This window comes from Grus americana, chromosome 3 (genome assembly GCF_028858705.1).
Source record: "Grus americana isolate bGruAme1 chromosome 3, bGruAme1.mat, whole genome shotgun sequence".
NCBI lineage: Eukaryota > Metazoa > Chordata > Aves > Gruiformes > Gruidae > Grus > Grus americana.
In genome coordinates this window covers 16,792,531-16,853,478 of record NC_072854.1, presented here as the reverse complement: position 1 = coordinate 16,853,478, position 60,948 = coordinate 16,792,531, and the positions used below count along the sequence as shown (strand labels likewise).

At 49.6% G+C, this 60,948-nt stretch overlaps 3 protein-coding genes across 4 annotated transcripts in view; 2 read left to right on the top strand and 1 right to left on the bottom strand.

Annotated features, from left to right (window-relative positions):
* The first annotated feature begins 1,288 nt into the window (after positions 1 to 1,288).
* KLF11 (KLF transcription factor 11) lies at positions 1,289 to 11,248 on the top strand. The gene is made up of 4 exons (XM_054822414.1): positions 1,289 to 1,448; positions 3,672 to 3,926; positions 5,262 to 6,255; positions 8,243 to 11,248. The coding sequence occupies exons 1-4, from the start codon at positions 1,407 to 1,409 to the stop codon at positions 8,545 to 8,547; spliced, it is 1,596 nt and encodes a 531-aa protein (XP_054678389.1). The 5' UTR covers positions 1,289 to 1,406; the 3' UTR covers positions 8,548 to 11,248.
* Positions 11,249 to 13,156: 1,908 nt separating this feature from the next.
* On the bottom strand, positions 13,157 to 32,461 carry CYS1 (cystin 1). 2 transcript variants are annotated; one of them, XM_054822605.1, is made up of 3 exons: positions 32,127 to 32,461; positions 23,435 to 23,487; positions 13,157 to 18,190 (listed from the first exon to the last, which is right to left on the bottom strand). In XM_054822605.1, the coding sequence occupies exons 1-3, from the start codon at positions 32,382 to 32,384 to the stop codon at positions 18,082 to 18,084; spliced, it is 420 nt and encodes a 139-aa protein (XP_054678580.1). In that variant the 5' UTR covers positions 32,385 to 32,461; the 3' UTR covers positions 13,157 to 18,081. The 2 variants fall into 2 exon arrangements, with proteins under 2 accessions (XP_054678580.1, XP_054678581.1); XM_054822606.1 differs by having other exon boundaries at positions 13,157 to 18,187.
* A 27,558-nt stretch (positions 32,462 to 60,019) lies between these two features.
* The window catches only part of RRM2 (ribonucleotide reductase regulatory subunit M2), a 6,243-nt gene continuing 5,314 nt past the window's right edge, over positions 60,020 to 60,948 (top strand). Inside the window, exons 1-4 of the mRNA XM_054822660.1 lie at positions 60,020 to 60,155; positions 60,231 to 60,308; positions 60,628 to 60,759; positions 60,946 to 60,948. The exon at positions 60,946 to 60,948 is cut by the window's right edge and continues 114 nt beyond it. Of these exons, the coding sequence (XP_054678635.1) occupies positions 60,045 to 60,155; positions 60,231 to 60,308; positions 60,628 to 60,759; positions 60,946 to 60,948 (324 nt within the window). The 5' untranslated portion in view covers positions 60,020 to 60,044. The remainder of the gene's footprint in view (positions 60,156 to 60,230; positions 60,309 to 60,627; positions 60,760 to 60,945) is intronic.

The window sequence follows — 60,948 nt, the reverse complement described above, 5'->3', positions numbered from 1 at the left end:
AGGGGAGCGCCTGGATGGACAAGCCAGGGAGATCATTTTAATTTGGTGTTTGATGGGCTGGGAAGTAGTAGCGTTGGGGAAGCTAAAAATAGCAACCAGAGATGAGTACAGTATGGTGAGACTTTAGACACTACATGGACAGCAGGGAAGGACCAGGATTCAGAAGAGCAGTAATGGAAAAAATGAGCCTCAGTGGTCAAGTAACGCTAGCAGCAAAAGGGGATGAAAGATTCAAGATGATCCCTCCCATGTCCTCCGTATCGACAAGAAGGATGTCACATCTTGAGAAACCGAGAAAGGAAAAAGTAGAGATGATCCACCAGGAAAAAATGCTTCTTACTGTCTGCATTTGTTTCGGCCGGCAGCAAGGCACCCAGCGGGCCGGGCTGGGAAAGCGCTGGCTCAGCAAACGGCCGCCCGAGGCTGGCGGGGACCCGGCCTGCCCTCCCCAGGCGCTGCAGGGGCCGGGCTGCCCCTGCCGAGGCACCGGGCACGAACCCGTGGATCCAAAACCCCGTGCTAACGACCCTTAGTATTTTTTGGGGGTTGGTCGGGTTATTGTTAATCCCGGTTCCTGTGGTCGATCCAGCCGGCAGAGCCCTGCCGCGGCCAGGCGGGCGCCCGGCCCCTTCCCCGCCACACGCCGCCGGCGGGACCTCGCTGAACACGACGGAAAAACTGACGGCGTGTGGTGGGAACCCGCGGGAAAAGACATGTTTCCCCCAAAACCCGGCGCCGAGGGCTGGAGGACGAACGAGCGAACACCCCCGCCGCCCTGCCCTGAGGGGGCGCCGGGACCTGCGGGGGGGGGGGGGAGGAGAGGTGCTTGCGTGCTGCGCCGCACGCACCGCGGGGGGAAGGAGCCCCGCCCCCGCGCCCCGCCCCGCCACACCCCCGCTCGCACGGGCTTTCCCGGCCGCCGCCCCGCCCCCCCGCCCGACCTTTCCCCTAGTTTCCAGCGCGCGCTCCCCCTCCCGTGGCTCGCGGCCCCGCCCCCTTCCCTGCCTTCCCGCCCGCCGCCGGCTGGGCCGCCGCCGAATGTGCCCACGCGCCGCCCTTCCTGCCGGCAGTCCCGCGGCACGCCGCGATCACGCTGGCCGCCGCCGCTCATTGGCCGGGCGCGGGCCGCGGCGGACGGTGATTGGCGAGAAGCCACCCCCCCCACCTCCCTGCCACCGCCCCCCCCGCCTCGCCCCGCCCGCGCTGTCTGGCGCAGGGAGCGTTCTGACGCGCTCTTCCCGGCGCGCGGGCTGCTCGGCTCCCGGTGGGCGGGTGAAGGGGAGGCGGAGGAGGCGGTGCCGGCGCCGGCTGCTGCTGCTGTGTGTCCGTGTGTGTGCGTGCGCGCGCTGCTGCTGCGGGTGCTGCTGCTCCCTGATCACACCGCCGCCGCCCGCCGGAGCCGCGCCATGCACGGCTCGCCCTGCTCGGAGATGGGAGATGCGTCCGCCGTAAGCATCGGGCAGGCGGAGGGGCGGCGGGCGGGTGGGCGCCCCCTGAGCCGGGGACAGCGGCGCCGGTTTTGCCTGGGCACGTGCTCTGCGGCGGGGCGCGGGGACCGTTATCGCCTCAGCGGGGGCGGCGGCCCCTCGGGACCGTTACTCATCGCGGGGGAAGGGTGGTCGGTTGGGACCGTTACTCGCCGCGGGGGGTGGTCGGTTGGTGCCGTTCCTTCAGGGGCGGGTGTTGCCCTGGTCACCTGCGGGGGGGGGGGGGCGGGAGGCCCTCCCGCAGCGGCCGTTTGGGGGCGGCAGTAGGGCGGGAGCTGCCTTCCTCCTCCTCCTTCCCTTCCCGCCATCCGCCCCTCAGCGGCGCCGCCCGGCCGGGGGCACCCGTCGTGAGGCGGGGAGCGGGCGGGGGTGGCGCGGCCCCGCGGGCGGAAGGAGGCGCTGCCCGGCGGTGGGGGGCTCGCGTTGCCCGCACCGTCCCTGCCCGCCCGCCAGCTGCCCGCGCACGTACGGCTCCGGCAGCCGGCGGGGTGATGTGAGGACAGGCGGACAGGCGCGGTTAGCCATTTCCCTGGCAGCGTGAGAGCCTGGGCTGCCGCGCTTGCCTCGAGAAAGGGCTTTTTTAGTTTGGTTTTTTTGGTTGGTTTTTTTTTTTTTTTGAAGCAGGGAATACTTTTTAATGTTTCTTTAGGGAAAACTGCTCTCCTGAAACGTAGAGTTGGAAAAAATAAAACCACTGGCTTGATTGCCTGCAATCACGCTTTGAGGAACACTCGCAGGGTTTCTGGCTGCTTAGCTCAGAGCCTCGCCTGATGTGGCTCCTGTTTGACAGGCGGTCTAGGTCCAGGCTTGCAGGCGACATCATTTTTTGCCGTCATTCCTGTCTCATTGCTTTCAGTGGAAATTCTTAGAAGTCCCTCTCAGAGCAGTTAATAGCTTTACAGTGCTTTAACCCCTTCCTGCCCTCAGCCTTGATATCTCCATGTGTGGTACCTCTTGTTTTAGGCAAAAGTCCTCCGTGAGTGCAATACTGGCGTTTTGGAATCGTTATGTTTAACATGTTTGCCATGCATGTCCCTATAGCGGAGACAGTGTCCCACAGCTTTGCATCTTTGTGACACTGCTGAGCCAGGATCATTCCACTTAACTCAGTAACAAAACTCATTGACTTAGGTGTAAGTGATGTTACCCAACAAGTATAGTTCCCTCTAGGTGCGGTGGTGCTTTATTAGATAAAACCCTTTTGCTGCAGTATATAAGTGCACTGTATAACAGTGTTAGACTCAAGAATCTTGGTCTGTGCTGAATCTCAGCCTAAAGACTGGAACAGTTTGAATGCTCAGTTGAGACTGAGCTAGCACGTGAGCGATAAACCAACAGCGCATTGCAGCTTTTGGGGTCATTTTTGGAGCACTGAGCGAGCTTTATGAAATTTGTTTGGGTATCCTTTCACAGACAAGTCAAATGTTTTCCATGCATGCAGACGCACAAACAGATTTTCTGTGATGCTTGTATTTGGAAACAGTATGATTACATTTGTCTTCCTGTTACTTAGAGTGCATTTTGGGATACCAAGTGCCTATGTAGTAGCATACCTTTCTAAAGTACAATATAAACAATTCCCGCTGCACTTTGAAGACTGTTTTCCTTCCTTCCTTCCAACTACCCTGGCTTCCCTATTGGTAAAAATAAGATTAAAATGCTTTTGCAAGGTGTGGCACTGTGAATCAGTGATCATACCTTAAAGCATCTTACTGTCAGCTGAAATTTATCTTCTAAATGTTACCAGAATGAGATTAGTGCTGAATAGCAGTTGACTTTTCTAGGTCTAGGAAACAGCCTTGTCTAAACGAGGTTGGAAGTCAGGATTTTTCTTCCCTCTTTTTGCTTGCATGCAAGCATGGGATGTGTTTATTCAGAGCAGTGTAATCCAGGAAAGTAACTCTGGAAATGTGAGCTACAGGCATATCTGTTCATTTCCCGCAAATCACACTTCTCTCTCTCTCTCTCTTTTTTTTTTTTTTTTTTTTTTTTTTTTTTAAAGAGTAACACAGGGGTGGGGAGATGAGCTGGTGGGGGAGGGTAAGAGTTGAGCTGGTTGGTAAAAGTCTTGCTGCGGGCATGGGATCTGTTTCAGATGACCTTCATCGTGAGCAGACAGTATGTGGGTGGCGTCGGCTTTGTATTCTGACTTGTCCTAATAGCCAGTAATCCGATTACATGTAGGTTGACATTGTGGACATCTATGAGTCTATCCGTGAAAGGCAGCGTCATGACAGCGAAAGGTCTACCTGCAGCACCTTGGAGCAGAACGACATTGAAGCTGTTGAAGCGCTTGTTTGTATGAGCTCCTGGGGTCAAAGATCACAGAAAGGTGACATATTAAAGATAAGGCCACTTACGCCCTTCTCGGATTCTGGTGATTTCACAATGCATGCTGAGGCTACGTCTGAATTACCAAAGGACTATTTATCTACACTGGTAAGAAAAACATGAATGCAAAATAAATATGCCTGACATCTGGGTGTTAAACCTCTTCAATGTTGTAACTTGGCCGGAAAAGACAGCTTGCTCTGGTGTCCCTGTGTGGAATAGCTACAGTACAGCCAGCGCTGTGTGTGTACATAGAATAGCGAGGTGGGCATGTTGAGTTTGTTTTCTTCTGCTGTCTGTGGCATGGCAAATGTAGGGATTTGATCCCTTGTTAAATCGAGACGTGAAAGCCCTTGCTGACAGGTTATTTCATTTGAGAGGTGTGCTGAGGGTGCTGTCTGGATAGTTGTTGTAGGTGTCTTGGAGCACTTTGAGTAAGAATGGCAGAGTGAGCCTCATTGATTCAGCACCGGCTTATCGGCAGGCAGTATATGGAAAAGGCTCTTGATGACATTTGGCTTCACTCTGGTCATTGTAAGAGAAAGTACAGGTTACCATTATGAAATAGACAATTTAATTAGTTTCTATGCTATGTGTTTGTACATGTAGTCTGTTATTTCTCCAGAACATTGGTCTACTCCGGCTGACTAATGTCAGTTGAATCATAAGTTGTTTTTTTTTTTTGCAATTTATGTTGCAACAAAAGTAGGTATTAAAAAAGGGCTTGGTGCCGTTCATGTTTCAGACATTGAAGGCCCATTTCAACAAGCAGGCTTCTAGTATGCAGTTATGTCAGGAAAAAGGGGGAATAAAAGAGGAAAGAGGCTGAGAGAGTATGGCAGCTAGTTGACGGACTTCTCGTGCTCCTGCCGCTCAGAGATGGCACTGTCTCTTGAGCAGCACAGGAGGTAGGTGTGAGTTTTCAGTGGTAAAGGAGAGCCAGTGGCAGCAAGAGAGCATAGGGAGAAGTGGGTGAATAAGAAGAGAGAGCGCAGTTCTATTTGTCTTTATCTCAGAAGTAGTCACCAGCTGATGGGGTAATCATTGATAAAATATCTAGGGCTTGCTGGAAGCTTGAAATTGAAATGGTACAGTATCACTATCTGTTGCTAGTCTGTTTTCTGTGAGCAGCAGAGTGCTCATAGCCTCCTACAGCTGCACCCATTGCTGAGGAGAAAGGAATGAGAGAGTGTTTTGTAGCGCAGTGAGTAGACATGCAGTGTTTTATGCAGGTTTACATCTGTCTCACTGCCTTCCTTTTATGCTTTTGAGCATATTCAGAATGGCCATCAGATGAGACAATGTATGCTTTAATTGGTTTGTCCCAAGAGGCTGGTTCTGAGAATCTGGGGAGGGGATGTAATTTTATTTTTCACAGTAAAGATAGTGAAAAATTGTGCTATGAAATTACACTGCTGTATAATGGTGTCATCTTCTTTGCAGTGCATGACCCCTCCACACAGCCCTGACTTTGTTGAGATATCAGCTGCTATGCTCCTCTCCTCACAAGTCACTTACTCCAAACCAAGGACTGTCATGGCAAATACAGCTGCCTGCTCAGTCACATCGGCGACCGGTGCCTCTCCCATAACTAAGCCATCTGTTATCAACATGGAGCAACAGTGCAGCCAGAAGCCAGTGATATCTGAATCCTTTGCCCCTCCGCCTTGCAGGGCCATGGCAACAAGCGTGATACGTCACACAGGTGACAGTTCTGCTTACCATCACATACCTGCTGTGCAAGAGAAAACAAAGGTAACTTCAGGCTACAGCACTTCCAGAGACTGGTGTGGAACGGATGACCGAAGACATTCCAGACTGCCACAGGACACGTGTGCTGCAGATGATTTAATTAGCAAAACCTCTCCAGTACATCAACCTTATGCACATGACTCCAGTGATATTGTGACCAATAAAGGACAACTACTGGTCCGGCCTGTTTCGCCACAGACCCACTTACCAAAGAATTGTGAGAATGACTTGCAAAAAAGAGCTACCCCAGTGACACCTGCCCCCGTTTCAAGCCCCCAAGTTCTCTGTCAAATGATCCCTTTAAATGGACAAAGCAGTATGATCAATGCCTATGTCAAGCCTTCAACTCCAACAGTCTCAACTCCCATGAAACCTATTTTACCGCAGACAGCCCCGCTCTCTCAACCTGTACTCATGGGACCTTCTGTGCCTCAGGGGACCGTCATGTTGGTTCTTCCACAGACTGCTGTCACACAGACACCACAGTGCCCACAAACAGTAATGACTGTTGGGAACACCAAGTTACTGCCCCTTGCTCCTGCTCCTGTGTTCATTGCTTCTGGTCAAAGCTGCACCCCCCAGATGGACTTTTCTAGACGGAGGAATTATGTTTGCAACTTCCCTGGGTGCAAGAAAACCTATTTCAAAAGTTCCCACCTCAAAGCCCACCTTCGCACCCACACTGGTGTGTACAACAGGGCGAGTCCTTTGTTGGTCCAGCACTGGCATGCGTTGGGGTGCTGAAATTCGTGGGTTTTGGGGGGGGGGAGGGGAGGGAAGAAGGGTGATCGGGTAACTTCCCTTCATCTTGGAGAAGGGAGGAATGTTCATTCTCTGTGGGCAAGCAAAACAAGACAGACTTTGTTCTGAGACCTCAGCTGACCCCATAGTGTTAGTTGACTTTCACATGCTTTAGTTGGAGCAAAGCTTTGCCGTCTGTGTGTGTGTGTGTTTAGATTTGAGTGGAATCCTGCCATCTGGACTAGATCGACATGAATTGTGCAAGTCCCTTTTTTGGGGGCATGGAGAGGTCTGGTGTAAGCAAACGATAGTACATGTAGTTGGTCTTAATTGTCACATGAATAAAAGAAAAGAAAGTCAGAAACTGCACATTTTTTCCAGAGTTTTGTCTAGGCTAAGTGGGAATGCGTTGAGATTTTGGGCTCCTGTGTTAGGAAGTAGACCTGCTACAGGAATGTAGCAGTTTATTCAGTTACAGAAAGGGAATTTTAAGGTAAATGAAAATCAATGGTAATTATAAGCGCTAATTTGCTCCATAAAAGCTGGTCAGTGTGGATACAGTATGCATATGTTTTACTTATCCTTTTTCTGGATCCAAGGTCCTGTTAGGTTAAAACTAACTGAGTTCTTGGGGACTATTTTTATGTTGAGGGATAGGCATAGTGGGAGATCGGTACAGAATAGCTCATTCAGAAGTTTGTCTAATTTTGTTTTCCTTTGGCTTTTTTCCCCCCACCCTCTCTTGCCCTGCAGACACTGTGATTTATTGGATGTCAGTTTCCGTGGCAGGATTTAAATTAGTTTGACAACTTGTCTTTGCAGTTCCTTTAGGGAAAGAGCTTAAACCCCGTATGCAGCTGATAATCCGTGTAAACCAGAGCTCAGAGGTAGATGATGCTTCTACTTCTGGCTTGAGAGTAAGTGCTGTGGGCTGCCTAATTAACCTGGCACTACAGGATAAACACAGACTAGCAACAAGTGTCTGTCTGAGCACGTGCTGCTGCTGATCCATAGGGAAGCTGTGTGTGTCCATGTATCATGATTGAGACTAGGACATCTAGGGAGGTGAAGCACACTGACCCCTCACTAGCCAGCCCACGTTACAGGATCAGGGGGTAGAGTAGTTCAGCTTTCTTTTTCCACCTTTTCCCTGCACACTGAGTAGCTAAGTGATACCACATACAGCAAACATAGAACTTTACTCTCAATATCTAAATAAGAATGCTTTGTGGGGCTTCCTTTCTGCTGGACACTTCTGTTCTGCTCCAGTTACCGTAAATTTGGGTCATGTGGTAGATGTTTATCATGAGCCTTACGGGGTTTGCAGGTGGTAGATCATGTTGTTCAGAATACATCTGATGTTAAGCAGGATGAGCAGAAGCTGACATGGACAGCCTTCCCGACTCCTGTCACTCCCGGGCATGCAGAACTCCCCTAGCTGTCTGTTGGACCCCCAGCTGCATGGGGATGGCAGGACAGGCCAGTCCTCGGTGGTACCCGCTGGGGTGGTGTGTTTGTGTCTAGGACTCGATCACCGGAGCAGTGGGACTCTGAGGCTTGAGTCCAGGCTTCCTCTTTGCCCGCAGTATTTGCTGATGACATTCAGCAGCTGTAGAGCTGTGGTCACACAGGGATCAGGGCAGGGGGTTGCTCCTAGTTCATGAAGAATCTTCTTCTTTAAACTGGGGTTTTGGACAATTAAAAAAATAGACTTGATTAAAGAACATTTAAAGAGATAGGAGGGAACAAGTAGAAACAATACCTCTGATTTTTCTCTGGAACACAACTTGAGCTTAAGCTAATGTTGGCTGCACACATGAGCAGTTCTGTGGAATTCATGGGTTTTTGCAAGGCAGGATTCCAGTTAGTTCTTTGATAAAACTGTAACACAGCTTCTCAAAAGTAAGTTATGCTCCTTTTATGTCCCGCAGGAGAAAAGCCTTTCAGCTGCAACTGGGAAGGCTGTGACAAGAAGTTTGCTCGCTCAGATGAACTGTCACGCCACCGTAGAACTCACACGGGAGAGAAGAAGTTTGCTTGTCCTGTGTGTGAGCGTCGCTTCATGCGCAGCGATCACTTGACGAAGCACACCCGCCGCCATATGACCACAAAGAAGATCCCCAGCTGGCAGACAGAGGTTGGCAAACTCAACAGAATTGCCACAGCAGAGAAACCGAAAAGCAGCGGTGCTCTGAGTATGCTCATCCCCATGCCACCACCTGTCTGTCAGGGCTAGTGAGAGAAAGTTTCTCCTCTACAAACTTTCTGAAAATCAGGAAGAGCTCTGATGGCTACAACAAAACTGACAATGGCTTTTTTTTTTTTCCCACGTGTTTGTGCATACTTTAGTTTCCTTTAGGTCCTCTGTTAACAATGCTATGTGAGAAATCTATCATATCTTTCCTTGTCCCTCCCGTTTGTTTTTTGGTTTTTTTTTTTTTCAATACTTGGGCAAATGCAATCACCAGCACTTCAGGAAAGCAGAACTCTCTGGAAATTATTTTGGCAATAGGTTAAAAAAGTCACTTGTAATGCTTGCTGTTAATATTCTGATGGACAGTAAAACAGGGTGATTTTTAATTTTTATACTAGTATTTTCTATACCAAATATATTTTGTATTTATTCATTTTGGTCTTGATATGCAGGCAAAGTACTTGACCTGCATTAGTAGGGGAGTGCAGGATGAGACCCAGTTTTGGAAACTCCTTTTCAGTAAACCTAAAGAATTGCATTCAGAGCGTTTTGTAAACACATAACATTTGATAACTCGTAGTGGTTGGGATTTTCACACTTGCAGATCCTGATCCTGCAATGGGCTGGTGCTGTTACACCCTCCTTACGCAGGTGACATTGGAGGTTTGAGATCTAAGTGTGTCATCATTTTTAAAAGCGGTGTTGAAATCCTCAACATTTTATAAATTCATACCCTTTGCAAGTGGAAGCCGTTGTGACTTTTGGTTGAAGTTTGACATACTGGGCATTCCAGAGTCCGCACTCCACCGGAGCAAAGTTTGGAGGACCCAGACTGCTCTAGTGGAGGTAGAAGCACAAACACTGTTTAGAAGCTTTGACACTAAAATTATGCTTTACTTTCAGTCCTACTAAACCAGCATATCAAAATCTACAGAAAAATGCAAAAATGGCAAGATAACCCGTGAATGATTAGCTGGGTCTGTGTTTATATTTTTTGTTGAGTACAGGAGAAATAGAAGATTAAGGGGTTTTTTTATGTGTCGTGGATGCTTGTGCACCTTATAGGAATTTGTTCAAGGCTTTCATTTATTTGTATCAAAGCGACAGAGGAAGTACTAATTGTGTTTTGACTTAAGAAATAGCCACTATGTCAACCTGATGATGCTTTTCATGTGGCCTTATACTTCTCCACAGTACTTTGTATAAAATCACCCTTTTCTATTAAATGAGATACTCTCCCTGTTGAATGGATTTTCTTTTACACCAAGTGTAAATATGGCTAAGAAGTGGAATCACTGGCTGCAGGAGTGCTGTGTTGTAATGGCATGGTCTTGAGTAATAAACCGAAATGCCCATAGCACAATCAGACTGCTCGGTTTCCGTGGTGCGGAAGGATGTGCTTATGTATTGTAGCAGAGCTGACAGTAGAGCTGTTGTACCATGAAGCACCAGGTGGTGTTTTGCTGGGAGGCAGCTCACGTGCTGGATGAAATATTTCTGTAGCATTTATTCCTTCCAGACTCTTCTCCCTTCAGCCACTCCAGCACTGAAGCTTAGTTGAGCACTGAGAAGGACTCTTTTTTTTTCCTGGATGTGTAAAATGTGGATAACTAGGAATGCACTATCTCTTGTACTGCTTTGTTGTTCTAAAATCCTGGTCATGCCGCTTGGTGTGGGCAAAGCACGGTTCTCCTTGGTCTAAGTGCAGACTTGCAGATCTCAGCTAGCACTCCCGTGAGTTTGGCAGAGACCTGTTTCAATTGAAAGCAGAATATATCATAATTATTTACACTTAAGTCTATAGTTATAATTAATGGTAACAAGTTTTCAAACTGCACTAAATTATTGTGCTAAGTGTACTAAAGTTTTTGTGCCTGACCTTTAAAGCGTCCGCACCCTGTTCACTCGACACACGCTGTAATCCCACCGACCGCAGCGTACGTGCTGCTGAGTGCGTGTGCGTATGCAGACCTCGCTGTGTGCTCTCCAAAGGGCTCGGTTGAAACCCCTCTCCCCAGTAAAATGGATGCTTGTAGCGCTGCTGTTCTGTGTCGATACCCAGTTTTCTGAATTCACGTGGTGAAGAAAGACATTGCTGCTTTTTTTTTTTTTTAAAGTCTCTTAGAACAAGAAGTTTGACTTTTGGATGCCATTTTTGCATGTTTTTACTGGGGGAAGAGTGTCCTGTCTCAGTCCAGCAGCCAATTTAGTACTTCATTATTATTTTTTTTTACAGACTAACCATTTATGGTGTTCACCTGAGCAAAACAGTTTGTAAACTCCTGTCATAATTTAGTAAACTGTCATGTTAGTTTGTTGCGTTGTTGGAGGGGGGAAATGATGTACTGGAGAATATGGAATTTCAAAAAGTGCGTGTCACGATGCAGTAAAGCGGTGGCTTCTTCTTTGTTAGGTTTACCTGGCCTGCGATTCCTTGCAGCCCGTGCTGGCGAGGTGTGTGCTGCCTCCTACCATCACTTGTGTCTGGGACGTGCGTCTCTTTCTCTTGTGGATGTGCATGAATAGCTGAGCCGCGGTGCGGCTGCCGCTGCTCCGTTCGCGCTTTCTGTTCCTTCCTGCTGTGTAAGGGTTATTTATGGATTAAGCATGACTGGGATAGCTGCTCTCTTTGCACTTTACTGCCTGAACTGTATCGTTCAGTCTTTATTTTGAGCTTATATTTTAAAAAAATGCAATCACATTTTTGTACCTGTTTTTAACTTTTATTAAATAAAAAGTCTGTTATGTGACTGGTTTTAAATCATAAAAAAATGGTGAATTTTCAGGTTTTGTACACGTCCATTCCAGAGCTGTGTAAATCCATCTGGATTAGGTTGTATTTCTAGGCCAGTGGAAGACTTTGGGGCTCACTGTTTCACTTAGCTGTAAAAGCAGGACTTTTTGGGTCCTGCTGTAAATTAACCAGTGCTTGTCCATTTATAATTTTGCACAATGGTTCTTGTGTATTTGCTAGAATGCGTTACACCACTGCCAGGGTTTGGGGCTTTTGCATGCTATCTGAAAACAAAGAGACTTGGGGTTCGTAACTCTGTTCCAGCATGGCCTCCGGAAGCTGTTGACAAAAGGTGATGGTGTAAGTGCTGTTCTGTTAGCGTTGCAAGCTGTGCATGGCATGAATGCAGGAAATAAAGAAGAGATGAGAATTTGACTCAAAAGCTGGCTGCATTAGCCTTGGTTCTTCCCGCGTACCGGCGCTCTGGGCAGTGGCTCTGGCAGGCTGGGTGTCACCTGGGAAAGAGGTGTCCAGCCATGGTGACAGCAGCAGCAGCTACTTTAAATTTTTAAGCATCTCTGCTGTTTGTTTCCCTCTGACCAGTTCCCACATTGCAGCAATGTTTGTTTCTAGCAGGGCCACGTTTTAATGGAAGAGAAGGGGAGGAGGGTGTAGTGACACCAGCTTTGTGTCACAGCCTTTCACTGCAAGGTGATTCAGTCTCTGCAGCCAGAGCATTTGAAGAGCCAGCTGGGAGCAGGGACTCAAGGCTTCATCTGCAGAAGAGCACGTTGTTCTTGGAAATGTGTGAAAGATGAAGAGAGAAGATCTGGTGGATGGTCCTGCTTCCCCCTCAGGACAACATCTGGAAGTGAAGGCTTTACCATGGGATCAATGCTCTGGCAGGGGAGCACTGGGCTCTGCAGGTTTCTGTAACGCAATTGTCTCCCAGGGGAAGGTGTCCTACCTGTCTGTTCCTACTACTGTTTTTCAAGGAAGATTTTTTTTTCTGAGCATCAAGTCATATCCTAAACAATATCTGTAATTTTTTTGCCAATTTTTATATTGTCTCCCTTGCTTTGCTTATATGAAACATGACTCTGGATTTCACAGTTATGTGCTCATCTCTGCTTTTCCTTAGAACCAAGCTGTGGTCTGAGCTTTTGTGCACAGCCAGGAGGTGCGGTCGGTACACATCCTGACGGGGCCGCGGTCTGGAACAGCTTCATCCTGTGAGAGAAAACAGCTCACATGTGAGGGAACTTTCTCAGCTACTGCTGTGCTAGCACAGGCAGTATGCGGGCAAAAGTCTCTCTATCTTGTAGCCATTCTAAATCCATGAAAACTAATCATTTTCTAAAGAAAAATGCATGTGCACTCACATGTGTCCATTGGTTTAATGCTACCTTTTGCAGTTAGACTGACATTGCTTTGCTGCGTGTGGTTATACAGCCAAACCTTCAGCTTAGCAGCAGCTTGCCTTGTCTTGTTTGCAAACTGATGAGCACTGATCTGCTTGCAGTTCGGATACTGGAAGTGTGAATCTGTTATGAAGCCACGGTGCTGTGTGGGCAGAGGTGGCCCGTGCTGCTGGGTGGTTGCATGCTTGGTGTGCTCCTCTGGCTTGGGCTACAGCTCTGGCTAGCTCTCTGATTCCAGCTGTGCAAGCTGTGCTCAACATCCTGTGAATGACGAAGGCAGCACTTCATCTGCCATCTCTTGTGAGCCGAATCCTACCTCAGGGTTACATCTGGCTTGAGTTCATCTGCTGGGATAAATCTTCAAACCGGTTTTGAAGTTTAATCTGTTGACGTGGTTCAGCCCCAGCCCCAGCTGAGCACCACGCGCTGCTCGCTCAGCCCTCCCCCGGCGGGATGGGGAGGAGAACAGAAAAATGACGGCAAAGCCTCGAGGGTTGGGATAAGGGCAGTTTACTGGGACAGCAAGGGAGAGGGAAAACAATCAACAACAGTGCTGATAACAGATATTCACAATGGATGATAACAGAAAACAATTTACCGACCTGATGCTCAGCCCCTCCTGGAGCCACACCGAACCTGCCCCTGCCCGACTAGCCCCCTTTTATGGTGAGCATGACATCACATGGTATGGAATAGCCCCCTGACGTCACATGGTATGGAATAGCCCCTGGCCAGCTTGGCTCACCTGTCCTGGCTCCTGGTGAAATTAACTCTATCCTTGCCAGAACCAGGACATCTGTGAGCCCACCTGTCTGCTTACCTTCTGCTTGTGTCTGGCAAGATAGCTTGAGGCAGGCAGGCTACGGCCATGAGAAGGCAAACTTTTTCCGTGCGTGCACAAAGAGTAAATTGTGACTCAAAACCTGGCAACCTACAGGCTAAGGAAATGGCAAGACGGTTCAGGAGGCCACTGCAAAGCCTCAGCCCAGTCTGTCTGCAGTCCATGGGATTACCTTCCCTGCAGCAAGTATGTTAGCACTGAAGCATTTTCTTTCCAGACTGGTTTTGTCCTCTGCCAAACACAGCCTTCCTCAATCTCTGCTTCAGTCCTTGAGTGTAGGAGGAGGAAATCAGGTGACATTTACATCCTGGTGTGTGCAGAGGGCCATGGGCACAACTTGCATGTGCAGAAAACTTGAGGAAGAAGGAGCATACTCTTTCCTCAGAGAGTTTTTTTTCTGGATGGAAGAATACTTTAGATTTAATTTCTCCCTTGTGGTCTCTCTCAAGTTCAGAGTGATTTCTCTTCTGTTTATCATTGTTCAGATAAACTCACTTCACTTTATGCAAATAGTTGCCATGTCCTGTGTCCAGAATGGGGGGGAAAAAAACCAACCCTGTTGTGGATGAAGTCTGTGCTGGGCAGCTGGTGCTCCCCCTCCCCTGCCACGTGCGGTGGGGAACTCCACCACGCTCCTGTGGCACAACTCCAGGGCTGCATCTCATCCAGGGCAGTGGCTCCATCAGCTCCTAGGGTGTGCGTGTGGATAGTTTGGCTGAAAGCTTGTGGGGGTTTTGATCCTCAGAGGAAGAAGGTTGAGGGAAGAGCATCCCTGGGGTGGTGAGGGTGCCACCCTCCTTTCTCCTCTCATTGTGAAGGCGAGTAGATGACAGAAGGGCACTGGACAGGATGTGTCAGGGAACTATTAGTTGCTCTGCTCTCAGAGGTCTCGGTAATGGGATGCTAGCAGATACACATGTACGGGAGCCATCCTCACATACGCTGGGTAGAAGGACTGGCATTCAGGGTCCCGGGTGGAGGTGGACAATAAAGACCTGCTATCCTGAGGAGCTATGGTTATGGTGACTGGCTGTCATCGGCCTTGTCAGCCATCTCACCCAAGCACAGATCAAGTCACAGCTTTTTCCACGCTCGTCTACCTACAGCTCCCAGCTGAATTCTTGAAGCTTGTAGTAGATATCACTGGATGGCTACACAGCAGGTAAAAGACAACTTGCTTCCTAAAACTGCTCCAACACTGGTCTGTTTTCTTAGCTGTTCTTTGGGAACGACTTCTGCTCATTTACTGGGCTACTGAAAAGGCAGAGCTCTGCAAAAAAAAGCAGCATCCATTGCAGTGCTGTCAGAAAGAAAAGGCATCTACACAGAAAGGATGCACGTGAAAAAAAAAGATTTGAGTGAAATCAAGACTCTGAGTAAGTGTGCAAGCTGGTTCTGTTGTTTCAGGTTCATTGGTTTTGTTTTTTAAGATCTTGGGTTGAGTAATTTAAAAAATACAGCTTTAAGGCTTTTACCACCAGAACCTTTCAGCTAGCACCTTGTTGCATGGCCATGTAAGAAACCTCCTGAACTCATGGAAGTCACTAAGCTCAGAAGTGGCGATATCTCTGCATGTACTAAAGAGTAATTTGTCATGATTAGCTGAAAAAATTACCCTCTTCAGTCCTCTCAGCAACTGTGGTTTTGCCTCACTTAAAAAATAATAGTAATAGGAGGTATGTATAGACAGCCAGCTGGCCAGCAAGGCTCTCTTACTTCTTTTGGACTGGTGCAAAATATGGTGTGTAGCATTTGTCTTTGTTAGATGAATAATGTAGTAATTTGGTTAATACACATGACCTTCTGCTGTTTTATTAATGAGGATTAATAGCATTAGCTCAAAACCTGTGCTCAGCTCCCCTGTCTTATGCTGCGTGTATTGGACAGCAGGGTAGTACGAGAATCAGAGAGATGGTTGTGAGCCGTTCTGTGCCGGCTGGCTCTATGCACAGCACTGAGCGCACATCATTTCATGGCACAGAGAAAGCCTGCTAGACTGTGGCACACTTCGAGACCCCTCCTTGCACCCTGAAACTTCTTTCTCCCACCTTTTCCCTGGTTCAGTGACTGTCCTGGTGCGGGGACAGCTGCTGTGGTGCCCTGCCTGCTCGTGTTGCAGCGTGGTCTGACAGCAGCGTGGCTTTCCTTCTGGTTTGCTGTGTCACTGGAGGCCACCCAAAAGGATGGCAATACACTGGCCCTGCCCTCTTGATGGGGGAGCTGTGACTGAGCTCCTCGAAGCATCTCCCCGTGCCTGCCAGGGACTCTGGGGACCTTGGCGCAAGAAAGGTTGGGGCCAAAAGAATGAAATCCAAATTGAAGGGAAATCTAAACCAGTGTGGAGATTAACACAAGACAGGGTCTGGAGTGCTGTGGTCGCCTGTGGTGCTGGAGTCAGCAGGTCTCCCATGTTTTTCCTGCTCTCCACAGGCACATTCTGCTCACCCCAGTAAGTCTTTGAGAGCTGCTGAAAACTAATACAAGCTCTAGGAGATCTGGCTGCTGACGCTTGACAGGCTGCAGAGAAACTGTGTTCCTACCACAGCTTAGCAGCATTAGTAGGTCTAAAATTGATTATTCCTGCCAAAAAATAAAGTGTTATTCAAAACTGGATTTTTTCAGGAGGGTTGGAGAGCCCTTGCTCCAGAGGGCCCACCCAACTTCCCCCAAGCTATGCAAGGACATCTGCTTTCTACTCTGGCTACTTCTGGGCCACCGAGGTATCATAGAATCATAGAATGGTTTGGGTTGGAAGGGACCCTAAAGACCATCTAGTTCCAACCCCCCTGCCGTGGGCAGGGACACCCTCCACTAGACCAGGTTGCCCAAAGCCCCATCCAGCCTGGCCTTGAACACTTCCAGGGAGGGGGCATCCACAGCCTCTCTGGGCAACCTGTTCCAGTGCCTCACCACCCTCACAGGGAAGAATTTCTTCCTTATGTCCAACCTAAATCTACCCTCTTTCAGTTTAAAACCGTTACCCCTCGTCCTATCAAAGCGTCCTGGCCAATGTGCTGGGAGCTCTTGCCTCCAAGCTTGCATAGCTTTGCAGGAGGTTGGCTCTCACCTCTGCAGGCTGCCTGGCAGCTCCTGAGCCCTCAGGCAGAGCACAATGGCCAGCTTCACTGAAGGCTGCTGTAGGAAAGACAACTGGAGTGTGTGTGTGTGTGTGTGTGCACCAGGGGTGTAATCTAGTGTCTGCCTCACGGCATCCCTCCTGCCATCCTCCAAGGATGCATTTTGTTTAGTCTCTGCGGGTGCCATAAGACGATCTGCCATGTAAGCTGGAGAGCCTTTTCAAAACAACATTTGATGCCTTTACTGAGGGCTACATTGAGTACAGATGCATTTATTTCTGTTTCAGATACCAGGAATACAAAGACGTTAAAATGCAGCATCTTAAATGTGTCCTGCTGTTTCCTCTTGCATTTACACAGTCTATGTGAAGATTTCATCTGATGTCTTTTATGCTTCAGCTGAAGATAGAAAGAAGGTGTTTTTCTGCTTCTGATAATAAGTAGCTACTCATAATACATTAAGACACAGGTAAAATAAAGGCAGAAACCCTAAAATACCAGGCTTCCCTGTCAGGGAGCACTGAAAATATACGGTTTTCTTGGGAGAGATGACTTTCTGTTTCACTTTGCAGTCAGCTAATGGTAAAATGTAGTGGTTTTTTTTCTAGGTTACCTAGAAGAAATAAATGGGAAGGCCAAGGCTGATAATTCTGAAAACTGATCACAAACAGCTGCTCTGCAATAGCATGCAAGTCCCTCCCCAGATGGATGACCGCTGGCCACAGCAAGGCAGCACCGGGGACGTGCCGCCTCCTTTCACTGGAGGATCCATGCCAAGCAGCCCCAGGTACCACACCGATGCTGGCAACCCACTCTGAAGAGACTGTACAAATCCTGTGCTCCCTGTTGGCTCCCAGGAGCCTCGTTTGCCTAAGTGATGGGATTTGAACTCTGGGATGACACTGCCTACGTACCGATGGTGGCCTCACTCCCCTTTTCATCTTACATCCCATGCTGGGGACCACATTCAAAGAGACAGTACCAGATTCAGACCTAGAGGCTTACACAGCGCAAGGAGTGAATTTGGCCTGTTTTAAGTGGCAGGAACATGAATTTTATGCAACAACCCCTTAAGTGAGATCTGAATTGAATTATATTGCTGCATTTTTCTTCTGCTAAGACAAAACAAGATCTTCCTTCAAAGCACCATACCTCAACACATCTAGTATGACACTTCAATTCTAGTATGTCTTCACTTGTAAATACCATTTAGAAATGCGTTTCTAAATATTGATTCGCAAGATGAATTGGTCCCTCTTCCAACAGCACCGATCAGAAATCAGCAGTTGGTGAGGATCTTCATGCTCTCACTCAGAATTGGTCAGGAGGGCTTTCTCCTCCGTCCTTCCCAAGCAGCCACACTGCCTCTCATGTTCCGCATCCCTTCGCCCCCCACCTCTCCTGCGTCATCTTGCTGTGTGAGGGGTTATTTTGTCAACAGCAGTTTTGCTCCAGATGGGCTTCCAGGAACGTGCTTGAAGTTCTCGTGGTGCGGGGTTGGGTTCAGCGGCAGTACTCCCGCTCAATGCTTGCCATGAGCTCCTCCTCCGAGTAATCGTACGATACTGCGGACTGTCCCGACGGCTTCTTGCTGTTCCTTTGTGGGCACCTGCTGGGGAAGGGAACGAGTTATTGTGTTATGAGAGAGAATCAAGCCCTGAAGACACAAGGTGACCCTTACTTCATTTTTTTTGTGAATGGAAAGATCGAGCTGCACGTGGCTTGCTGAGACACAGATACTCTGTCACGTCTAGTTCCCATACCCCACAGGCAGATCGCTTGCTGACATTTGCTATCACTTGGCAGCTATTTTAGTCTGCGAGTTCATTACAGTACAGCCCTTACGATGCTCCAGCTCAAACTTCCAGAACCTTTTGGTGAGTTAGGTTCAAGGCCCAGCTAAAGAACTGCGTAACCTTTATGGTAGTTACTAGTTTTAAGGTTTTATGCAGAAAGAGGTTTTTTTGTTTGTAAGGGATTTGAGTTTCAACCAAAATATTAACACAGCTACCTCAAACTGCTTTTATGGCTTTTATTTATTTTCACATCAGCACAGCTGTCCCACGAGTGGGAACTGATGTAAGATTCAAAGGGAACTGGTACGGGTTTTATCAGTATTATCAGAGGTGGTTTATGTTGGGTACAAGGGAAATCTGTCCCTACCTGCGTGAGGGGGAACAGTGAAAAGTCTTCTGCAAGCTTTGACCATGGTAGCTCAAACTACCCAGTAAATTTTCTTGATCTTGCCCTCCAGGACTCAAGAGAAGAGACAGCAGCTGACAAGTGAGTGCTTCTCCTTCATGTGGAAGAGAACTGGGAGGTGAGCAAGCCGGGCCTTCAAGCTAGTTATCTCTGGAAGTTGGGGCATGTGGCTCCACGAAATGGAGGTCATGGTGAGGTGCACAGCTAAGTGGAGACTTGAGTTGGTACATCCAAACTGTAAAGTGCTCTGCCATGCCACATCAACTGAGGTTGGTGGGCTTACTTTGTGGCCATCCACTGGTGGAGAACAAATAAGCAAGAAAGAAATGGTTTTGTATGGTGGTTCGTTGGGTGCCAGAGGAGAGATTTTCATATCCAGTAGCATGGCTCCAAATCAGTTCCAGATTCTTTATGTAGCATCTATTGACTTACCATTTCTCTAAGGATGACAGCTATCTCACCCTTTGTCTTGCAGCTGGGATGAATTTGGTCATTAGCATCTTTTAGTGAAAAAAAAAAAACCACGAGGACCTGTTTATTAGATGAAATCATAGGAGCTGCCCCAACACAGGTAAGTAAATGTAGAATCAGAATCGAAGAAAAGAGCCCTAAAATGCTTTTCTAAGGAAACTGTCATATAGGGGAAGTGGTTTCATAAGCCCCCAGCTGTCTTTGAGAGCTGAGAACTGCTCTCCTTGGGCGAGGGAGCATCCGCCACACTGCTGAAACAGGCAGCTGCCAGTCTCCTGCCGCTGTCACTGCGGAGCAAACAGCACCAATGCAACCGCACCTCTGTTCTTATCTATCCAGGTCAGAAAGGCTTCTGCCCACTCCAGCTGCTCTGATCTAGCTGTGTTATGACCTATTTCTGCACCTCAGAAGTAGTTTGGTGTTTTTCCTGGAGCCACCTGATGACCAGCTGGCTCACGTGGGTGTCCTACACCTATTTACGCTGCCCCGTGCCCTTGATGGCAAGTTCTACTGGCAGAAAGATGTCGGCAAGTAGGATTTAGCAAGTAGGCTCTCATGTTTATTCCTTTTACTCACTTTCCTTCTGATGGACTGCAAGCAATCTGGTTTCTACTGGAGTAAATGAGAGCTGGGAAGAAAGCTAAAAGTCCAAGAGCTCGAACCATACACCAGCAGCTAGAAAGCAAGAACTGGGAAAAGGAAATGTGGAAATCTGACTTAAACACACGATTTATTGATTTAAACTCTGCACTGTGGCAATCCTTAAATTAATTTTATATGATGTGATGAATTAGAGGCAGAATTCTTGGCAGCTTGCTTGCAGGCCCACAGAACACTCATTGTTTCTCTTGGTGGTTACATAATTTCCCACTGTTAATTATTCCTGATGCTTTGGCTTGCATGGTGACCTCCAAGCATGGGAGAAAATATCCAGGTGAAATTGGAACTCGTTGAAACATAGATGCACTTTTAAAAAGACAAAAGCAAACCCCACCTACCGTGCACATCCCAGAATTGAGAGGAATAGAGAGGACTGCGCTTATTTCCAGAGCAAAGGAAAAGCAAGTTGCTGCTCATGTTCTTTCTCTCTGTTGTGGTAAAGTTCTGTATAATTTAATATGGGAATGCAGAAATAAATTAAAAAATTAGAGGTTCTATCTGGATAAAAGGAGAAGCTTCCGCACCCTGAGGACAGCAAGCAGAGGAACAAACTGTGGTTGCACAGGCTCCATCCTTGGAGGCTTTCAAGAACTGATGGGACAAAGCCCTGAGAAGTCTGGCCTGATCTGTCTTGGAGCAGGAGATGGGACCAGACATCTCCGGGGACCCTCCCAACCTGAACCTTGATCTCAAAGGTGCAGCTTCACTGCCAGCTGTTCCTGCTGGTCCTGGAATCAAGCGAGAGGCTGTGGCAGGGAAATTCGGAGTGCAGGACGTGGGCAGGACAGGAGCTGGTGGACCACAAGCCTGCTCTGGCAGGAGAGGAGGCCCCTTGCTGCTTTCGACGACACGCAGCCAGGGGAAAATTTTTCAAACCCCAGATGTTCTGGGGGAAGGGAGAAACCTGGAAAGGAGCAACGCTGAGAGCAAAAGAGCTAGCTGAAGAGTGTATGAGAGGGGAATTTGCAGCATGGCAGGACAGCAAAGAAAAATGGCCAGTGCAACTCCATCAACGTTACTGTGCAGGCTTCTGGGTATCTCATTACTAAAAAGTTATTAACAGCTTGGAGGGAGTTTAGAAAGCAGCAATAAAAGTGATTTAAGGGGCTAGAATGAAGCAATTTAGGAAAGAGAAAAGCAAGAAATGTGCTCCAATTCAGCTAAAGACCTCTCAGTGTTTAAAGATTATTAAGGGAAAGAGGAATTTATTATTTATTTTTTTTAAATGGGAAGACAATGAACTACGCGATGAGGAGAAGGAAATGCAAAGGCCATAATCAGACCAAAAGTGAGGAAAAGCACCTTTGGGCAAGATCCCCGTGGTGGGGATGGCTGCCAGTGCCACGTCCCTGGTGCCAGGCAGCTGCCTGGTGTGGGGGAGAGCTGCCTGCAGGCTCTGGTGACTACATCGTTGATGGGTGGCCAGGGCGACAAGCTCTGAGGTAGAAACCCGAGTGAAGTGGCTGCAAATTAGGTTGGGGTGAATCTAGGGCACTGGTTTTTACTGTTTTGCTGAGAATGGGAAAGTCCAGGGTTAATCATTAAAACGCCTTCTGCAGGATCTTGCAGCAGAAAAATAGGTCAAAACAACGCCCCGGTAATTCTGCCAGTGACACAAGCCTTGGCAGCGATTGTACGATCATTACAGCGTTCTCGTGCTGTGTCATCCCACCCGTGGACTACCAGATGCTAGAGAGCGGTTCACAAAAGAATTGTGGGAGGGGAAGAGAGGTAACCCAGCTCGCTCAGGAATACATCCAGCCGTGTTCCCATGAGCATCAAACGTATTCATTAGGGCCTGCTTTAGATGCTTACTTGGTGTCACACAGGAATATTTGCAGCACAGGAGGTGCACACCTACAGCATCTATCTCACATGACTGCTCTCCTGGCAGATAGTCCTAAGTCTCCATATCTAGGTGTTTGGGGTTTTTTTCTCCCTGCTTGACATTTATTTTCTTCTTTAATTGGCTTGATGGGAATTTCTTTAGTCAGCAACTCTGTCAAGACGAGGCTGCATTTTGCTGCTTGTAACGTGAATGTTTATCTAAAATAATTCTAGCCACAGAAATGTGAGGGATGAGACACCTACGCACATTAACCGCTGTTTCTGGGGCTTGATTTGATTTCTTCAAAATGCAGTTTTGCTGGGTGCTGGACCATTTCCAGAAAAATATTTGCATGCGGCTCTTGCCAGCAGAAATTGCAACCCTGTTTATCACGGGCGGTACCGGCACTTCACATGTGAGCTGCGCTACGGGACTCTGACGTGGGTATAAAGGAAACGTTACCTAAGTGAAAATAAGTTTCTGCTCTGTCATCCCAGATCAGAAACCAGTTTCTGCCATCTCAAGTCTTCCCTTTGCAAGGGAGGGAGGGAGGGAAGGAGTGAGAAAGCCCTGGCCGGGGGTAAGGGGCCAGCCAGAGCCCGGGGAGCCCGGTGGGAGACTGCAGCAGGGCTGGGTGGGCACCCCCAGAGAAGACTGCTCAGTTGCCATCGTAGCCCAAAGCCCATTGAGGATGATGGAGAGCCCAGGAGGGCCCACAGTCCCTGTGAGAGCGCTTGCATGAGCCTTGCTGTCAGGAAAGCTGAGGGCAGACATGTTTTTCAAGTGCTCCGGAAACCAGCAGCCTCGCCAGGCAAGCTCCCTGCCAGCTGGGAGGGAGAGGAGGGAGGAGGATGGTGGCTGGCGCCCGGGCTCTCGTGTCACATCAGCAGCGCTGCTTGGCATTAGTAGGTCACACAGCCCGACGGCCAGGATCTGCAGCGTGATCCACTCTTGAGTGCTGCAGAGCGGAGGGGCTGGATGACAGTCAGAGAGCTTGGTGTTTAAGAGTTGTTTTTTAGCGTAAGGAGATGATATTTTAAGATTTTTCAAGCCTTTTCATTTCATATGGGTTTTTTTAACACATGCATCAAACTGTTCCCATCAGTCTTGGTGCAGGCAGTCGGAGGCACAGTCTGCCCAGTAGCTTTTGCTTGTGGAAGGAAGATTTCAGATTTCCTTTGACACCCAGAGCAGTAGGTGCCCACCTTTCCCCTGTCTCCGAGGGACACTCGTGTCTCTAGCTGGTGTAGCATGGGAGTGTCTCATGCATTTTCTCTTATGATTCCTGGAGGGCAAAGAGATTTTATCCTCCTCTTCTACCTGCTGCAGAGCCTGCAGATGACCTAAGGGTGAACCAGGGCCTGAGCTACTCGTTGAGGCAATGCTCCCCAGCTTCTCACAAGCTCCTTCAAGGTGCCTGTGCGACATGTGAACATCCTAAATTCTGCATTGCTCGTTACCAGGAATGAATCTCTGTACTGTACTTGAGCTGGAGCCTGGATCTTTTCAGGCAGCACAGCTCCTGGATTTTAATGGCAAACAGGTAGAGGACAGAATACTTAGGGCTGAAAATGATTTGACACCGTTCCCAGCTCTTGCACAGCGGGAGGCATGCAGGAATAGCTTTCCCTTTATGCTCCCTTCCTTCCACTGCTTTTCCTCCCTGAAGATATAAAAAAAGCACGGGGTACTCACTGATGGTCAGCGGTGGTGTTCTCTGGGCCTGGTGGGCTTCTGGTTGATGAGTCCTGGGGAAGAACAAAAGTCACGTATTTCAGTTACAACATTTTAAAGTCAAGGGAGGTGATTCTCCCCCTCTACTCTGCTCTCGTGAGACCTCACCTGCAGTACTGTGTCCTGCTCTGGGGCCCCCCAACGTAAGAAGGATCAAGTTGGATCAAGTCCAGAGGAGGGCCATGAAGATGATGAGAGGGCTGGAGCACCTCTGCTGTGAGGACAGGCTGAGAGAGTTGGGGTTGTTCAGCCTGGAGAAGAGAAGGCTCCGGGGAGACCCTATAGCAGCCTTCCAGTACCTGAAGGGGGCTTATGAGAAAGATGGAGAGAGGCTTTTAAATAGGGCCTGTAGTGACCAGGACAAGGGGCATCGGTTTCAAACTGAAAGAGTGGACATAAGGAAGAAGATTTTTATGATAAGGGTGGTGAGGCACTGGAACAGGTTGCCCAGAGAGGCTGTGGATGCCCCCTCCCTGGAAGTGTTCAAGGCCAGGTTGGATGGGGCTTTGGGCAACCTGGTCTAGTGGAGGGTGTCCCTGCCCATGGCAGGGGGGTTGGAACTAAATGATCTTCAGAGGTTCCTTCCAACTCAAACCATTTTTCATTTCTATGTCTCTGTCTATAGTGGGCCATGTCTATTCTTGGTTTAAACTCCCAAACAAGCTCTGTGGAGACCATACAGGTACAAGAGACTCCCCTTTACTAACCACTGCTTTGCTAGTTCTTTTCAGTGTTCAGGGCACCTTGGTGGCTGCAGGCTACACAACTGAAATCACTGAATGTTAACTCATTAAACCTCCCAGTTTTCCCACGAATACACACTGCCCTGCTGGGTGACAGGTAGCAGTATGAAAATACCTGCTAAGGAAGGAAGTTATGGCAATACAGACTCAATTCTTTTCACCTGACAAAGCTGTTTCCCTGAAATGATCCATCTGGAGTAAAACATCCACCTTCCCTATGCTGGAAGTTCACAAGTTTCCAATGGGACACCAGGGGGGCAACCAAAGCCAAAACTAATGGTATTTAAAATGGGAAGATGATGGGACTCTGTGTCTGTCTGAGCCCCCATTTGGACCAGTAATAAGATGAACCCCCCTCCAGCCAGATGCTGCTGAGAAGAATATAACTTTCATCTTTTTCTGCTTCTTCACCACACTCTCACGGGGAAAGGGAGGGGGACAGGGATAAAGGCTGTAGCTTTGAACAAAATTAGACCCATATTGGCTCACCATTATTTTTTCTGAGCTGCTTTCAGTACTAAAGCTGCTGGGCCATCTTCGTACAAGTTATCCTGAGCCTCATGATGGCACTAACAGATGTTAAACGGGTAGCACACAGAACCACAGTGAGGATTTGGTTTCCAGAAAATAGAAATGAAAAGTTTTCCCATCAGCATGGAAAAGAGGAAAAGATTTCTCTGTACAAGAAAAAAGGGAAGCGAAGGAACACCAGGGAGCAGTGTGGAGAAGCTTGCAGATCAGAGCCATCACCTATATATTTGCTGTGTGGTGTTTCTGCAGGGCTGGATGGGATCAAGCGATTCTTCAGTAAGATCATGTATCTGCTCTTGAAATAGCTCAAACCTGTGCTGCCTTGAGGTCCAGCAGCGCTCAGGGCTGGTGCTGATAAGCGTGGGAGCTATGGAGGGGAGACACCCCTCTATAGGCAGCGCCAGTACAGGGATGATGGCTTTATGCACAGTTTTGCACTGATTTAAATCAGTTGCTATCAGTCAGGCTTGTATATGACATCTGCTGGATGGAAATGTCCATCCGGGTGTCTGCCATTACTGAGTGGCACCTACTTTTAATTTGAGAGGAAATGTTTTCATTATGCTTGTTCCTTAGCTGCTTCACATGCGGATGGACAGGAGTTGAGGTTTAAACACGGTGGTCTGAGACACTGCTAGGCAGATTGGTGCTCAGCAGCAAACTGGTCAGCTCTTCCCTGCTTCTTGGGTGGGCTTTGTGCTGCCACGGTCACCTTGGGGTCCTGTGCTTGAGCAGGTGAGGGGGGCCTGCAGCAAACACACCTCTCTCACAGTACTGGGTCAATACCTCTTCCAGGTGAGCCCTAAGTAGCTTCCATTTCTGGAGCTGGGAAAGGTGTCTGCTACCCACAGCCTTTCATGTCCTAGCTGGTTAAAATTACAAACAAAATCTCTGTGTAAGACCTATAACATCTTTGATACCTTTCCAAGGGCAGTCGGCCTCCTTTCAGAAGAGTCCCTGCTCTTTGTCAACACTTTGTTTCCTCTGGAAGAGCCTGAACTGTTCTAGAAACAGCTCCGGGGTCCGAGCGGAGACAAGGCTATGTGAGAAAACTGATGGTGAGGGAAGAGAGTTCCTGCCTGGTTATTTAGCATCGTTTCTTGGCAACCTCTCACAAGTGACAAGAGCAAGCGGCAGTGCCAGGAGGACGCCGTCCTGAGCTCTGATGGCTGATTCTGCAATGCAGTGTGGCCTTCATCCTCACCATCACCTACTGGGTTATTGCTGTCGCCCCAATTTCATTCCACCAGGCAAAGAACATCATTCATCCTCAGCACCAAGGGGAATACAGTTCTCCAGGAATGCTTTGATGCTGCTCTTCCCACAGTGAGAATCCAGCTTCCAGCACTTCTGGGCAACGGATGGGTTTGGATCATTTTAGAGAGGGGGTTGAATTGTACAGTAGGTTGTCTTTTTTTTCTTCCCTTGTGGCTGACTCCTCCACATTACGAGCTGTACGTGTTGTGTGGGTGGAAGACAGAATTAATTAGTCATCAGGACGGAGCAGCTCTGGTTATCAAAATCTGCTTCTCTGTGCAAAATCAGCTCCCACCTTCTCCAAAGGATCTGTCAGCAACAACACTTATTTCCCAAGAGAATTCAACATTGGCACAGATAAATCTCTACTGACATTTAATCCGGTGCATGAGGAAAAAATGGTGGCGAGTGAAAACAAAAGGCACCTCCAGCCTCCGGCTTTCCACGACTGTCAGAGCCTCCCGTGCTTCGGGAGCTGCTCCTAATTCATCCGGGTGAAGGACGCGTGGCTCCGCGATGCCCGAGTGACACCATGCGCTGGGCAGGATGCGGAGCAGGGGCTGTGGCAGGCAGTGAGACATAATAAAAACTGACCCCACCCAGCCCGCTCGGGATTGCTGTAATGTATATGTTGCAAGTTCAGCAGATAATTAGTATTAGCCCTTTATGTGGGTAGAGATGATGCGTACATCATGACACTTTAATATTATGGGTTCCTATCCTGCAGCTAAATGGGTAATTGCTGGCCTGGTTGGCCTGTGCCCTGTTAAGAGATAAATGAAGTCAGCTTCTCCTTTCTGCAGCTTGCAGTCATCTTTTTATTACTCATCCAGACCGCAGTGTGTCTCCTTGTTTTTCACCCTGTTCCCAGCGTAGGCATCTCGTGCTGGGCTCTGTTGTGCCACAAAACCCCACATCGCCCCACACCGCCACCTCCTCCAAGTTGAAAGGCTCGCATGTTAAGCTCACCCAGCATGTACTCAGGTTTAATTTAACGTAACAAGATGTGAGGTGGAGTGGTTTGACAGCCGTCCTTTATGTTAGGGCAGGGGCTCCTGGGAGCAAGGCAGAGCAGAGAGCTGGAAGCAGGAGCTATTTCTCTTTACCATGTGCACAAACCAGCACTCCTGGGGTGCAGCTTCCCACTCCCCCCAACCCAATGCGAACTGTGGCTGGTGTTCCTCACCCGTCCTGCCAGCCCTTACCCCCCTTGCTCCTTCCCTTCTCCCTCTGTCAGCTCTAGCAGCCGCGGGTGAGCTGGGCGAGAACACCCTCCCCTGGGACCCACAGGGTGATCTGGAGCCGTGCACCTTCGGGGCTCTGCACTGCCCCCGAGCTGTGTTGAAACTGGTCAGTTATAGTCTCAACTATAGTCTCAACCTCATTCTCTCCAAAACTTGGCGGCCAAATTCAAGCTGCCCCTTGGGGATGGTCCCTGTGCTGGCCCCTGAACCATGCCCAAGCATTGTTTGGGAGACTGCCAGCTGGCCCAGGCCAAAACCATGCCAGGGACCATCCTAGCAGCTCAGCAGGGCAGACCATCACAGTTCGATGCCAGGCAGCTGCTATGGTAGAGTTTACCAGCACAGATACAGCCCTGAGATATAATAGAGATACAGACCCTCAGTGGTTCCATCATGTACGAGGGAGCCTAGAGAGTGACTGAGCCACCTAAAACATTTACGTGGGAGCGGTGCGGTCCCCTGCCAGTGCTGCTCTGCTGGGCTGTGGTTTCATAGCGTGGCTTTTCTGCAGGATGCAAGCCAGTGCCTCCTTCCCTGCCTCTGCTGCTCCCAAATCCCTCCACCTGTGAACTGGGCCAGGGGACCAGTCTGAGCTGAAATTAAAAATCCCCCCCTTAGAGAGGAGGAAGATGATGTGAGCCAGAGCACATCACAGATGCAGTTTGTAGCACAGCTGCGGATGGCTGAGCTGGTACAGCAGAAGGGCAGCACCCTCCAGAGACGCCGGCAAAGGATGTGGGTGGCTAAGCCAGTCACCACTGCCAAAAACAGCCTCTCAAGAACCCGCAGCTGGAGTTATTGCTGGCAAAAAAAAATAAATCTAGCTTACCTAACGTGTCAGTAGGTACCAAACGGGACGTATAGCCCCAGCTGCATCCCAGACAAAGCACACCCAGCCTTGCTCCGGTCTGCAGCAACATCCTCTGGCCAGCGAAGGAATTAGGAACAGGCGGTAGACGGGAAGTGGGCAGGGACGCGGGGAGTTCCCACGCTTCTCCTCTCCTGCCAACTAAAACACCAGCTCCCAGCTATTCCGTGCATGCCCTGTGCTTAGTTTGTAGATCAGGAATGGTTTCAGGGCAAAAGTGAGCCATGCTCTGCTGAATAATGTTGGGGGAAAAAATACGTAGTCAGCAGTTTTCTGAGTCCAGCTGCAACACAGCTGTGGTGGGAGGGTGACACTGGCTGAGGGTACAGCACAGCTCACTGCTCGATGGGCTTTGGCGAAGCTTCAGGTGCTTTTAAAAATATAAGGAAGGTAAAGTGAAAGAGAGGAAGACCTTTTGCTCAGCAACTGCCAGATCCATACCTGGAAATTAACTGCAGAATCTGGAATAATCTGACTTTGGACTTTTCACTTAGCTGCTTCCCTTAGCTGTTTGGAGTTCAAGAAGTCCCAGATGTTCAGCTGGAAAAGACCTTTTCTGAAGTCACCTGGCCAGTGGGGCATGGCTCCCTACATGACTGTAGGAAAACATCTTGACTCGAGGGCATTTTTGACGATTAATGCAACCAGGAAAAAAATGCTGAAATAAATTGCTAACAGTACTGAATTAGAAAGATCAAATGTCTGTTGGGGGAAGCACATTTTAACAAGAGCAGAAAAATAAACCTATCTGAATTCCTGTAAGAAACTAATGGGGTATGACATTAAATGTCCCCACAGGACCCCTATGTGTTTGTAGCTGGGACCAGCCAGCCACGAGATGACGCTGCACCACACTAATCTGCACAAATAACATTTATCTGGCTGAAAAAAACCCAGACAAATCTTTGAAGACTTGGAGGGTTTTGAAAATACATGATAGTCCCTCTAGAAGACAGTTAATACATCCTCTACCTGTGTTATTCCCACGCTATGGCTGGCATGATCGGCTTAGTGTAACCATATCCCATTTCCAGCCAGGAGGAGTGACGGCGCCATGGAAAAAGCTGTTAAAAGCAAGACCCTAACATGTCTGTGTGATTTTTCCATTTTAGGGAAATGTCTGAGGCTGCGGCCTCTCCCCTGGTTTCCACCAAGAGCTGCCACCCTGCTCTTCTTCTGTTGAGCAAAGAAATGAGGAAAAAGCATGTACAACTAAACAGAACTGTGGACAAACCTGAAAATGGATGTTTGATGCTGATAAGGAGGTATTGGGGTCTGCTCCAAACTAGGTTCATGTGCCCCATCAGGATTTGTTTCCCAGCCCGTTGTCGTGATGTGCTTTCACCGTTCTCACTCCCAAGCACTATCTGAATGCAGTTGAGGTGACTCAAACCTTTAAATACAGCCGCATCCCTCTCCACTAGCCCTTGCCACCTGCCCTGGCCACCCATCGGTGCTGCCAGCTTGCTGCTGGATGACAAGTGCATCGGGGTTCGGGTGGGAAAGCACAATGTTGATGCACATCACGCCCAGGAGAAATCCAACTATGACAGCAGAGAGCTGAGTCCTTCTTGCAGGCAACTGCTCTCTTCTGGCTGGTGGCAAACCTCTGCTTTCCTCTCACCAGCCAAAATCTGCTCCTCCACAGGCTATTTCTCATCAGACTTTTCTACTGTAATATTTCCTCATTGCCTTTCCTCCTCCTCCTCCCTCATCTTTCCCCCATTAGCTCTGCTCACTCAACACATCCTGAAATTTCTTTGTTCATCATCCAGTTTGCACAGCTGAACAGGGCAAAGCAAGCAAGTTCCCACCATGAGACAGGAATTATAAATGACTGGCTGAGAAACTGGCAAGATTGAGAGAAATTGCCCTCAAAATTTCTAGCAAGGAACTGGTGATGCAACAAAGCTGGTATCCCTTTCCAGAAACCTCCTCCACCGGCCTCATGGGAAGGGTGGAACTGCAGTTTGCATAACAACCTAGAAGACTAAATTGCATCCAGTAAACAAGCAAAACTTGGTGCTGCAGTTTCCTCCCTCCTTCTCTCAGGCTAGTGACTTCTTAGGCCTCGAGAAGTCGGAACGGTAAGTCCATGACTGTTGTCTCAACAGGACCATGGCCACCTCAGGTTCAGGTAAAGAAAGTGCTACCAAGAAAAGTTTCAGGTTTGCCCCTGAAAATATCTAAGACTTCTCTTGTGTCTTCCATATCTTTGATAAACACTGGTAATTCTTTGCTGTCTTTCAAACAACCTGTTTGGGTGCAACCAGAGATGTGAACTTCCTTCCCAAACAAGAGGCAGCAGCAGCAGCTGGATGAGGAGACACACAAGATGCTTGGCCTCACCATCACCTCATGGGTGGCATAGCTGTGTGCTGCACCCACTTGGCCACACTGGGTGACTGAAGTCCCACATGCCTGCTTCAGGCTGAATTTTGAGAGCCCTCACAGACATGTCTGTGCTGCAAGGCTTAATGATGTTCCCACCCTGGGTTTGCACTGGATGTGACCACGACCCGGGGCAACCAAGGTGATGCTATGGGTTCCTCACCATCACTTCTGCCAGAGGAGGAGGTCTGCAGCAGGGAGCTAGGCATGGTGACCCCCCATGCCATCCCAGAGGCCACATCTTACATTCTTCATCCTTTCTGGTTTGCCCCATGTCATTAGTTCACTACTATCTACTGCTGTGGTATATTGTCTCTCTACTGATGTTTGTAAAGAAAGACAGGGGCAGCTCCGTTGCCTTTCTGGTATGTAATTACCCAGAATACACATCATTTCAGAATAGAGCTAAAATACCACTTTATGCACAGGGAAATTCATGACCAGTATAATTACTATTTTTAAAGATCCACCCATGATATTTACATGTGGAGACAGAGGGAAAATGGACACCAGCAGCCTCTGTTCCCATAGGTAAGGATAAATGAGGGAAGCCAGGAGGACTGCTCATAAATGAGAGTCACTCAGGGGAGAAGGGGGTGTTAGATGAGCTCACGTTCATACCGCAAGAGGCTTTGGAGTTAAAAGGGCAAGGAAAAAATATGACAATACAGGATCTCTGGTTTTTTTTTTTTCCATTTCTAAATCTTACTGTCTTTGAGGCTTTTCTTTAAAACTTGTCTAAAAAAAGGGTTCTCATACTGAACCCTGCCAAGTTTCCTAATGGCAAAATTATTTTATATTAAAGTTATCCTTATCCTACAGACATACAGTTTGGCAATGGAAATGATACATTTCTAAAGAGCAAAACGGAGGCATGCAAGGCAGAAAGTTCCTGGGTCCTAAATATTTGTTTCTTCTTTTAAATTAGTTTGACAACTTTTGCGCATTTGCACGGAGCAGCGTTTATCCAACAAACAGCACGCAACTTCCAAAGCTGAGCTAAGATGAAAGAAGCCGGTGATTTTTGGCCTCATCGCCAGATGATATAGATGCTGCTGTTATTTTTGGATAGGAGGAAAAAAAAAAAAAAAGATAAATGTCAACTCCCTCAGAGGCAAATCCACTATTTGTTAAACAGAAAGCGACTGAAATGCTTCTTTAGGGAGAGCCAGGCTGCAATTGCGGCGGATTGGCAAACATTAAACGGCAGCTTTACGTTCAGATTTTAAAACTTCTGTTTACAAGCCCGACCCAAAGAAAAGCGTGAGCCGTACTTTATCGAGTCGAGCTATTTCCATAGGGCAGGAAAAGAAACTTTCAGTAGCACAGGGAAAGTGAAGGGGACCGCCCTTTTCGGGACGGTATCTCCCTTGCACCAGAGAGAGAAAAAGCCAAGAGCAGCAGCAAATGCGACCGAGCCTGGTTTGCCAGCACGGAGAGGAAGAGCTTGATGCCATTTCTGTTTCGAGGAAGCCAAGGCTCAGCAGTGAGCGGCGGCTACGGGGGGCTCCCCCGTCCAGCAGGGACCCCCCCAGGGGATGGGGGGGGTGTCCCGGGGGCGCCGCCGGGAGGGTCCGCCCGGTCGCGGGGTCCCGGCGGGGGCCGGGCCGGGCACTTACCGCCTGCTCGGGCGGGGGCCCGGCGCCACCGCCTCCCGCCGCCGCCTCCCCGCAGCGCCCGGCGTCCCGGGGCGGAGGGATGCCGCCGGCGGCCGGGGTTCGGCAGCCGGGGGCGGGCGCCGCCGCCGCCTCCTCGCACTCGGCCAGCACCGTCTCCAGCAGCTCCCGGTTCGCCGCCGCCGCTCTGCCCGCGGGCACCGCTGCGCCCGCCGCCGCCCCCGCCGCCGCGCCCCGCCGCCGGCTGCTCCCGCTGCCCATGGCCGCCGCCGGTCCCGGAGCCAAGGGGCTGTGCCGGCGGGGGGGCGGCGGGAAGCGCTCCTGGGCCCCGCCGCCTCTCCCGGCCGGGGCGGATGCGGGCGCGGTTCTTGGCCGCTCCCCGGAGCCTGGGTCTCCCAAAACCTTTTTTTTTTTTTTTTTTTTTTTTGGGGTGGGGGGGGGGGAGAATCCCACCCAGCAGTACCCCAAAGGCCAAGGGAAGGAACCGGTGATGCAGGGAGGGGTGCAGGGACGTTTCTAACCAGAGTTTTTGAGCTCAGAGAGTGGACAGGCTGCCTCGCTCCTCTGATCCTTCCAAAACCTCCCGAGCCTCCCGTTCCTTACATACATCTCCCGGGGCTGGGGGGGGAACACTGTCACCTTCAGGGACCATGCAGCAGGAACAGCAATCCTGGGCTAAATTCAAGCACACCTCGCTCAGACCGGTCTTGCGGACCTTTGGAGAATAACACAGCCCGGAGGATGTCATTTGGGGAAGGTTTTGGGCACTGAGTGGCGGTTCTGGCAGTGTTCCTTGGACAGGGAAATTTTCCACCCTTGGACTAACCAGTGAAAGGAGTGGAGTTTTGGGGAAGCCTCTGTGCGAAGGAGGGTACAGCTGGGCACCTCCTTAGCCTGTCCCCACGGCTGGAGTCACCCTCTGCTTCCTGGCAAACCCCCTAAAACCATCCTCAATTGCTTCTTTCTGTCTTTGCTTCTGAGCATGAAATATTTGCACGATAGTTAGACACTCTGGAAGGTATCGCTCAAATTAAAGAGTACCTGTTAAAGGTCAGGCTGTCATTTCCCCCTGGGGATGAAAGCAGGGGGGTACAGTGGCTGCTTGATTTCCAGCCCCTACCCGTAGCACGTGAGTGAGTGGGAGGGAGAGCAGCTCCTGCAGGGCTGCTGCTCCCCTTCTTCCAAACCAGACGCTGATAAAAGCAGGAGGGCCAGAGGTGTGACTCCTCTCACTGCTCCTCATCACGGATTGCAATGATTGCGTCTACCAGTCATTCATCCTGCTGGTTCTTCCTAAACCACCAAGCTAAAGCCCAAGAGTTTGTAATGGAGGGGCTGGAGGAGGGAAGGCAATGAGTGGTCAGATCATTGCCAGAAGGATGTTCTGTGGGAAGAGGAGATCAGCTGGAGTCTGGGAGTACAGTGTCACACACAGGGCCTGGCTCCGGGGAAGGGGAGGAGGCAGGGAAGATGCTTTGGATCTGAGGCAGGTCTTGGAGAAAGGAAGAGTGATGGGACTGGATGCTGAGGAGGAGATGGGGGAGCTGAATGTGGAATTAAATAGCCCCAAATAAAACACGCGACATATGGGATGGCTGAAGGATGCAAGGTGAGGAACTGCCATCATTCTGCTCTGACCTGGCATAACATGCTTTATGAAGACCTTCCTCTTGGCAGGTAGACCGAGGCACACTCAGTGGCCACGTGGTCATATTTACTGAGTGGTTAAAAGCAGTCCTGTCTCTCCCTGTGCACCGCGTGGCTCCAGGCACTGGCATATCTCATGTGCATAAGCACAATGGGCTGTTCCAGCTGGAGGAGAGAAGAGGGATGGGAGAGGACTTTTGACCTTGGCCCTTCTAACTACACTGAGGCAGTTCAGTTCCAAGCTTTAACTCAAGCTGCTTCCTTAAATTAACCCAACCTATGTTGTTTCATTCCTGGAAAGAACATTCCTGTACTTGTATTGCTTTTTGGATAAGAATTCAGTGTCTCTGAAAGCAGAGGAGGCAGCTGGGGCTTTGGGCTGGGCAGGAGCAGAGGTGTCGTCAGCCCCCATGGGCTCAGCGGTCACTGGGACACGGGGCTCTGCTGCCTTTTCCTGACCTGTCTTCTTGGTTTGCAAGAGGCGGCGTTTCTGAGCTCTCCCCAGCATGAGGGGTGCTTGGGCTCCTGGGTTGAGGTTCACCATGTGTGGCACATCTTCCACCAAGGGAAAAGGCTCTGCAGGCATCAGGGACAAAGGCATTCCCAACAAGAAGTGAGCAAATTCCTCCTCATCCTCCATCCCTGAAGGCTGTCTCTGAAGGACTGGAGCTTCCTGGAAAGTTTCCTGGCTGCCCCCATGGAAACAGTTCATTCCAGGGCAGTCCTGCAGATTCACTCGGAAGCGACACCGGCTCCATAAACCAGCTGTCAAAACAAGCCAAACACCTCATGGTTTGAAGCGGCTCACTACTGGAGCCAGGGAAGTGTATGAGCAGCGGTGACCCCAAATGCAGCAGCAGCGGTTTAACAGTGACACTGAAGGAGTCTGAGGCCGTTCAGAGATATTTCCCTGCTGCAAAGACTTTAGGATTGCTGAGAATTAAGGAGAAGATTTTCCAGAAGCTAAAGCACATGACTTCTCCAGAAAATCAATGAAAATCGGCTATCAAATTCCTCTTTATGATGGACTGGTGGCTTTTAACACCATTTCCCAGCAGGGCTAGTGGATAATATCTTGGCTGATCTTCAAGACCAAGGGCTGGTGTGCAGTGCAAGTGCCAAGTATGGCATGTGGATCAATTTTGGATGGCACCCAGCCATGTCGGCAAGGAGCCAGGAGCCTTCACATCTGAAGTGCAGCATTGAGAGAACCAACAGCGCCGGCTCCCGGCGTCTCCCGAGTCCTGTGGGAGCCCAGGAACTCTTCTGGAGGACAATATTGGAGTTGCATGGTAGGTGGCCTCTTCTGACGTCTGCTGTGCTGGCACCCTCAGCCTCTGATCTGGGAAAGAAAAGGACATACACTGTATGGGAGAGGTTGCTTACCTCTGTCAGACAGCACTCTTCAAACCTGGCTATGACTTCTTCTAATAAAAGAATTAATTATGGACACATATATTTATATTCATGCATACACACACATCTATGCTTATACATATTAACACCCAAGTCTTGACGAAACCATCACGTTTATTTCTTAATACCTTTGAGGAACATGGGATTATTTTAAGATTGCTGTTATCCATTGAAGCCACTAGCACTGCTTTGTCCTGCTGCATTATTTGACCGGACTTCCAAGCCCAATGGCCAAAGTGGAGTTGAGACATGCAATTGCCTGGACAAAACATGACTTTATTTCCAGATTGCTCATTCCCCTGAGTATGAGAATAAACCAGACCGACTCTGCTTCATCCCATGTCTCATTCCACCCCCAGACTACGGGCAGGGCTGTTAGCTGTCACTCTTCTCTCTCCTGACAGTCCTTCATCTGTGAAGGGACAGGGCATGTGAAAAATTGCAGCCAGCTGCAGCCAAGTTGCTTGTTCCCTCCCTTGTCCCCAGCCCCTGGTCGCTGTGGGATGGTCTCACAGACCTTATCCCATACCTCAGCTCAACCCCATAGGCCCAGGCTTTCCCTCTATTGAAGCCAACGTCTTGTTGTTCCTCTGCGATCCAGAGCCTGAAGTTTTTGCCTCGTCAGGTCTTTGTTCTCTGGCTCCAACCCCTGAAGCAAGTCCCTGGCCACAGGACAGATCTTTATTGCTTTAGCCGGTGCAAGGACCACCACAGCCCACCCGTCGCACTCAGCAGCATGAGTGCGAGGAGGGGGTGGGGAGGATGGAAGACAGATACCAACACACCCTCTGCCCCACAGACAGGTTCCCCTGGCAGGAGCAACACCCCGAGAGGGCCCCAGCACCAGCATTTGGGAGGGGGTGTTGCAGCTGGGCTGTATTGCTGTTCGCCCCGGCACGGCATGATGGGCAGCTGCAGCGCTACCAGTAGTTGTTAGGGGAGCACCAGAGAGCAAACATACGAGGAGTTTCCTTGCTGGGCGAAATAACAGGCTCCCTGCAATATAATAACCAAAACAGAACCTGTGGAGCTCTGTTTTTTCAGGTTTTTGTTCCCACTAGAAATTTTCCAGGCTATTTGCAGTTAGTTCATTGAAGGAGCTGATCTTGTAACAATAAATAACACACCACATGTGTTTGGGTTTTGTCTTCTTTCCTAATATCTGCTGTATTTTCAGCAAGTCTTCAATAGAGATAGATGCGATCCCTTGGCATAAGAGCTCTGGAGAGCTACAGGGTTTTTTTGTGGTCATCTGTATTAACCACAATAAGGATTAAAATTCAAAGTTAAAATACATCATGTCAGAATGAATCTCTCCCTCTCGCTCACTGACTAAAAGGGTGGTTTCTCCTGTGCTGTCCAGGCATCCCAAGGTCTGCCCACGGGGTACTCGCTTTCCTGGGATGTGGCATGGAGAGATGCTGCATCTTCCTGGCTGTCCCCCACCGCAGCATGGATGCTGCCGGGACCTGGACACTCCTGACTTGCACCATGAGGACACACTGGTGAGTTTGGAGCGAGCCTGGAAATCTTGGTACAGATTTTTACTGTGGATTTGTTAGAAGCAGCCCAGTGAATGTCCATTAGAAGTTTGTTTAGATTTCAAACTAGCTTATGCAGCTAAAAGAAGATTTGGTCTCCATGGAGCAAGCAGGAAAATCTTCATCTTTCCCACTGCAAACTGCTGGACTGGCGTTACCCTTCAGTGAACAGGTTTATTTATTAATCTGCCTTTCTAGCATTAACTTGTGTGTAGCAAAGGCAATGTGTACATTGCTCAAAGCAGAGCCAGCCTCTGTCACCTGGCTTTCCGAACCTTTCCCCAAATACCATCTTCACTCGGGTTTTTCTACAGTTCTGACCCAAAACCTCCTGCAAAATTTGCTTCTAATTTTGAGAGTTCATCAGGACTTTGCTTTGATGTAGACATCTCATGTCCTGTGAATCTGAGCCACATTCTGACCTGCTGTGCTGTGAAATACAGCACATGGAAAAATTTGGGCTTGAGAGCAGAGCACAGAGCCAGGGTTGTCTGTTTGGGGACCCAAAGGAGGAGCAGGAGGAGGGAATTGGCTTTGCTGCCACAAGCTGTCCAGAGAAAAACAACTGCAAGGGAGAGGCCAGTGAGACACAGAAAGGAAAGCTCCAAGAGGCTGAGGTGGAAGGTGGTGGTTGGGAGTTAATATTCCTCAACCTGCTCCATTAGTGTTGCTGCTCAACTCCTAAACCTGCTCCATCCCTTTCACCAGCTGAGATGAGCTGTAAAGGTGGGTGCTTCGCAGTGGGGGAGATCGGTTCCCTTGCTGAAGAGCCGTCCTACAGCAGAATGGGGCCAGGATGCAGCAGGGAAACCACAGCTAGAGGAGGGATGGAGGTTGCCCCTATGTAATTAGTAGAGCTGAGCTTTGGCCCAGGGCTGGACTTTGACTCATCTAATTTGCAAAAAAACTGCTGAGAACAGACATTTAAATATAAAAGCATCTTTTTTAGGAGTGTTCTTTCAACACATCTGCACCCTAAGCATTGTCAGTAATCACTTTTTTCCACCCTGCTTCCCACATTTTAAGAGGAGGGCTCTGCTTTGTTCAAAAACACGAGAGCAAAGACCCAGCCCAGCGGAAGAGTTACATTTCGTGTGCCTCACCACGCTGTCTCTCTGTGGTCTTTCCTTTGGGATCACGGAGGCCTCGCGCTGCGGGAGTGTCTCCGCCAGCAGCAGCTGCAGCCGGCTCCTGCCCAAGCACCTCTGTGTGCGGAGAGGCAGCTGTGACACAGCTGGAGTATGACGGTATGTCCCATATGAGCAGCTTGTGTGCTGACAAGACAAACCCCTTCTGTCGAGTCCCTCTGTGAGGCTCAAACTGCGTCCAGAGGAGGAAAAAGGCCAAAATCCCACTGTCACTCATGGTGGGGAGAGGGATGCTCTTGGGAATCCTGCAGGTGAGGCACAGCACCATGCAGACGAGTTGGTGTCCACCTGGTAGTGCTGCATTCCCAGCAGTGACTTGCAACTCAAACTGTAACTTCAAGTCAGTGATCACAGTATGGACGTAGTTACCAAGGTGGGGGATGATTCAAGCTGTTCACACCTCAGCAGTAGCATAAATGTGCCCCCCCCCACCGCCCCGGCCCCACTCAGCAACTTTGAGTTTGGCCCATTTTCCTCATTTCAAGCCTGGCTTCCCCTGACCCTTCCCCCTGTGACTCCCAACCCTGCAGTCTCTCCAAAACAGGGATGCCCCATGGACCTAACGCCCCTGCCCCATCCTGGGTGGGCTGCCCTTCTGCAGAGCCCTGCTGGGCTTCCTGCTGTGGCGTGTCCTCCTTCCTTTGTCCTGGTACTCGAGGCAGGACTTAGTGGGTGGCTTTAGAGATGACTGCTTCTAACTCTGTTGGGTAAACACAAGGGTGTAGGGAACCAGAAGAGCTCTACAGAGATCTTGTGGGGGTATGAAGCTCATCAGCAAGAGATGAACCTTCCCTTTACGGCAGAGACTTTGTTCTTGTTCCACTTTTGTGAGACTGTTTCTCATCCTCAGAGTGGACAAGGTTGAAGTCTATGAAGACTGGCTGACCTCAGAAAGCCTAACATTACCAGTGTCCATCAGGCTACAGGATTTCAGCTAAGCATGACTCTATGTCCCAGACTTCAGCAGAGTCAAACGTGCTGTCTGCTGGGCTTGGACCTCAGCAGACTTGCACAAGCCTGGGGTGACACCAGGCAGGGTGTAGGTGAGCAGGCAGGTGACACCAGGCCTGGCTTCCGATGGCAGAGCCTGAGCAGCATCTGAGTCTCCAGTGGCTCTTGCCCTGTCCCAGCCTGGGAGAAGGCACCAGGCTGCAGGACCACAGATGTGCTGCAGCCTGTTGATGTTTGTCCAGAGGGAAAAAGGCAGCATCACATCAGGGATTGCTGTTGGTCCCCTTCACCAAGCTGAGGGATCCAAATGCCTCTGACCATGTCTCTCCTCTTGCACCTCCACCTCTGCTTTCTGTTCCAAGCTGATAGCCTGGAGACCTGCAAATGAGGCGATGGAAACAACCATGACTTGAGACACTGTTAGGTTTGCTGGCCTCCAGCCCTGCGTCCTTTATCACCACCAAACCGGGACTCCTGTTATTAAACAAATATTCTGCTATTCAGCTCTATGGAGCCAGCGTCAAGCCCTGTTTGTGCAGGGAAGCCTGATAGAGAGACACCACCAACTATAGATGCAATCAAACTGGTTTAACTTGCACAGGAGGGAAAAATAGCTGAGGTTAATGCCTTACCAGCAAGCGATAAAACTGACCCGTATTCAGACACACATCTGAGTTATGGGAGATGACAGGGTTATCCCCTGGCAGCAGGGCCATGCTAGCTGTCCCTATGTGCCCTTAGCCCACTTCAGGCTTGAGCCAAGCCCGTGTCACACAGATGAGCCGGGTTAAAAGCATGCACTTGGGTAATGTCAGGTTTTATGGCTTGGTCATGGGATAACTTGCTGAGTGGCTGTAACGGGATCCTGCCTGGTCCCTTCATGGTATGCATGACCTAGCCTGGTGCTAGCAAACCTGTGTCTCCTAACGAGCCCCAGAGATGAGGCAGGCTTGTAACACAGATCTCTGAAACTGGCCCATGAAAGGGCACATCCAGCTCCCGGGTGGGGTGGAGGAGGTGGTGGAGGGGGAACCACCAAGCCAGGTGGCCCGAGGGAGAGGCAGGGCAGGACTTTACAGGGCTTTATCTGAAAAGGGTGGTGTGAACAGGATCAGATTGCTTGTGCTGGCAGTAACAGTTCTGAAGAGACCTTCCTTTCATCTGCCCTGGCTTTAAAGTGCAAAGCCATGTGCTTTTACCTCCAGGGGAAGCCTTTGCATTCTTCTAGTTGAAAGAACTCCTCCAATTTTTGGTAATTCACATTTGAAGAGATTAATGGCAGGGAAGTTTTAAAAGCATTTCCTTTATGAAAAAGTCAACCCATACAGCATGTAGCTAATGTACAATATACCTTTCAGCATGTAGTTAACGATGTCAAGCTGTGCTATTCCAGAAAGCAAGCCTGAGGGTTGGGAGCACAGGGATTGGTGTTGCCTTCAGCTCTGTGCTGCAGGGAAGTCACACAAGGGAAGGAGGAGAGCCAGCATTGCTGCCTTGATCTCCCCAAAAATATGGGTCACAGATCCAAGGCTTTGGCTCTTGTAAACTCAGTGACTGACTGCATCTTCTCTGAGAGGCAAATCTGGAAACACAGAGTAGCTTGACTGGGATCAGAGATGGACAAATCAATACTGCTGCCGAGGAAGATTTTGCTTTTCCAGCTCATGGAAGAACAGAGACTCCAGCAAACTACAGTTCAGCTGAATCTCCACATGGGAACATAGAGCCATTTTAGATGCCCTAGAGATGTCCCACCTGGAAGGGTATCTGGTCCAACCCTCTGCTACATGCAGGGCCAGCTAGGTCAGGCTGCTCGGGGTCTTGTCCAGTTTTGGAGTATCCACAAAGATGGAGACTCCAAATCCTCCCTGGGAAACTTGTTCCAGTGCTTGACCACCTCCGTGGTAAAAACTCATTTCCCTTGTTCCAGTGTGTGGCTGTTGCCTCTTGCCCTGTTGCTGAGTTCCTCTGAGAAGAGTCATGGATGTTGTGATTGAGTAGAGCACTGACACTAGCCTATGTTTGGGCAATCAAATTCCACCTCGGGAGGGATGGTGTATTTTTGCTAATGTGCATGCAGCCTGTCTGCACAGGGGGGGAAAAAACAACACATGGCCCAGCTTCTGATCTGTGAAAACATCTGAACTAAATGATAACACTTGCTGTTTCACCTTTCCCACAAGTTGGTTACTGAAACCCTGAGGTCCTTTGCTCAAGATTATTCCCAATATTCATTTGCATGACCACCAGTTACTAGTTCTCTCAAAATGTGTATGTGACATGTTCATGGACACGCTGAAGCCATGACCTAGCAGCCTTGCTGGAGCAGCAAGGGGCAGGTTGTGACCCCCAACCCCGAAGCCGGCTGGGCCAGCATGTACCTGAGGAGCACAGGACCCCACTCCCAAGCTGCCCACTGGGATGTCTGAGCTGCATCCAAGATTGGGCAAGTAAGTTGGGGTGGCAAATAAAAGCCTGATTTCCTGCATGGTGGTAACTGTGGGCCTGGAGCGGGTAATCACCATGAGTCCCTTCCCACACAAATTTTCTTGTGACCCTGTACCAGGTTTGTCACGGCGTTGTATCAACTGTAGGGCACAAACCTGCCTGGTCTTGGTGGCAAAGACCTTCTCGCTGGGAGGAGGAGGCAACTACTGTGCATCCCTGGCCCCCAGAGTGCCCACCTGTGGCCTGGACCAGACCCATGCAGGTCCATCAGCTCAGCCAAGGGGTCCAGGAGGCTTTGAGGAAGGGGTCCTTCAGGTACTCTTCTGCAGTCCCACTGCTTCTTGGGAGCCCATGTCTGTCTCAGCATAGGGGAGTGAGCCTGAATGTCATCCCTGTCTGTCCCCTGCCACCAGCACCTGGTGAGTCCCTGGTGCTGAGATGTGGAGGCAGCTCTGTGTTCTGGGATGGGTCTTGGGACTTGGAAAAAATCTGGGAACTGTTTCCTCTGAATTCACCCATTCAGCTCACCCTTCCTTCTCCCATCTGAGCCTCCTCCTGTGCTTGGCTCTGGCCAGACCCGTACCCACACTCCCTGCAGCTCCATTCTTCCCTTGGCCTTCACCAGCGTTGGGAAGGTCAGCTTTACACCCACACCTCTCAGCCTGGAGAATAGCATGAAGAGACTGGAGCTGTAGAGAGGCAGCCAGGCTATGTCGGGTGGCCTCTGGTCAGGGACAAGCCCCATTTAGCTTTATTTACCAGCACAGATGGACCCTCTGAGTCTTCTCCGGAAAGTTGGAGGTAGATACAGATGTGTGTAAATGGTAGTTTTAGTGTATTTTGGTATTTGTTACCCATGTGTGGCTGAAGATTGAATACTGGAGCAGAAGAATCAGGGAGATGGGGGTACGGTATGGGGGCAGACCCCAGGGAGCAAAAATGCTCTGCATAGAACAGTAATTTCAAACAAAACTATGGGATCTGTCACATTATGTACTCATTACCTTTAATCTCACATGTGATTTCCTTCTACTGTTACTCTGCTTTTCTATAGGCCTGAACTGTTTATTACCATGATGCCAGGCATGACCTTAAATGACCCTCTATGCCCTTGATTTTAAAATTCTGTGTACAATGCCACCTGGACATCATCTCTGCAAAAATTCTTCCTTTTCTTCCTCTAGGGCTCTTGTCCCTTTTTAGCCAGCTCCAGAATGGTATGAAACCTCTAGATCAGTTTTCAGCAACACTTCTGTAGTGCTTGCAGTCAAGTCTGTGTTTCCAAAACACAGGGAGAGGTTCCCAGAAGAAGGAGGTCAAATGCCTCAGGTATTTCTAGGGAATAGTACTCAAATGACATCCGACAGCAATCAAACAGAAGCATGGTTTTTCCCAGGAGGTATCAAAAGATTTATCTGCTGAAGGCCTTTAGTGACCTTCATTAGCAGACCATATGGAAGCTCGTTGTCACGTCTGCTGTTCTGATCAGTTGCCTTGACCCCAAGAGAGACCAATGCCTAGACCTGGGGCCAGTGAAGTATTGCAATGAAAGAGAATTGGAGTTATAACTCAGGTTTCGCAATGAACAACACAGCTTTGCATGTCTCTCTTGACCGGTCCTGAAAAATGTATTGGTTTTAGCCCAGAAGGCACCAAATCATTTGTCTTTCCTCCACTCCCGTGTTCAGATAGCCATCTGCACCAGGCTTGTTTTCAATGAAGGTAGAACATATTTTTTTTAAATAGTGGGGTAAATAGCACTCACTGCATCAGAGACAGTTAAAGCAAGTTGATTTAATGTCACTGAGTCATAAGCAAGTCAAACTTTTGCCTATTACCTGCTTCTTCTGAGACATGTCAGGGCATCTATAAGAGCAGGACATACTTATGTGGGAATAATAGGTTGCTTAATAACAAGGGTTTTTTTGCTGAGCTTTGTGAAATGCCCCTTACACAGATTGGGTATTAAAGTCCTGGAGACATTGCTGTAGTATGTGACACTAATTATTACAAAATGAAACTGTAAACACGTGGTTTCCCTGTGAAAGCGTTGTGCAACCATCAGTTAATTAAGCTTCTCTGCCCCTGTTGGGGTGGATGTGGTCACCTCCACTCTGTAAAGGGCAAAACAGCACAGAGATGGCTTGTTAGCTGGTATAAACGCTTCCCATATCCCCAGAAGAACTTCATGCTAAATCTCCTGATAATGTGGGTAGGTTTTGGTTTTGAAGTAAGCATAGACTTATTTAATTAAAAGTTTCGTGGTTTTTTTTTTTCCTTTAAAACTACCATTACAAAGGCCATAGAAGGGGCTGGCAATGTGCTGTACAACTTGACTCTCGCTTTACAGAGCTCTGGATCAAGTGAATGTCCATAGCGTTTCTGCAGGATCTCTCGCTTAGGCGTAGTTACAGGCAGAGTAATTGTCTCCTCTAAATGCACATGGTTAATGGATTTAACTGCAAAGCTTTCAAAACCTGTGTATAACAGAGCAGTGCCAATGTGGTTTTTGTGCTGTCATGATATGGCTTCCCATAGAGCAAGGCAAGGATTTATTAACCAGTGGCCCTCACAAACCAAGTGATCTCAAGTCTGCTGGAAGAGTAAAATTGTGAGAAAAGTGGGCAGTCAGGGCAGGGCTGCACTATTTCTAGCCACACAGTGCTCTGGGCAAGAGGTGGAAAGGTGAGGATTTAATTGCAAAGTGCTAACGCCGAGGCAGGCTGCAATTTTTTCCAAGTCTGAGTGGTTTGTATGCTGTGGAGTAGGGTGCGGGGCTGAAGATGAGCGTAGCTATTAGCATGCTAACTGTTGCTGTTTCATCTTCAGGATCTCGTTTGACACCTCGGTGTAATAAGGATGGAAATAAGAAATTGTGTGCTATAAAATTTTGTGCATGGACTGACTTTGTGCTGATGGTGGCACATTTCCCATAAGGCAGTCTAATGTCGTGCTGCTTTCAGCTGAGTCAGTCCACAGCACCGGCAAAAGGCTTTGCTCAACAGTTGGCAGCGTTTCAGAAGCTGTTTGGTTGAACGCAGGAGATCTTCATGCTCCCTTGTGATCTGAGGGGTCCCCAAAGTACCTTTATCTTAGAGGTGTGAGCCTCAATCTCTTGTGGCAGTAGGTTTGGTTGACTTTTGCAGACCTGTTGGAATAGTAGAAAGACTCTTGAGGTCTACAGAAAACATGCAATGAAAGCCACTAGTGGTGGGTCTCTGGCCTTGGGGTGAGAAGATTGGGGTTTATTCTTCATTCTGCTGTTGACCTGCTCTGTGACCAAATTTATTTTTCTTTCTTTCAGGTACGTGCTCCGTGTACAGCAGCTGGCAGAGTGGGTCCTGCTGTGCCCACTGAAGAGGTGGTTTGAGCCGTGCAGCTCTTGGTCACGCTGTGATCTGAGAAACGTCCAGACGCTGATGTTGGTGGCTGGGGGATGCACACGTGCTAGACCACGCTGCCCAAAGTACAGGCAGACTATGCCAAGCACCGGGCCCTGCTGTGCTCTCGTGTCCATCCCTATGTGTCCGAGTGGTGATGCCTCCTCCACCCACCTGAGAGTAACTTTTCATCCCCGGGTTGCTCTGTGGTGTGACTGGCATGGAGTGCCCTGCCCCAGCACAGCAGCTGCACGCTTGGGCTAAGAGATACGCTTACAGCCTCAGCCACTGTCTCTGCCTGCTTTTGCAGTGTTTCTAGCTCTCCATTGCAAGAGCAAACCAAATGAGGCCATAATCTGAATGATCTACCACCTCCTGAGATGGAGAAGTCCTAGACCAAGACAGCAGGTCCGTGACACCACCACATTCCTGCAGTGCTTTGGATGCCTCTGCAGCAGGATTGCTTACAAATCCTGTAACCCATTAACACTGACCACTTTAATATTGTACCAAAGTTACCTTGATTTTATTAGCTGTAAGAATGATGCAAGGACTTTTAGAGAGTGTTGCTATAACAAGTCTGTCCTTAAATTGTCATTTTAAGACACAGGGGAACAAAGCCCTTTTTAAAGTTGGTTTCAATAACTTTTTATAAAGGAGAAATAAATGTATATCATCTGGAGTGACATGAGAACTTCTCAGTGCTTTGATTTGTTGTTTAACTACATTGCTTTCTTTAGCTTTCTGTAGTATTCAGATTTCTATAGGAATTTCAGACATGGCTATTTCATAGGCTTTATTATAAACACTTTTAATCATACTGAAACAACGCCATAGGAATCTACATTGTGCTACAAACACAAACTGGTATCGACAGGCATCTTACTAAAGATTTCTATTGCTTTTCATCGAGCTTTATTTAAAAAATGGGGAAAAAAAGGAAAAAGTCTGGTCTTTTAAAACAGTTGTATGATGGCTTATTCCTGTTAGTTTTGAATATTGGGTACAGGCATCTGTAAGAAAGTTGTTGCTCTCTTGAAGTCTCAACATACTTAATTTTTATCGTATCAGGAATGAGCCTTTTAACCCTTAGAGACCTGAGCCTGCTAATAAATGCACATAGGCTTGGGATTTGCACATGGTCCGAGGTGAGGGGGGTTACAAAGAAGGACTCTTCACAGCACGGAGGGTAACTGTAGCAGCAGCGGTCTGCTTTGGGAAGAAGGAGGGTATGATTTCTTCTTCTCTTTATTTTTTTCCCCCAAAGTTTGTTTTTACACTGTTTCCAGAAGAACTTCCCATAAAGAGGTTATCTAAGTTTGAAATGAGGCTTCTGTTATTTAAGTTTGAAACCAGGCAAAGCTTTCCCCCAGCTCTTGTTTAACACAGATTAGACTCAAAAGCAGACTTTTGAAGGCATTTTAAGTAGAATAATAATAATAATAATCTTAAAAGGATTGTGAGTGGAAGACCCTCCGCCCTCCCCCTGGTGAATAAAACACAGCCATTTCATGGTCTCTTAATAGAGACCAGTGAGCTTTTCTGGATTAGAAACTTGTTTTTCCTAGCTCGCTGCCTAGAGGCTAATTTGGCTTTAGGTCAAAAAAATCCCAACAAAAAACCCCCAACTTCACCATATTTTTTTCTGTCTCTGAACCCAAACTGTTAGGAGTCATTTTCTTTTTTTTTTTCTTCCCCCCCCCACCCAGTGCTAAATGTAAATCAACCATAACCAGGTGTACAACATTATAACAGCTTGAGCAAACAACGAGAAGAAACTATCTAAAAATATGCTCATAAAATGTCACTGCTGGAAGGTTGTGAAAAGGCGATAGCACAGAACAGAGAAACATTTGTCCAATTTGGTGACAGAAGTCACTGTTTTCTGTCACCTCACTATACGGTGATTTTTACGATCACCTCTCAAACTGTGAACATCTGAAGTGTGCTACCTTTTGGAGTAGGAGTAGACCTCAGGGATGCCTCCATCAGTGCTGTCATCTTTGACACTACATGGTTTGAAACACAGATGTATGCGGAAATTTGCTACTGCTTCAGCCAACATCAGGCACCACGGGAGGCTGAAAACCTGACTGTAACAGTGGTGCACGTCTGGGAAATGCCATATTTACCTCCAGGACATGTTACCGATAGTACCCAGGGTGGCTGTTGCCCAGCACTGTCCCTGACACAGAGCCCGGATCGGACCCAGGAACTCAAAAGAAGGGATGCAGAGGGACGCCCAGCTCAGCAGCACCTCCTTTTGCACAACTGCCCTCCCTGCCAGGTCCTGGTCCCTGGGAGTTAACGCCGCTGCTGACTGCTTTTGTTGGGTGGTTTGGCTTTGTCCACCCTGTTTTGAAGGCTGTCCCCCCCATGCTTCTTGTAACCCCTCGAGGATACTGTGGCTGCAGCCTGGGAAGCGGGAGGAGATGGAGGAGGAGGCTTTCAGCTTGCAAAGTCCCTCGCTAGCTCTGCCAGCTGTGCCAGAGCCCCCGAGGGGTTGGCCGCTGCTTCTGCGTGCGATCCAAAACCCCCTGCTCATGGGACATGCCGTTGCCTGAGACTTCAGAAGTGGCTCAGAGGTTTGCAGCCTGCTGGCTTCTCCCAGTGTGGGTTTTGTTGTGTGCACACGCACGCTGTGAGTGTGCAGAGCGTCACTGTACACCTGACACAGCGGGGACGTGCCTTCTCCTGCCTCAGCAGCAGCATCCAGGGCTGGCTTTAGCCCCTGACCTAAATTTAGCTGGCTTAGAGTAACTAATAGCCAGCGGGGTGATGTACCCACATCTCACAACAGCTGTGAAAGGCTTCCCAGGGGTGCAAGCAGGCTCTAGCTGAGTCCTGAGGTCCTTGTTCAAATAAAGCCATCTCCATGAAACCAGATGACGGAGGACAGTGTTTGGGTAAGCACTTGCACCAGCGATGTCCCTCACGTCCCTGCAAGCACATAGGTGAGCCTGCAGGAGGTCTAATGAGGAATAAGGGACTGAGATACCTTCTAGGAGTAGCTGGTTCTCCAGCCTCCTGCTGGACTGGATATAACACCTCCACATAGCAATTATGGTGCCAGCTAAGTCCTCAAGTGGACTCCCACTTCCCAGAGGGAGAAGGGGACAGAGAGTAAGAACCATCTCAGGAATACCTGATGGGGCAGGTTTCTTTGCTCTCCTGTCCTTGGATGCCGTGTTGTACCAAGAGCTGTTTTTTCCCCCATTGGTTTGAGGTTCTGCTATTGCGGGAGGCTTTTCAAAGAGCCCTAAAAACGCTTTGCAGCATTTTGTAGAGACAACCACATTCACCTCATTGCCTCTGGAAGTTAGCGATGCTTTGTTCCCAGCTCTCACCTCAACTCGTTGAGCTGTAGCTTGGAGGGGGACTGCAAGTCGCCCACTGAAATCCGAGCTAGCCCCATGAAATTAGGATCAAAAGCCCCAGCTGACTCTGGAGGCTGAGTAAGAGCTGATGGAGGGAGGTGTCAGTGGCTGTGCTGTGCTCCTCGAGGTCTGGACCACAGTCAAGGCAGGCAGCCAAATGCTTTTTTTGGTGTGACAGCAGGATGGTGGTTACTCTTTACATTGTCAGGTACTTGTATAAATGCCCAACTGCTAAATATGTCTAGGTTTGCCATATTTCTGTTGTGCCTCATCAGAGCAGATGATAGCTGTTCATCTTCTCTGCGGTAAATGGGAGCAGGGCCAGCTTAGCACCACTGAGAGAGGTAATAAACTTCTCCTGAGCTTGCTCCTCCTGTGCTTGCCGGGCAAGTTCAATATGGCTTTCTTCCTGATTTAACAAAACTTTGCACGATGTGTGGCTGCAGTCAGTTGGACTGACTTGAAAAATGAAGCAGTTGTGGGCCCTATGAAGTTATAGACTATGTTCCTCATGATCCCTGACTTCCCCTGGAGGTAATGCATTGGCAAAGATGCTGGCTTGATGCATTTTTGGGTGATGCAATTGAAGATGTCTTTTTTAATGTTGAGCCAATTGCCAAATAGAAGCTGAGAAGAGACTCAGCAGCAGACTCCTGCCAGTTGAGGGGAGCCACCTCCCAAGCCCACTGGTGCGTGCCGCAGTGCAGATGTGTATTGCCGGGGAGCTGCTGCCACCGGCACAGCCCCAACCGCTGCTGCCAGGAGCAGAGCACAGACATCCGAGTCACCAAATAGTTGGACAAGAAAAGCTGATTCCCCTCTAGCGTTGCAAGAAAAGACACACTGGACCGACATTGTGTTTTTATTAGTGGTTCCATATGAAAGCAGTGTGAGCACATTAGGAAAAGGCACGTTTTCCTCCTGGCAGCGGTGGGAGCAGGAAATGTTCAGCCAGAAGTTAATGTATATTTTCCCTAATCACTAGCACTACTGTGGGAGACAAGAAGGGCCTGCTCTTTGCTCTCATATGGCGAGGACCATTCCTCTCGGCATTTAAATGCCTTTGTGAATACACATTTTTCTGGTGGTTAACTAATTCCTTGTGATGGCAGGGACCTGGGAAACTGGTGATGGCCTTAATTCCTTCTGCTTTCTTCTCATGGCCCATCTTTCTCTGGGCTTTGGGGTTATTGCTATGGATTATTTACAGGGTATCAAGCAGTGTTTTGCAGAAGCAGTGTGATGGGACACATAGGGCACAACCAGTGCCTTGTTCTCCACATGTTCACGGCTTTGAATATACAAGATATAACCAGGCTCAGGGTGGGTGGCGAGTGCTTGTGCTGAGATACAGCATCACGGGAGGCCCAGAGCAGGGGTGGGATGGAGGGACCCTTACCCTCAGCAGTCCCATGCCCTGTGTCTGACCTCCAGGAGCTGTGAAGGGTGTGCGTACCCACGCTAACTCCAGCCTCACTGATGCAGGACCCTTCTACCTGGTGGTTCAACCCCACAAGGGAACTGGCTGAGCTCTGGCTCCCAGGATATTTCAGCTGCATTACCAGTTTCTTGCTTCCCTTCACCATCTTCTTATGTCCCACATCACACTAAATGTGATAACAGGGAATTGCTTGGGAACAAAGCTACTGATCCCCAGCCCTGCTCCTAAATGTCATTCTGACCCATAGCCTCTCCCAGAACCTGCTGGCAGACGCTCTTCTAGGTGCCCTGGCTAGCACCCGCTTGCAGTATTGCAGGCCATGATTTGGTTGAGGAAAATAAGGATCAGGACTGCAGGAAAGGATTCGAAGCCTGGTCAGAACAGCAAAACCATAGTAGTGATCCTCTGTGAAGACAAAGGAGACAGGCTGGTCTTGCAGGAGGTGGAAAAGGCAGAGCTGTCAGCAGAGACTTCTGTTTGGTGACCGTGTGATCTGAAATATTTCCTTTGGCCCCAGTAGCTGCAAATGATATTACCTGTGAAGAAACCAGCTGAGAAACTCCAAACCACCATGTTTTAATAAATATTAATATTCTGATGTTCCAGAGTGGAGGGAAGGGCTGCAACAGAAGCAGCTGTTTAATGCCTGTTTGCAGCTGGTGCAGCTGAAGTCAAGTCAACTCAGCTAGCAAGGCTGCAGCCTGCACCCCTTTTGGCCCATTAAAAAAAAAAAAAAAAAAGCAGAGAAGGTGATATGGAGAACAGAAACCTGACTGTAGAGGTGTATGAATTTAACCCAGTGCTTATCTCCATCTCTGGTATTTCCTTTACAAAGTGTTTTGATAATTGCCAGCATGAAATGGGGAGAGCGTGTTCTGCTCAGGGCCAGAGCAGCTGCTGGCAGGAGCTTGGGCCATTTTAGTATTATTTCTAACAGGCATGAAGGATTTTTAATTATTTGTTTTTCCTTGCTCTCTGTGCTATGTAACTGGACACAGCTCTTAAAAAACCCTGCTGTAGGCTGTGTAAATCTTCACTGGAGCTGCCTGTGTGTGTGTGCATGCATGTGTTCATCCACCAGTGGTGGTCGGAGCTAGCTGCAAGCAGCCTGCAAAGTCACTGACACAGCTCTGGAGAGCTTTCTGGGACGAGTGCTGCCTAAGAGGGGCTAGGAGCGATAAGCAAAAATACCAATTCTGGTTCCTGGGACTCTGTGTCCTCCGCAGTCAGGCTCCAGTGGAGATATTCAAGCCTGATGCTGATGTTTGTGGGGACTCGGAGGGGTCTGCAGCATCCTCTCCTGGGCGACATGGGGATGCGCAGGGAGTGTTTATCCATCTCCTCCCAGGGCCATGCGCGACCTCCCCCCACCCCCCCCCCCAGCGTGGGCAGCCGTGTCCCAGACACCCGGGTGCCGCGGAGGGGCGAGGGGTGACCGACCGCCTCCCCGGACGCCTTCCCCGCGGCGGAGGCCGTCGGAGGTCTGCGAGCTCCCTCTCCCGCCCCTGCCCGGCGGGTTCGCGCTCCGGGGACGGGCACAGGGAAACGCTCTTCCCACGCACATGTCTCTGCAGGAGTGCTGGAAACCTCCTGGGGAAAACTTGGCTATGCCATAAAATCACAGAACCGTTTGGGTTGGAAGGGACCTCAAGGACCATCTAGTTCCAACCCCCCTGCCATGGACAGGGACACCCTCCACAGACCAGGTTGCCCAAAGCCCCATCCAGCCTGGCCTTGAACACTTCCAGGGAGGGGGCAGCCACAGCTTCTCTGGGCAACCTGTTCCAGTGCCTCACCACCCTCACAGGGAAGGATTTCTTCCTAACACCTAATCTAAACCTACACTCTTTCAGTTTAATAGTATTGCCTTTTGTCCTGTCACTACAGGCACTGGAAAAAAGCCCTTCTCCATCTTTCTTATAAGCCCCCTTTATACACTGAAAGGCCACAGTAAGGTTTCCCTGTGGCCTCTCTTCTCCAGGCTCAACAACCCCAACTCTCTCAGCCTTTCCTCATATAAGAGATGTTATTGCCCTCTGTCTTATCTCTGCTTTTTCATCTCTGGTTTTTTTTAGTACCATGTCCAGGTGGTTGAGTTTAAAAATGCATGATCTGAACCAAGAGAAGGGTTATTTTTCTTGCTAAAAGCACAGTTACTCCATGTGGTGTCTGGGACCTGGGAGACCAAAATGCCTTCATCCGTGCATCCCCCAAGAAATGACCCTGGAGTCCCCAGAGGCCTGAGCTGAGGTCTGGGGCTGTGATTGCTGCCTGTCCTTGCTGCCTTCTGGCAAAGTGTCTGATCCCATGCTCTGGCCTCTTCTGCTTCTGCTCCTGCTCCCCACCCCATGCACATCTGGTCTGCTAACCCATGTGAAGTCTTGTTCCCCTGCCAGGCAGTGCCCAGAGATTGCCAAAAAGGATTACGGGCTTTCTTAGACTGGATTATGAAATCCAAACAGCGCAGATCCTCTGCACCCTTTGTCCTCTCCTCCATGCAGCTTTGCTGTTCTGAGGTCTGTGTCCATGCTCATTAGCTTTGCAGCCAAATACTTTTGAGCTCTGCAGAGAAGGGATGATAGACAGGCTAGCAGTTGTGAAGTCTCATCCCTTTTTTTGACTGTGACCTTAGGAAACCACTTCAAGCCCAGGCTGTCATGTACCTGCGTCCTCACTGCGTGGAGCTGGAGACATCAGGTCTTATGATAAGGGATGTATACCTGGGATGTCAGGACTATTGCCAGGCAAGGGGTGGTGTCACTCATGGGGTATGTGCTGCTTTTCAAAGCTGCTTTTGAGCTGGGATCTGTGACGGGGTGGGAGCTAAGGCATTGGGCTCCAGATTTGGGGCAACTTGGGGAAAATGAGGCTGGAAGCAGCTGAGGGAGCCTGGTGCTCAGCGGGACCAGCTCAGACGTGAGCCCTAGGGCCAAGGTAGGGAGGGGGCAGGATCCCAGGGGAAAGAGGGTGCAAATTGCCTTGTCGTGAGGAATTAGTGTGGCAGCACTGGAGAAAATGGAATGGATGGGAACTTCAAACTAACACTGAAAAACAGCAGAAAAAAACAGAGAAGAGATGGGGACAGTCACGGAGAAGGCAACTATTGCAGGAAACTGGAGAGGACATGCAGTTCTGTAACGCAGTGTAGGCAAAGAATGGTCATACAATGCCTTGCTGTATCCACCTGTGATTGATCTAGGATGCTTACATAGTGGAAGCTTTCCCAACTCCTGCTAGGAAGGAAACACCAGTAGTAATGCAGGTCCAGAAACTTATCTGTTAACAAAAGAAAATAAATCCCTCTTCTTCCCCAAGGTCTCGTGTGGGAAAGGAGGAGACGATGGATCTGTTTAAGGGTTTTAGAAGGAAGGGTGTGTAGGAAATGCTGTATCCTTTAAAGAAATTATTTGTGTCTCAGCTTCACTGAAAATGCTAGAGGTCGCTGAACCCCCAAATGGAAGATGGGGTGCTATGTGGTGGAGCAGGTACAGTGGGTCTCTGTTGGCTAAGAGTTGTCTCCTGTTTTATACTTTTTTCTGCTGAAGTTACATGAAACCAGCTTGTTCTGCTGAAAGTAAATGTCAGAGATTGATTTATTGATGTTTTCACTGTTAAAACTTTATCTGGAAGTTGTTTTTCCCATCTTTCTTCAGTTGTGTGTGACAACAGGCATAGCTGGGGGGAACTAAGCTCCTGGTGTGCCCTTGAGCTTGCTGTGCCATGAAAGAGCATCTTGATGGATGCCAGACAAAAGAACTAATAAAATAATCTATCCTAATCCTTTTATCCTTGGCAAAACTTGCCAAGTAACCGTTGAGCAAATCATAATGTGACTGAATAAAAGTGTCATGTGAGGTTTTGAAATCATGACCAGGAATTGAGTAATCTACCGTGTCCCCTGGAAAGCTGGTTCAATGCACAATTACCATTGATGAGAAATATTTCCTTTCTGAAACCTGCTTTCTAGTTACTGCCTTTTTTTTCCCCATTGGTTGATTGCATGAGTGCTTGGTCAGGGTGGTTATCAAGTCACTCCTCAGCTTTCTCTCAGTAGCACTGAATAGGGCAGCTTTCTCCAGCATCTTGCTCCAGTCTGCCCTGGGGCTGTCTTCTGAACAGCTCCCACGTTGTCAACACCCTTTCAACCCTTTGCTGCTGGGGCTGGGCACAGCGAGTGGGTTTGGTTTGAGGCAATGATAGAACATGTAGATATCCAGATGCAGGTCTGTCTCTCTCATATCGGATGGCTTGACTCAGTTGCCTAACTATGGACATCTCTGCCATTTGAGAGGCTCCAGGGGGGCTGAGATGTGTGGCTGGCAGCAGTGACATGGGATATGAAAGACCTTTAGGGATCAGCAAGAGCAGGAAGGATTCTTTAGGATGTCTCAGGTACCCTCAGTGCCTACACACCCTACCCACAGGTAGACATCTGCCTTTGGGTGGCTGAATCTTGAACTGAGCCCCCCACGGCTGCCCCATGGATGCTCTCCCATGCAATGCAGGAGGGAAGCAGTGCTGCCTCCAGCTCTGAACCCTCTGCCTACACAGCAGAGGACCTGGTTTGCCCCCTGACCGTGGGATAGCCTGGGAGCTGATGGAGCTGCTACGTGTCATCACCCAGGAGCCCCTCTCTGCAGGGACAGTCCAGCATTTCGTAGGCGTGATCTTCAGTTTTCTTCCCTAGTGCGTGATCTTGCATTTAGGCTTATTAACACCAAGGACAGAGTGAGACAGGCCACTTTTACACTCATTAGTCACCACCCACCACATCTACCACATGAAAACTTTGCAGACAATCTCAGGACACTGAGCTGGTAATGGTATGCCCCTACAATGAGTTTCTAAAGTCCGTCAGTTAACATTATCTCAGTGTCACGAAGCAGTAAATCAAATGCGCCCTTATAAAGCAAGGGATTTTGTTTGATCAGCGTGATTGTACTGCCAAAAGGATAATGAATGCCAAGTCTCCTGTGTCCCCATACAGGCCTCTATGCCATTTTATATTAGGTCTGCATCAATTTATCCCCCTGTAGTTATCCCTTTGAATGCAAGTGCAATATATAAACACTTTTCTGTGTTTTCATGGTCCCCTGAGTGCGTGGGCACTTGCCTCTATCTTTCTGATTTCCGTTTTACCTCTTTTTTTCCTCAGTTACAATTCCTAGGGTCAATTACTGCCTTCATACATAGGCGTATGCCTATCTCATCTTCCACTTACCTGAATGTATTCGGGATCTTTCCTACTGCTGCCTGTTTGTGCACAGGGACTGACCAGGTAAACAATCCCTTGCACCTTGTCTATCACCATGGGGTCACTGCTAGACCCCACAATGAAATTTGCCCTGGCAGAACAACAGGGAACAGTATGGAAGGAGCCTGCTTTTCCCAGTCCCATTTTTGGCATGATTGCAATTGAACCCTGACAAATACTGAACCTTCTCAGGCTCTGCAGGAAAGCGTCTGGCAGATGCCACCAGAAAAATGTGCAATGATAAGTCTCCCTGTTTTCTCTGTCCTGCTGGAAGAGTACAGATGTCATGGGCATCTGGAGCAGAACAGGGCCAAAATGTTGTACTATCCCAAAGACAAGAGGCAGGATCCTTTCTCAATCCTTTCACGCCAATCTTGACTAGGTGTCTGCTTGGGGTAGGGATGGCAGCATACACCAGAAAGTCTGGTGGTAGGAGGTGTCCACTTTGTGGAAGACAATCTACATCTTCCAGGGGAAAAAAATTTCTCTGCTGGGAGAGAAAAGGTCATTGGGAGCAGGTAGAGGAGCAATGGGGAGTACTCAGGACCCAGGACTTCCCTGCAGATGAGGAAGGTTTGGGTGATAACCAAGCTGCCTGCCACTAACCTGGTTAAGAAAAATGATTTGCAGTCCTGCCTTTGTCTCCTCAGTTATTGACTTTCATGATTTGAGGTTGGTTTTCTTTGAAACCATTCAGAAGTACAGGGGGGCTCCTGTCTGCTTCCCTAAGATGGCAAGATTGTTTTCTGGAGCAAGAGGGCAAGGGTAGCTCCGATGGCTTGGTGTGTGCCATAGCAACGAGTGAGATGCATCAGAAATGCTGCTGTGCAAGAGTCCTGCTCAGCATAAACAACATGAGCCTGCCCAGAAATGAGGGACCTAGGGCTGCCTTCCTCACATGCGCAGTTTTGGATGAATAAGTGCTGAAGAATGTAACCCCAAGGAAAGTTCACTGAATTATTCGTCCATGGTGATTGACAGGCTGCTAGAGCAGGAATGACCTGTAATTTTCCATGTGTGGCAAGAAATCAGCCACATTGTGATCAGACAGCCAAAACCAAAACCTGCTTGAGGCAAGTCAACGGTGGGCCAAATGTCTTCTGCTGGTGCCATTGCCGCCTTCTGCTGCAGGAAACAAGAAGGTAGTGCCACCAGGAAGGAAGAGTGATGTCCTTGAGCACACGTGTGAATGCAGTGCTGGGTCTCACTCCTCCAGCTCCACAACGTGCTCACAGATCCTGAGGAAGGCACCAAAAACAGCGGTGCTCTTGCACGTTACTGACCACCGATGACCAGTAAATGGAGCTCATAGGAAAGCTTGATTTTTCCAGCTCTTGAAAGTCTTTTAACACTGGTTCCTCTACCTGGCACTTGTGGGACTGTGTCTGGAGCACCATGCCCAGCTTCACAAACAGCAAAAAAACATCACATCCAGTTACACCATTATAACCCCATATGTGGTCATATATTTCTTGCAGACTTTGTCCTGAGAATTGTAAACGGTGGGTAAGGACCTTGAATAGGTGAGAAACATGGTTTTAAAAAATTAAAGACAGTGGGGATGCTGAGCATGTGAGGACTTTGCTTTTCAACAGCTGCTCATTACCTTCAGAGAGGCTGGTCATCAGGTAAGCAGGTTGCTAACGATGGTGCTCTCAGCCCCACAAATTAATGGGCTGCGTCGGCAAATGTAATATCTGGCTAGAATCAAGCTAATAAAGATTTTTGTTTTGTTCTGCTCTGGATTTCTCAGTGAAACAATCTGTTAAAGTGCCTTGGATCAACAGGCAGAGCCCTGAAGCCTGGTTTTTGCAGAGTCCTCCTTTGAGTTATAAACCCTGCAGAAAATGGAGGGCAACCACCTCTAAACTGGGAGGCAAACTATTTGGGAAAATTTTTTGTTCAAACCGTTGAAGTTTTGTTCTACTTCTTACGACTCAGATCAGTTCTGGGGAGATGTGGAGCATCATTCTCCTCAGCACAGCTGGGTGAGCGTGCGAGGAAATCCTGAGGGCTACCTCCAAACCTGTTGGGGAAAGTGGTGGCCATTGAGACCACTGCTTGTCACCTTGGCAGTATTGGCTGATGGCCTCCTCCCGCTTACCTACTGTGTCTCAGCTTATATGTAGCGTATTTAGATTTCTTTATGCTGCATGCGGAACTCAAGCTTTGGGATTTGCAAGCCTAGGCAGGGACCCTCCAGCATGATGCTTTATACAAATATCAACCTTGACAGACTGAGCAACGGGTGAGCATTTCAGGATTTGGCACGGATGAATGTAGATGGATGAGGCCATACAAACAAATCACCTTCCTCAAATCAGGGGAAAACCATCAGCGAACACTGTGTCCTCAGCTAGTGATGAGTCAGTCCATGTCTCCCATGGAGTTATCCTCACCAAGTTTCATCAGTTACACCAGCTGCTGCAGTGGTGGGAGGCAATCGGCAACCTGGAGTCACTGTCTATCTGTCCTGTGGGCAATCTGCATTAAAATGGAAGAAAACCAATCCTCTGAGCAAGGAGGACCCTGCCCTGAGCATTACCCAATGCCACCAGGTAAGTCAGCTGAGAGCCAGGGCAGTACCCATCATGATGAAGCAGATGTGTGACGAGGACGTCAGGTTTGGGGGCCGTAAGCTGTGCCTGGTGGGAAGGGGCTTTGCTGTGCTGGCACTGAGGGTACCACAACAGCAGTAACTGAGGCAGAGGCTGTGGCTGCGCCCCACCATGAGACATACCAGGGTGCTGGGGTCACTCCTCTGGCTGAGACCCCAGGGTGTGCAGTCTGGACAGGAGCTGTGGGAACGGCGTGGTTACACAACACCCCACACCCGCCTCACCCAGCTGCCCGGGGCTGCTCTTACTTCCACCTTTCTGAGTGTCTAAATTCCTGTCAACAAAGAAGGGGTGAAACTAATTAGAGTTTGGGGATGGTTTTGTTTTTATTCAAATGCACAGTACCCCACTCAGGGCCAGAAGTCAGGAGAGCAGAGCATCCCTTCACACGCCCAAAGAGAGGGCACCAGCCAGCTGACATCCCCTGGTGCAATGCTGAGTGCTGGTACCTCAAAGGTGCCTTGAACCTGGCTCTGGCAAAGGAGTTTGCTTGAGAATGTTAGTCCCAAAACGAAGTTGTGCCATGGTGAAGGATGTATGTGAAGGGGAGAGGGCTCCTCCTGCTTGCTTTCCTCCATGACACCACTAGTAGGTACATGGCTAAGTACCATGTAAACCTCGGGGGTGTGCCTTGAGGAACAAAAGTAATTGGGTTAAATTGCTGTAACGGGAAAATCCCATGTGAACGCTCATTCCCACATACCATTTTGCTGCAGCTACTGCAGTGCAGGCCCTCTCCATGCTCTCCTGGGTCTTTTCTCTCTCTGCAGAGCCATCGTCCCTGGGGCAGGGCTTTGATACCTTGCCACCAGCTTCCAAGAAGAGTGGCTGAGCTGCAGTGATAGCACAGCCGTTGCATCATGATGGCTCATGGCAGCAGCCCAGGGCTTGTGGCTTTGGGGTCCTTTACTGGGGTGGGAGGGTAAATGAGTTTGGCTGGGGCAGGGAGGGTGCTGCTGTAAGTCTCTGCCACCTCCCCAGCAGCTGCAGAGGTGGCAGGAGATAGTAGGGTGCTACATGGGTGCTGGCAAGCATTTTGGGAGCTGCCTGGGAGATAGTAGGGGGCTACATGGGTTCTGGCAAGTGTTTTGGGAGCTGCCTGGTACTCCTGCTCCCAGGACCCGCCTTCCGGGGACAGAATAGGAGCATCTCCATGCCTGCCCAGGTTGCCTACTAGGATGGGGTTTTGCAGTGCTCACTCTCCTGGGATGGAGATGTATATTTAGATTTGTTTATTGGGATGTATATTTAGTGCAGAAGGTCCCACAGAACATCTCGTGGGTGGGTGCCTGCATCAGTCTGATGTCCTAAATAGGACCAATAAATGCCACAAGTCTAATCTCTCTGCTGGCCATTTCTGGTATGTCACAGTCGAGGAGAGCTCAGACCCAGATTTGTCACCTGACACTGACCTGCTGAAATGAATAACCGACTTGAATTTAGAGTGTCAGAGGTGATGCCGGAGAGGACCACTCTTGTTTTCCTTCCAAATCTACTCATTACAGCTGTCACTTTAACATAGTACATTACATAGTTGAAAGGACCATACTGACTCCCTTGAGGGCTTAGTCTTCTGCTGCCCTCCTGCCCTACCTGCTGCTTTTCCAGCCAAGCGCTGTGCAGTGCTGGGGCTCATAGCTCATCGTCCCGGTTCCCAGGACCACATGCTCAGATAACAGTGACCACTCAGTGTCATTCAAGGACGTTGTGCATCCCACATGGCAGAAGAGCCTCCAATCTCGCTAAGCTCCTGGTTTCATTAAAACTGCTTCACAGAAAACATTTTGGTTGATAGGAACAGGTCCTTTGTGGAGTTGGATGAGGGAAATGATGTTGCTCAGAAGGAGGCAATTTAATTATTACAAAATAAATACTGAGTTTTTAGTGAAGATGAATATTTACCTCTTCTTTGCACCTGTGTTCTCCCTTGCTTGTGCTATTTATTTAAAACACGTGGAACCAGGTGGCACACGGAGTCAGTTTCTCCTGGAAGCCAATTTCTGTCTCCAAAGGCAGGAAGGTGAAACGTATCTCCAAATGCAGGAATCAGCGTTGAAAGTGGAAATGAATTGGTAGGTAGGAGGGACCAGAAAAGACAGGGAGAGAGCAAGACAGGGATGGGGGCAAGATGGCATTTCCAGATCTCTACCTTAAACCCAGGCTGTGGCCGTTCCCATGTCCGGAAACAACTTTTCTGCTTTCCTATTGCAACCCGAATCTTTTAAAAACAGGTATAACACGTAGGACCCGCTGCCAAACCTCTCTTTACAGGAAACCGCGCATGCTGCAGGTGATCAAGGCTGCGTTTGTGCTCCCCCCTTGCCCCGCCGCCGGGCCGTGCAGCACCGCCGGGCCCCACGCTGAGCTCCGCGCCAGTTCGCGGTGCACGGGGGCCGGCGGGGGCGGGGCCTCTGCGCGGGGCGGGGCCTCCGCGCTCTTCCCGCCTTTTCCCCCGCTCCGCCGGCGCCAAAGCAAAGGGTAGGTCTTTCCCTCCCGCCGCTGCCGTCACAATGGGAGGCGGGGCCCCGACCGGCGTGACAGCCAATGGGAGCGCTGGGGAGAGCGGCGACGGGCGTGGCGTGGGCTGTGAGTGGTCCGGCCGGCCGTTCTGGCGCCAAGTTCGAAGGGGATATAAAGGGGAGGCGCGGGGGTTCGGCGCTCTCGCCGTTCGGTGCCGCTCGTCTCGCTGCCGCCGTCGCCATGCTGTCCGCCCGCGTCCCGCTCGCCGCCCGCCAAGACCAGCCCCGCCTGTCGCCCGCGAAGGGCATGTCGCCCATGAAGAACCTGGCGCTCAGCGACAAGGAGAACACGGTGAGCGCCGTCCTCCCTCCCGCTCCCCGCTCGGGAGCGCCGCAGCGGTCTCACTCTGCCCCTCTCTCCCCGCAGCCCCCCGCGCTCAGCAGCACCCGCGCTCTGGCCAGCAAGGCGGCCCGCAAGATCTTCCAGGAGGACGACGGGAAGCCGGTAAGTGCGGAACACCCGGGCACCGCGCCCGCTATTCTCCCCTCTCCCCTTCCCCGGCGGCTCGTGTTCCCCCCGCCCCGCCGCCCTGTCCCCCACGGGTGGTCTTTCCCCTCTCCCCCCCGCCGTGGCACGGGGGCCGCCGTGCCCGCTCGTCCCCGCCGTGTGCTGCCCCCGCGCCCCACTCCCTCACGGAGCTTTCCCTCCCCCACCGGCTGACCGCCGCCCCTCAGTTTCCCGCCAAAGCCGGGCGTCGCCTCAGCCGCCCCTGGAGCGGCCCCGGTGCTGAGGCCGAGCCCGAGCCGCTCTCCTGCCGCTCCAGGTGCCGCGGGCCGAGGAGGAGGAGCCCCTGCTGCGGGACAACCCTCGCCGCTTCGTCATCTTCCCCATCCAGTACCACGATATCTGGCAGATGTACAAGAAGGCCGAGGCTTCCTTCTGGACGGCGGAGGAGGTGAGGGGGCGGGCGGGCCTCGGCTCCCCTGGCAGCGCCCGCCCGGGCACGGCCCTCCCTGCCGGCTGTTCCCACCCGCAGCCCTTGGGCTGTGCCTGGGGCGGCCTCGGGGCTCTGGTACGGGCCTCGTACCTGAAGCTGCCGTCTCTTTATTTAATTTAATCGCTTCTTTTTGTGATGTTTTAGGTG

Coding starts and splice junctions, on each gene's coding strand:
- KLF11 (XM_054822414.1), top strand. CDS start 1,407: ATGCACGGCTCGCCCTGCTCGGAGATGGGAGATGCGTCCGCC. Junction 1,449..3,671: donor AGATGGGAGATGCGTCCGCC/GTAAGCATCGGG, acceptor GATTACATGTAG/GTTGACATTGTGGACATCTA. Junction 6,256..8,242: donor CCACCTTCGCACCCACACTG/GTGTGTACAACA, acceptor TATGTCCCGCAG/GAGAAAAGCCTTTCAGCTGC.
- CYS1 (XM_054822605.1), bottom strand. CDS start 32,384: ATGGGCAGCGGGAGCAGCCGGCGGCGGGGCGCGGCGGCGGGGGCGGCG. Junction 23,488..32,126: donor GGCCCCCGCCCGAGCAGGCG/GTAAGTGCCCGG, acceptor GTTCTTCCCCAG/GACTCATCAACCAGAAGCCC. Junction 18,191..23,434: donor AACACCACCGCTGACCATCA/GTGAGTACCCCG, acceptor TCCCTTCCCCAG/CAGGTGCCCACAAAGGAACA.